The sequence below is a fragment of the Bos taurus genome, chromosome 3, assembly GCF_002263795.3.
Source record: "Bos taurus isolate L1 Dominette 01449 registration number 42190680 breed Hereford chromosome 3, ARS-UCD2.0, whole genome shotgun sequence".
NCBI lineage: Eukaryota > Metazoa > Chordata > Mammalia > Artiodactyla > Bovidae > Bos > Bos taurus.
The window spans coordinates 22,588,143-22,649,090 of NC_037330.1; the positions used below are offsets into that span (position 1 = coordinate 22,588,143).

General features: G+C 43.0%; 1 protein-coding gene, 2 long non-coding RNA genes and 2 other non-coding genes across 6 annotated transcripts; 3 read left to right on the top strand and 2 right to left on the bottom strand.

Annotated features, from left to right (window-relative positions):
- Positions 1 to 2,232: 2,232 nt before the first annotated feature.
- LOC101905795 (neuroblastoma breakpoint family member 4-like) lies at positions 2,233 to 30,120 on the bottom strand. Its single transcript, XM_059885312.1, has 11 exons — positions 30,069 to 30,120; positions 28,648 to 28,791; positions 26,583 to 26,685; positions 24,501 to 24,715; positions 23,388 to 23,439; positions 19,851 to 20,059; positions 18,850 to 18,901; positions 17,845 to 17,944; positions 9,054 to 9,384; positions 6,864 to 7,069; positions 2,233 to 3,545 (listed from the first exon to the last, which is right to left on the bottom strand). The coding sequence occupies exons 1-10, from the start codon at positions 30,118 to 30,120 to the stop codon at positions 6,897 to 6,899; spliced, it is 1,431 nt and encodes a 476-aa protein (XP_059741295.1). The 3' UTR covers positions 2,233 to 3,545; positions 6,864 to 6,896.
- A 9,521-nt stretch (positions 30,121 to 39,641) lies between these two features.
- LOC112445958 (uncharacterized) lies at positions 39,642 to 45,346 on the bottom strand. The gene is made up of 3 exons (XR_003033973.2): positions 45,160 to 45,346; positions 42,917 to 43,336; positions 39,642 to 42,125 (listed from the first exon to the last, which is right to left on the bottom strand). It is a non-coding gene; the product is annotated as an uncharacterized lncRNA (long non-coding RNA).
- Positions 45,347 to 45,432: 86 nt separating this feature from the next.
- On the top strand, positions 45,433 to 60,639 carry LOC132344848 (uncharacterized). 2 transcript variants are annotated; one of them, XR_009493876.1, is made up of 3 exons: positions 45,433 to 45,854; positions 58,705 to 58,928; positions 60,087 to 60,639. It is a non-coding gene; the product is annotated as an uncharacterized lncRNA (long non-coding RNA). The 2 variants fall into 2 exon arrangements; XR_009493877.1 differs by lacking the exon at positions 45,433 to 45,854 and adding an exon at positions 54,940 to 55,521.
- On the top strand, positions 54,933 to 55,004 carry TRNAS-GGA (transfer RNA serine (anticodon GGA)). Its single transcript has one exon. It is a non-coding gene; the product is annotated as a tRNA-Ser (tRNA).
- LOC112446133 (U1 spliceosomal RNA) lies at positions 55,575 to 55,738 on the top strand. Its single transcript, XR_003034204.1, has one exon. It is a non-coding gene; the product is annotated as a U1 spliceosomal RNA (small nuclear RNA).
- Positions 60,640 to 60,948: the final 309 nt, after the last annotated feature.

A 60,948-nucleotide genomic window follows, 5' to 3' on the forward strand; every position in this document is an offset into this window, starting at 1 on the left:
AGATGATATGGTTGGATGGCATCAGCAACTCGATGGACATGAGTTTGAGCAAGCTCCGGGAGTTGGTGATGGACAGGGAAGCCTGGCATGCTGCAGTCCATGGGGTTGCAAAGAGTTGGACACGACTGAGTGGCTGAAGTGAACTGACTGAAGCTCTCCATGCCTCAAAGCAATAATAAATATGCCAAACTTAGGTAGTCGTCATTCCATTATGAGGAATCTTTAAGGATGAACTCTAATATTTAGAGTTCCTCCAGAACTGACTGAGGAAACTTTGAATTCTGTACATCTGGTCATCATTGCCTATATGTAAATGAAGATTTAAGACAGTGGGTATTGGGCTCTGCTATGCAGGCAGCCTGGGCATGCTCTTGACCTTCTACAGGGAATGTGTTGGCCCTCCCGGGGTGGGACAACCATCCTGTGCCAGTGGAGGGTCCAAAGGACCCAGTGGGCCCCTCCTCCAGCTCCTACATCTACCCTACCAGTTATTGCACTAAAAATAGATGGGGAAAATGTAGTATATAAAGGGTATACATTTGATTGGGTTGAAATAATACTATAAGAAGTGGTAGGTAGGCTGTTTGAAGACTCAGAGTGGGATGTTGCCAGTATTGCTTGGAGGCTCCAGAAGAGGCGAGCCTGTGTATACAGTGCCTGCAAGCTGGTATTCAGGTTGTAAATCACTCTTGGGAACTGCTGGGTCCTTCTGGGGCAGGGAGCTTAACCTTTTTCGTGCCACAGTTCCCTCCCCCAACAGAAATATTGAAACGCGTACAGTGAAATACATAGAAATACCAAGGAAATAAATCGTGTTGAGATACACTGAGCGAAAATGATTGGAAACGTTTGTGATACAGTAATACGTGCTTCTTCATGAACACAGTAGAGAAGATCTAGCAGACACTCAGGTAACCAGAATTTCCAGTAACACAACCGCTTTAACATCATAGGAAAATACCTGCTTTCTGTTGACATAGGCACGAGCTCTGCAAATACTGCAGAGGTGTGTGCTCAGTGTTCACGACTGAAAGAATATTGTCTGCGTGGGGGTGAAAACTTTTTCTTGAACGGAGAGAGGGAGACAAAAAACATATATTTGGGACTTCCCCAGTGTTCCAGTCGTTAAGACTTTGTGCTTCCACTGCACCGGGCACAGGTTCCTGAGATCCTGTGCGCTGTGCATCCTGGCCAAAAAAAATATGGGTGTTAACAGTGGTTTGTGGTCTTCCAAAGAATCATAGTGCATAAACAGATACACAGTATGTTTGTGGTATTAAAGTTTTGGACGGGGGTGAGGGGTGGGGAGAGTAGGGGGAAAAAATGCTTTAAAAGCTTTCCTAGAGGGGTAAAATGAAAAAAAGGAAGTGTTCTAGCAGAAACAGTAATAAATGAGGCCGCTAACTTTAGTGCCTTTTTCAGTGTATTTAAGACTAGAGTCCCTGCTCTTGTGTTTTCTAGTGAACAGTGTGGCACCTTGAGTCATTTATTCCTGAGCCTATTTCCACGCTTGCTCGTTGGAAGCAAAGATGCTTGTCTATGTGGCTGCAAAGATAAATGAGTTAAGGTGTGAGAGTCTGCAGTGGGTACTCTGTGGCAATATATGGGGGATGGTCGTAGTTGTGCTTTGGCGCTTAACAGGCAGAATGGCAGAAAAAAAAAAAAAGAAGTGGTAGGTAAAGGCAGAAGAAAAAAGTATAATAATGTCCTTGATCATCACAGTGATAAAAAGTTGAAGTTGACATATCATTTAAAAGTTATACTTCAAATATTAGAAATGTACAACATACTAAGGGATTAAGAGGTAAAAAAATTTTAGTGCATTAGCTATCCAGTCCTTCCTAAATACCAAACACACACACACAAATATGGCATACACAAGTAAAATAAAATAACACAGAGGATAAGCACAATAAATACAATCTACTACAAATGGTAAATATAGCTTAAAAGATGTGGGAGAGTTTAAGATATAAAGATGAATAGGAAAAGCAAGAATATTTATATTAATTTATATCCATACCTACTAAAATCAATCATGATAATAATACATTATAACACTGAATTTTAAAATTTCATTAGTCCAGAGTGAAATTCAAAATAAAACCTTTAATGATATAGGAGGGGTAGAAATTGTCCTTCCCAAGAATATTTATATTAATTTATATCCATACCTACTAAAATCAATCATGATATAATGGATTATAACACTGAATTTTAAAAATGCATTAGTCCAGAGTGAAATTCAAAATAAAACCTTTAATGATATAGGAGGGGCAGCAATTGTCCTTCCCACAGCACAAGGCCTACAATACAAGTTTAGAGAATGATAGAATTAGAAAATTTCCAGTGCACAAACACAAATATAATAATTGACACATATCAGGGATGGTAAAATTTTCAGAGAAAGAGCATCATACAATATGAAGTTCATACACTCTCAAATTACCACTAATCAAATTATTGATTATAGATAGAAAAATATGTCATTCCGATGAATGGACCTTATGAGCCCCTGCATAACATAACCATATGAAGTTCATACACTCTCAAATTACCACTAATCAAATTATTGATTATAGATAGAAAAATATGTCATTCCGATGAATGGACCTTATAGCCCCTGTCCGATGCTAAGATGACAACAGTGGTGACAGGAAAAGTGGATGCCCTCAGACTCCAAGGGGCTGCACTGGGAAGCACAGAGTGTACACTAGCTGGTGTTCTTGGCAAAAAGGGTTCACCTGAATTTAATTGTGAGGAAATAATCAGACAACTGCAAAATGTAGACCACTGAGCAGACAACTGGCCTGTCCTCTGCAAACAGGTCAACGTCTGCCATCAAAGACATCTTTGAAAAGGAGAGGAGATGTTTGTTGTTCCAAAGGACTAAAGAAATATGGTAGTAACACACTATAGTAACATGTACTTTTTTAGTCCTTTGGAAACTGAGACATCTCTTCTCCTTTTCTTTTTGTCTTACTTGGGGAGATATTGACTTTTTTGTTTTAATTTTTTTTAATTAACTGTTTGAAGAAAGACAGGCCAGTTGTCTTGTTCAATGATCTAAATTCTGCAGTTATCTGATAACTACCTCATGATTAAATTCAGGATAGACACTTTCAGCAAGAACACTGTATAGTAAATGCTGTCTGCTCCTAGTACAGTCCGTCTAGTGGCAAAGAATGACAGGGTGATATGGTGCATTCTTCCAATTGCTCCCATGCTGGTGTCTGGAGGATGAATATTGAGGGGAACAAGAATTAAGGTCTCTCTAAACTGTGTGTCCATCAAAGCACTGGTCTCCTTCTCGATGCATGACACTTGGAGGCTGATGAGTGAGATTTCTCCCATCAATTCTGTCTCATGGAGAGTGGTTGTTGATTGGGATGCTGATTTTCAGGTAAGGATCCCTCCAGTGTTCTGTTTGGGCTTTAATTTGACTTGCTGTGTAGGTCTTTTTCATCAAATGGAAAAGGTAAATTTTATGGTGTGGTTTCTTAGAAATTGGCAATATCTTTTCTTAGTTCTTAAGTAATTGGTATCTGCAAAAGACAGAGAGAGAGAGAGAGGAGAGGAAGGGAGAGAGAGGAAACGTAAGTCTTTGTTAGGTTCTGGTGATAGCTGAGCTTGGAGGGATGGCCACATGGTAACTGAGGCCAGGGGCAGACAGAGCTCCTGTTGACAGTAAGAGCTGAATTGAAAAAGTGAGATCCATGAGTCATAAGAAATACCTCCCTAAATGTTCACCCAGCCTGTGGTGCAGCACCTAGGGACCCCTGGCCTCACCCCACTTGTACTTGGTGATAGCTCAGCTCAGTGCTGCTTCCAAGCCTTAACTGGATTCCCATCACTTAGTCCTCAACAGTCATTTCACTCTCGAATCCCCTTCATCTGGACCAAATGATAGCTTTCCACACATACGAGGGATGAATGTGCTACACACTCCTCATACAGAAACATACTGCTATGGGAGCAGAGGATCCTCAGTAGAAAAAGACACCCTCTTTGACCTCTACATCCCTGCCTTCTGAGGAGGAGAAGTGGGCTACGGGGAGAATCCTGGAATGTAAGCACCAACAGGGACCTCAGAATGTATCTAAATCCAGTTCCAAAATTTACAGATGAGGAGCTATGCTTTCCTGGGGCTAGTCAGTTCAGTTCAGTTCAGTCGCTCAGTTGTGTCTGACTCTTTGCGATCCCATGAATCACAGCACACCAGGCCTCCCTGTCCATCACCAACTCCCGGAGTTCACTCAGACTCACGTCCATTGAGTCAGTGATGCCATCCAGCCATCTCATCCTCTGTCGTCCCCTTCTCCTTCTGCCCCCAATCCCTCCCAGCATCAGAGTCTTTTCCAATGAGTCAACTCTTCGCATGAGGTGGCCAAAGTACTGGAGTTTCAGCTTTAGCATCATTCCTTCCAAAGAAATCCCAGGGCTGATCTCCTTCAGAATGGACTGGTTGGATCTCCTTGCAGTCCAAGGGACTCTCAAGAGTCTTCTCCAACACCACAGTTCAAAAGCATCAATTCTTCTGCGCTCAGCCTTCTTCACAGTCCAACTCTCACATCCATACATGACCACAGGAAAAACCATAACCTTGACTAGCCGGATCTTTGTTGGCAAAGTAATGTCTCTGACTATCCAAAACCACATGGCTTGTTACCAACAACCCAGGCCACAGCCCCTTTCTATACATTTGGGGGAAGGGAGAGGGAAGGCTCCAATCTGGAGAAGTCCATAGTTAATAGAGGGTGTTTGGTCACCCTCCTGGACAGGAAAAAGACTTTACAGAAAAATCCTGTTCCAAAGGGGCTGAGGAACCAATGAAAAAACAGGAAACTTGAAATGAAATCAGCAAAAAGAGATCAGGGAGTAACTGTGGCTCAACCTATTTGCATCCCATGGACACCAGAATACTATGAAGGTGATTGCATGCTGGATCCACCTGAGTCATTTCTAGGTCTATTCTCAACATCCAGACAAAGAAAACTCTGAAGTGAAAAAGCATTCATTTTAGATATACTAGATTCTCATGACTTTTTTAATCACACTTTTCCCAGAATTTCTCCTAGTATTTTATGCTAGCACATAGAAGATCATGAAAAAGAATAAACGTAGAAGAATGAGGCCTAAGATTCATTATGGAGTTTTGCATACATAAAATATTTAAAGAAAAAACAATTTGTTGACTCTATAGTTCTGAGCCAATTAGTAGGCTATGAAACCCATTTAGTGAATAGTGAACTACAAGTTGCAGTTGCATTAACAGTAGAAATGAAAACACTGAATTTCATTCTTACAGTAAGAGGAGGTAGTATTTTTTTTTTTTTTTGGAAGTGGAAGGTAATATTTTATACTCTGGGTAATGTTTGTATGTAATGTTTATTTTAAAATTTATCTTATACTACAGAAATTGTGAGAAACTTGGATTCAAACAGGGAGATTATATATCTAACTCATCTATATTTTTTTCTCTCATTTCTCTTCTCTAGGTTGTACAGTAGAGAGAAAAATGCGAATTCCTTAATGGCTGATATTCAGCTTTTTTATGAAGCAGCCACATACTGGCCACTGCCATAAGTTAATGATACCCTATCAAATCCACAGACCTTCTAATCCCTGATGCATATTAGCAGAGTTTTGAAAGATATTGATACCCAGACCTTACCCCAGAACATTAAAATCATAATTTCAATGGCTTGGGTTAAGGTATTCATATTAGATCAAAGCTCACCCAGTTTTTATTTTATAATAGCATGATTTAGAACTACTCACTAGACCTATATATTTCATACCACTCTTTTTTTCTCCCTACATTGAGTCTACCATGCACTTATTTCCCCCTGGCCCTAAAGATTTTTTGGTCTTTCTCAGACCCTCTCATATAAATAACTTGTCTTCTCAACTAGATTTGGCTGAAGCAATGATTATCTTGTGTATCTCCCTGGGTCTTCATAAATGTGGCCCAAAGTTAATTCATTACAATGCTGTCCTACATTCCCTGCCCTCCGATTCCAACTCAGTTCATTTTTTGGGATTTTTACTGAACGTGTAGAAGGAGTAATTTCAAAAAAAGAAGGGAAGAGGTCTGAATGCCTGTGCATCTCATGCTCTATGAATATTGAAAACCTGGCCTCTGTATCTCCGTTTGGCCAATGTCCCTTTAAGGATCCATCCACTGTCCTCTATCTAATGCCAGTTCCAGTGAGTTCCTGGAAGCCCCCTGCACATTAGCAAAGTTCTGCCCACCAAGGCCTGAGGGGAAACAAGACTCAAGTCAGTCCAGCACTTCTACCTATGACCCAGGTTCTTATTTAGTTTTTGTAATCAGGCCTCTTTTTCCTCAGTTTCAGCACTTCTTATTCAGGTGGAGAAGTTGAGGGTTAAGGATTTTCCTAGGTTAGATTCTCCAAAAGTCAACCCACATGCAAGTAATTCATTAAAACATGATACTGGAAGAAAGAGTTTGTTAGGGAGCAGGGGTGGGTGGGGTGCAAGTAAAGAAAGGTGAGGAAACCAAGAAAGTGTGTGATTTTTGTACCATGTGTTCAGCATGGTACATGCTAAATGACACTCTTATGATAGAGAGGACCACGGATCTGGGCTTCCCTTTGGCTAATAGGAAAGGTCAGAGGCAATAGAGGACAGTAGCAGCAGGAACACAGCAGAGCTCAGAGTGCAAACAGGAGATTGAGGTGGAAGGGCCCTGCAGGGTGGCAGACCCCGTGGAAAGCAGAGGAAAGACCACACAGAGGTAGTGTCAGCTGTTAAGTGAACAAGTGAGGAAGAGAAAACTCAGTGGGAGATTGAGCCATAACCTTAGATAAGGAGCATAAGGAAGAAGTGCATGGGATTACCTCTGTACCCTAAGCTTGAAGGCCAGGGAATCCTCACGCTAGTCTCCATTTGCTGAAGAGCAGTTTTCTTCTGATAATCTTCTGTTTCAGGACACTTAAGCCCTTAATCTTGCTACAAACTGAACACTTAAGTGTTCTTGCTGTGGAGCCCTTATCCTCCATCTTGGGAGGGTTCTTCATTCCAATGGAAGCATCCAAACTCAGCTCTGAAGATAAAACCACAGCCAATAGGATCCATTGTTATTTAGGATGTTTCTATGACTTAGTCCTCCACTCAGGAAGGACATCAAGTACAGAAACTGTTCAAGAACAGGATAGGCTATCTGAAAGTCCATGGTGAAGTGAATCCAGTGGAGAAACTTTATATATTTTCTTTTTTGTTGATCTTCCTTCCTTACACTAGTCAATATTGGTAAGACTGCCACGGGGCAAACATGTTCCCAAATGCCAAAACAGAGTAAAGAAATAAAATTGATGACAACAACTTCTTTCCTAGGTAGAAAAGACAAAGGCAAGAAATTCCTGCAGGACACAGATTGTACTGTTGGGAGGGAAGAGATCGTAGAGATGAAGCAAAGTCAAAGTTGAAGGAAAACCTCATAAGAGAAAAGAAGTAAGGAAGTCTAAATTGGAAAAATTTTACATGTGCATCAATATAGACTTCACACATATATACACAGTATATATAATATTTATACATAATCTAAGTGAGGCATGGACAATATAATAAAAATGCAACAATACTCTCAAGTGTGTCTGTGTTTGTGTAATGCAACAAATGAATGAAGATACGGAATGGATCATTCTAATGGCTTCTTGATGAGCTGAATTTGGAAAAGAAAAAAGAAAAGTCAGGAGAGAAAAGCTCTGGTGGGTGACAGGAACTAGGAGTTATGGCGGGTGGGAGTCACAGGGTGGAGGGGTATGAAAATAAAGGGTATTAAAATTACCCTTTGCTGCAAAATCTGCTGTGAAGCCTGGATTCCTGCTCATGTTTCCATGGAAGATGACCAGGAAACAGTTACTGAGGAAGTGGGGGTCGGTCTGGGCTGGGAATGTGGGAAGCCAAGGACAAGAAAAGGAGAGACGAGAGGGAAGAGAAGACAATAAACACTACAAGACCTACTGGCTCTTGTCACGGTCTGCATCCCTGCCCTCCCTGAGCACTTTCCTTGAGACTCTCCATGCTGCCACAAGGGGGCTCCTTCTCATCTCAGCTCCACCTGAGGACGTGGGTCTCTCCTCATTCCTCAGATGAGGCCACAGCCTGAGGGATGAGCACCGGGCGGCCCTGGGCTCCAGTGGAGGATGTGGAGAGCGATGCAGGGTAAGGATGAATACGTCCCAGATGAAATGGATGTGAGGGTCTGAAAGCTCTTTTAAGGAAATTTGAACATAGGTGGACTCGGAGGAGATGAAAACTAGGAGACGGACATGGAGATGAGTGGAGAGAATGAATTAAATGGAGTGCTGTAAAAGAGACTGATCAGGGCACTTCATGGATGAGGGTGAAAAGAGGGGAAAACAAGGGAAAATAAACTGGATGTGAAAAGCAAACATGACCCTGTGTTGCAGGGCCAGTATTTACATTGCTATTGAATGTTACTAATACACTGTTACTGAGAGCACCTAATAGGGGTAAATTGATTTGATGACGGATGTTGAAGGGAGAGAAAAATACTGGCCAACTTGCCTTTCTGAGAAAGCAAGGGAAGATGGAGTCCAGAGAAAGTGGATCATAAAAATTATGCCATCTCAGAAGAAACAACCATTGTGCAATCATTTTATAAGTGTTAAAGCACAAGAAAGACAATGCTTAGATATTACGTATTCATAATGGTTATCATCAATTTTTAGTGAATCAGACACTCTAGACATTATGTTGCTTAAGACTCCCAATAATTATGGAAAGGAGATAGAATTTTTCAAGGGTTCAGATGAGGGACGAGAGAGATAAGTACATAAGATAAATAACTTGGCCAAGTTAAACAAGCAGGAATTTGCAGAACCAGGGCCTGAGGCTGAGCTGGTCCTAAGTCCCAGGCTCTTGATCACCTGACGCTGTTAGAGTGTCACAGGTTTCAACTGGGCCGACAGCGGGCGTGGGAGAGGCCCTTTGCCTCCTCCACCCACAGCTTTGTGATGACCAGCACATGGACCAGAGCTTCCTAATCCCCCTTTCTTTCTTACCTAGAAAGAGTGGTCCTTGGTTTCCAGAATCAGGGTTGGAGGTAAAGCCCCAGTTGGTGAAAGAAAGACCAAGCATGGCTTTGCTGTCACCACAGTCGAAATACTGGTCCAGCTGCCACTGCAGACAGTCAGTCACGTGGGTGCTTTTCTGAAGCTGTGTCTGTGAAGTTGGCACCTCTGACCCTGGGAAACTCACAGGTCCCCAGTGACAGTCCTCCCAGGTGTCCCCTGAAAGTAAAAGAGGGTTCAGTAGGACCAATGGAAGCTTGCTCTTGATAAGCCCTACCAGACACGCATTTCTGATATCCCTCCCCATGAGTAAAACCCAATAACCCAGACAGCAAAGGCAGACATCAGTGTGAAGAAGATGTCATATTTTTGGCTGTGACTGGGGTGCTGAGAAGGCAGGGGCTAGGCTGCAATTTCTTGAAATGAGAAATCACCCACTTGAGTCTAGAGGGTTTGGGTGACACAGGGGGTCAAGCCTCTTATTCTGTTATTAGCCTTAGTCTTGTAGCCTAGAGAGAAAGAAGGTTCTAGACAGGCCTCTAGGCATGGGGGAGAAATAGCTGTTGATATCTACCCACCAGAAAAAAAGAACTATGGGAGACATACAGCATAAAGGCTTCAGTTACTACTAGAAAAGGGAGTTGAGAAACTACCGTATATTATGGAGCCTTTTGAATTTCTTTGCTTGAAATGTTTGTCTGCCCTTCCACTCACTCATACATGTGTATATTCTGTTCCCAAATGGGGTAGAGTGAGGACGGACAGATGGAAAGTATTAGCAGCTGCTGCTGCTGCTAAGTCGCTTCAGTCATGTCTGACTCTGTGTGACCCCATGGACTGCAGCCCCCCAGGCTCCTCCATCCATGGGATTCTCCAGGCAAGAGTACTGGAGTGGGGTGCCATTGCCTTCTCCAATTAGCAGCTAGGATTAGGGGATTAGAGGCCTGAGTCCCTTATTGGAACCCTCTTCGTCTCTCTTCAGAGAGATAACATAAGGTGCAGTCCTTATATTACAAGCCCCTCCAGTGGGGACTAGACAGTGCTCCTAATCAAATCTGTTTCTATGTCTACTGTGAAATGAGTACATATTCTCAGAACCTGGGCTTACTTACCCTCATCCAGTCTGGGTCAGGCTCAGGTGGGGTCACGGCCCCCAGAACCTGCTCCACCTTGATGTGGGGCTCTCCTCCCACCCCCTCTTTATACCTCGACACCCTCAATGAGGTTTGCTTCTTTAACTGTCTTTCACGTATCTGTTACCACTTAGTCTTCCAGGAAGCATCTGTGTCTGACTCTCATCAAAGATTCATCCAACCTCCTTCCAACTGTTTTCTGTGATTCAGTCCTCTCCACACTCTCAAAGGTCACTTGTCTTATCACCCCTAAATCCTGTTTCATCACATGCTCCTCGGCTTATGGAAATTCATCCTCCCTTCCCTCCTACACAAATCTAACCTCCTTACTCGCCTTTCAAGTCCTCCTATTCTGGCCCTTTCTTCTGCAACGTCACTGCCCACAGCTCCCTCTGCAAATCCTCCTGCCCTGCACCAGGAGCCTCTGGAGCCTCTGAGTGTTTTTCCACAAGCACTTCTCTCAGCCTGGTGTGCCCTTCGTATTTCCACCAGGCAAAGTTCATTCATCATTAATCATCATATTTTAGGACACAGTCAGATTTTATAATTCATATTGGGCTCATGGATAAAACTTTGTACATTAACAAATCTGATGGGTGAAATAATTGTTAAAACCACATATCCCCTCATTCCCCAATGTTATTTGAATCAATGTGTAGGACTATTTTTAATTATCACTGCATAATTTCATCATCTAATTTTATTTGTTTTTTCCAGACTAATGGGTTTTATTAAACCTATGTTTTGAATATTCTTTCCATTTGCATGGGAAAAAGACATAACACTTTATCCAACATTGACAATAGTGCCCAATATTATGAGCGTAGGGAAAAGCCTCCAACTGGAGATCAAGTTGTAATTTAAAAATCAAGTGTTTATTATGTCTACAGGGTTTCTCCTTGCAGAGAAGGTGGGGTGGGGCGGACCCAACCTGTGCCCACACCGCTGCAGCACAGCTGTCCACACTGTCTCAGGTTATCATCAGAACCCAACACAGGATGGAGCCATGTATAATTTAGATGTTCCGTCCATTCCTTTCAGCCCATCTGTGTGTGTGAGTAGTTGAGGGGGGGTGGAGGGGTGGGCTTTGGCCTTTCCTGGCCCATTCTGAATGATGGCCTGGCAGGGCTGGGCAATATCACACACATCTTACTTCTGAGACATGTGTCTGAGCCTCACTCATCCCTCTCAAAGAATCCACCTGAGAAGCCCATGCAGCACAACTAGAGACTAGTCCTGCTCACCACAGCTAGAGAAGGCCTGAAAGCAGTAAAGAAGACCTACCACAGCCAAAAGTAAATATTAACTTAAAAAAAAGTTTTAAATGTCCAACTCTTCGTGACGCCATGGACTGGAGCTCGCCAGGCTCCTCTGTCCATGGGATTCTCCAGGCAATAATACTGGAGTGGATTGCCATGCCCTCCTCCAGGGCATGTCCCCGACCCAGGGAGCCAACCCACGACTCCTGCATCTCCTGCATTGCAGGCAGATTCTTTACCTACTGAGCCACCTGGGAAGTTCCCATAAGGAATCTTATCTTGAAAAAACAAAAGAGGTCTGTTACAAAAATTCCCGCAAGTGAGACAGTGGTAGCTGAGATTCTGCCCTTATCCCTCCACTTCCTCTCTCCGGCCTGACTTGATACCAAATGCCTGCACTGGCGAGATGGGTTTAGGTGACCGAGGGTAGCCTGGGGCAAGAAAAAAGGAAAGTGGTCTGATGTGCTTGGTGCTTTTTAAAAATTAAATTCCAGAGCCCAATTCAAACCCACAGGGGTCTGAGGGCTGTTATGGTTGTGCCACTAACAGCCTGTCCAGGTTGTTGGATACAAACAACAGAAATTCTACCTGGGGACCCACTAGAAGCCTTATGTTCTTACAACGGGAGTACTCACAGTCTACATCTAGAACTGGGAAGACTTCCCTTTTATCTGACACGAATTGTTACTAGGCGGGCAAGCATTGTGTTAGAGATCCAACTGAGGAGGTCAACGGATAAATCCGGACCAGAAATCTTGGTCTTTGCAACAGTAAGATAACTGCAGACACTTCAGGTTTAAGCTCAATTCTCAAGCATAGATACATTCTCCGAGGGAGAGTGGACTGGTCCCTGAGATATGAAACCAGCACTGCTGTACTGGCTTGGGGTGTTTATAAGGGTTTTGACCCTGAGGGCAGGGGTTGGGTTAAGGCCAGGTGGATGGTTACATCAGTTGAGTGACAGATTTTATTGTGCATGCTCAGGGTCCAAACGTCCCTGTTTCTTGCCCATAATTCACTTGAAAAGCCCACCAGGGGAGCCAAATCACAAAGCAAATTTATTAAAACGAATGTATAATAAGGCCAAGGTTACTAGAGGTGATGTTCAGTTCAGTTAAGTTCAGTCACTCAGTCATGTCCAACTGTTTGCGACCACATGAACCGCAGCATGCCAGGCCTTCCTGTCCATCACCAACTCCCGGAGTCCACCCAAACCCATGTCCATTGAGTCAGTGATGCCATTCAACCGTCTCATCCTCTGTCATCCCCTTGTCCTCCTGCCCTCAATCTTTCCCAGCATCAGGGTCTTTTCAAATGAGTCAGCTCTTTGCATCAGGTGGCCAAAGTATTGGAGTTTCAGCTTCAACATTAGTCCTTCCAATGAACACCCAGGACTGATCTGCTTTAGGATTGACTGGTTGGATCTCCTTGCAGTCCAAGGGACTCTCAAGAGTCTTCTCCAACACCACAGTTCAAAAGCATCAATTCTTCAGCGCTCAGCTTTCTTCACAGTCCAGCTTTCACATCTGTACATGACTAATGGAAAAACCACAGCCTTGACTAGACGAAACTTTGTTGACAAAGAAATGTTTCCACTTTTTAATATGCTGTCCAGGTTGGTCATAACTTTCCTTTAAGGAGTAAGCATCTTTTAATTTCATGGCTGCTATCACCATCTGCAGTGATTTTGGAGTCCAAAATAATAAAGTCAGCCACTGTTTCCACTGTTTCCCCATCTATTTGCCATGAAGTGATGGGACCACATGCCATGATCTTTGTTTTCTGAATGTTGAGCTTTAAGCCAACTTTTTCACTCTCCTCTTTCACTTTCATCAAGAGGCTTTTGAGTTACTCTTCACTTTCTGCCATAAGGGTGGTGCTATCTGCATATCTGAGGTTATTGATATTTCTCCCAGCTATCTTGATTCCAGCTTGTACTTCTTCCAGCCCAACGTTTCTCATGATGTACTCTGCATATAAGTTAAATAAGCAGGGTGACAATATACAGCCTTGACGTACTCCTTTTCCTATTTGGAACCAGTCTGTTGTTCCATGTCCAGTTCTAACTGTTGCTTCCTGACCTGCATACAGATTTCTCAAGAGGCAGATCAGGTGGTCTGGTATTCCCATCTCTTTCAGAATTTTCCACAGTTTATTGTGATCCACACAGTCAAAGGCTTTGGCATAGTCAACAAAGCGGAAGTAGATGTTTTTTCTGCAACTCTCTTGTTTTTTTGATGATCCAGCAGATGTTGGCAATTTGATCTCTGGTTCCTCTGCCTTTTCTAAAACCAGCTTGAACATCTGGAAGTTCATGGTTCACGTATTGCTGAAGCTTGATTTGGAGAATTTTGAGCATTACTTTACTAGTGTCTGAGATGAGTTCAACTGTGCATCAGTTGGAGCATTCTTTGGCATTGTCTTTCTTTGGGATTGGAATGAAAACTGACCTTTTCCAGTCCTGTAGCCACTGCTGAGTTTTCCAAATTTGCTGATATATGAGTGCAGCACTATCACAGCATCGTCTTTTAGGATTTGAAATAGCTCAACTGGAATTCCATCACCTCCACTAACTTTGTTCATAGTGACACTTCCTAAGGCCCACTTGACTTCACATTCCAGGGTGTCTGGCTCTAGGTGAGTGATCACACCATCATGATTATCTGGGTTGTGAAGATCTTTTTTGTACAGTTCTTCTGTGTATTCTTGCCACCTCTTCTTAATATCTTCTGCTAGAGGTGATGGCTTAATTTTAATTGCACCTGTGCCATTTGGTGGAATTCCCCTTTGGTAGAGCTCATACTGTCCCTTTAGGATGTGCTGACCACAGTCTGTACATCAGCCCCTTCCTGATAGGAAGGGCTGAGGCCATTTAAAGCTGGCTTAAAACTCAACATTCAAAAAACAGATCATGGCATCCAGTCCCATTACTTCATGGCAAATAGATGGGGAAACAATGGAAACAGTGACAGACTTTATTTTCTTGGGCTTCAAAATCACTGCAGAGGGTGACTGCAGCCATGAAATAAAAAATGCATGCTCCTTGAAAGAAAAGCTATGTCCAATCTAGGCAGCATATTAAAAAGCAGAGACATTACTTGGCCAACAAAGGTCCGTCTAGTCAAAAGTTCCTCTATGGTTTTCCAGTAATCATGTACAGATGTGAGAGTTGGACTACAAAGAAAGTGGAGCGCTGAAGAATTGATGCTTTTGAACTGTGGTGTTGGAGAAGACTCTTGAGAGTCCCTTGGACTGCAGAGATCAAACCAGTCAGTCCTAAAGGAAATCAGTCCTGAATATTCCTTGGAAGGACTGATGCTGAAGCTCTAATACTTTGGCCATCTATGCAAAGAACTGACTCATTGGAAAAGCCCCTGATGCTGGGAAAGATTGAAGGCAGGAGGAGAAGGGGACGACAGAGGATGAGACAGTTGGATGGCATTACCGACTCAATGGACATGAGTTTGAGCAAGCTCTGGGAGTTGATGATGGACAGGGAAGCCTGGTGTGCTGCAGTACATGGGGTCTCAAAGAGTTGGACACGACTGAGTGACTGAACTGAACTGAGGCCATTTCCCAGCCATGAGTCTCTGCCTCCACCATCCCTTGCTCTCATCTCATCTCTAGCTCCCTGCCTAACATTGTGAGGCACTTCTCAGAGGCCTACAGGAACCTGACAGATGATGCCCAATAGAAACAGCCAGATAACATTCTTCCACTGAATCCTGCTGGATTTCATTCTATTCTACCACCAGCGGCTCCATACTGATACTTCTGTGGTGGGGAGGGCTGATGGTTAAACAAAAGGGATTAGTAAACCTGGAGTCCTAGCTGGTTTTGATGGGAGGGTTCAGGCTCAGTTCAGTCGCTCAGTCATGTCCGACTCTTTGCGACCACATGAACCACAGCACACCAGGCCTCCCTGTCCATCGCCAACTCCCGGAGTCCACCCAAACTCATGTCCATTGAGTCGGTGATGCCATCCAATCGTCTCATCCTCTGTCGTCCCCTTATCCTCCTGCCCTCAATCTTTCCCAGCATCAGGGTCTTTCCAATGAGTCAGCTCTTCACATCAGGTGGCCAAAGTATTGGTGTTTCAGCTTCAGCATCAGTCCTATCAATGAACACCCAGGACTGATCTCCTTTAGGATGGACTGGTTGGATCTCCTTTCAGTCCAAGGGACTCTCAAGAGTCTTCTCCAACACCACAGTTCAAAAGCATCAATTCTTCTGCGCTCAGCTTTCTTTATAGTCCTACTCTCACGTCCATACATGTGAGGGTTCAGGGACTGGCTGCAAAAAACAAATGAGAAGTCCCACCAAGAGAGATAAAACAATCCCTCCATCAATCTGAGACCAGAGCAGAAGGTTTTTGCAAAGGGAAAGGGAGAGAGAGTGAGGGAGCGTGAGCATGAGGTGCTCTGAGCACTGAGCAGAAATGAACTCGGGAGGAAGGAGACTGAACCACCCCAGGACACAGTCATGTTACACACACCCTCAGAAATCATAAAGGCAGCTTCAACTACAGCAGAAGTTTTGTTCAAATTCACATGTAGCAGCCAAGCAAACACAGGCTCTGGCAGCAGAATGGACTCCTAGAAATTCTGTGTTTTCAAGACCAATTTTTAAAAGATATTTATTTATTAGTTGTGGCTTCCCTGGGTCTTCATGCAGTGCATGGGCTCTTCATTGCTGTGCATGGGCTTTCTCTAGTTGCTATGAATGGGGGCTACTCTCTAGTTGTGGTGCCAGGCTTCTCCATTCACTGATTTCCCTTACTGCAGAGCAAGGATTCTAGGGTGCTCAGGCATCAGTAGTTGTGGTATGAAGGCTGTAGAACAATGGCTCGGTAGTTGTGGCCCACAGGATTGGATGTCCCATGGCATATAGGATCTTAGTTCCCTGACCAGGGATCAAACCTGTGTCCTCTACATTGGGAGGCAGATTCTAACAACCAGATCACAGGGGAAATCCCAAGGTCAATTTTTCAAATACTGAGATGTGACATAAATGTTTTTGTTTTCAGTTACTTTCCTTGCCATGAAATACCTGTCAGTGTGGTAAGGCCAAACAGGCAGAGGCAGATACACATCTCATGCTGGGTTTAATAAAAAGGAGAGTGCAGGAAAGTGCAAAAAATCCTGTGACTGATTAGTAGCCCTGCATCAACTGACTGAAGGTTACTATAATTGAGAGGGATTCATAAAGGGGCCTATACAAGTACATGGTGACAGACAACCTTGTTACAGGGACAATTTGTGGTTGTCTGAACAGAAGAAGTAGGCATATTTAGCACTTTCCAATTCCCTGCATCTGAGATGACCAGATGTCACCACTGAACTCAGACCCATGTTTCTCCATGGTTACCTAGAACAGATGAGGTCTTGGTCTTCCTCTTCCTCAAGAAAAGCATAATTTTCTACTGAAAAATTCAGACAGGGCCAGAAACATTAAGCAGACCCCCCTATGTAAATTAATAATGCAGTGTCCAGTACCACCACCAGGACACCAATCTCACCAGTGAGACGATAGCATGTTTTAGAAGGATATTCCAGGTGTCTCAGGGTTGTGTCTCTCAGACTCTACTTGGTTTGCTTTTCCAAGACATCAGGCAAGATCTCCCTGACCTTGAAGATTCTCACCACAGTATCCTCTTCCAAGTCTGCCTAAGAAGTTAAACATTCATCTTCCCCACAGACCCTGGGGAATAGCTCACCTGCATTCTAGTAGAATACTGTAATACTCAGGCTTTTCTCATCATATGCTGGCTGCTTTAGCAGAATGATGAATGGAATCTACAAAACCTCAAACCAAAATGAACTTTGGTTGCTCCACTGAATCTCCAGCCATTCATGGGGTGGGAAATGCCAGGGCTCTGCCTTGCTTCATGAAACCATTACAAGCAAGGTGATGGGAGAGGTCTTTGTGTCCTGTGGTCCAGATGACTGCTTCACTAAGAGAGCCATCTTAGAGGAGACAGACACCGAGAGTGACGGCAATGACACCAGGGAAGCAACAGATGCTTAAAGCTCTCAGCATCTCTGGAAAGTCACAGAAGTTCAAGGGACATTTTGGGGTATGGAAATGGGAATACTGTGGGCAAGAAGAGACATTTCATTGGAATCAGGGAAAAAGCTAGTCATCTCTGTGCACCTGCACACATACAAGTGAGTGAGTGTGTCACACTTGCCTTGGGTCCATGATCTAACTTGGGGCCTGACCCATAGGCTTCACCTGGATGAAGAGGAGAGCTAGGCTTTCAGACCCACCTGATGTCTTGGCTTAAAACTCGACCACAGTCTGATTCAAATCACTGTCTACAGAGCTTCCACACAGGGATGACAAATCTCAGCACCACCAAAGGCAAGGAGTACAAAGAATACAGTCTACCTGGGCATCCAGGTGGAGTTCTATCACATGGTAATACTCACTGGTTACATCCCGAGCATAAGAGACATCCTCTTCCTCAAGTGGTGAGACGGCAGTGCTCCTATAAGGCCAGAAAGAGTCTGGCAGGCCAGGAAGAACCAAGTAAGTCAAATCGTATCATTCAGTGAATCCCATGGGACACCGTTCTCTATCATCTGTGGCATCTCTCTGCTGAACCTGGTTGGGGAGGGAGGACTAAAGATTAGTCAAGAGGGGTCAGAAATCTTAGAGTCCTATCTGGGTTTGATGGAATGTTTAAAGAAGTGGTGAAGCAAGCCGGGGTTTGACCCAGTAAAGAGAGAAAAGCTCATTTTTTGTGTGTGGGACAGTGTATGGTTTTACAGGGGCAGAAGAGATAAAGAACAGTGGGAACTCTGTGCTCTGGCCAAATAGCAAGCTGATGAAGAAAGAGACTGAGTTATCTCTAGATGGTACAGTCATGACTCACAGAGATACACAATAGTGATTTGCACCCTTTTGTTTAAATTGCATTGTCACCTGGAGTATCCGGTGCATACAGTTTGGGGCAGTCTGGTTTCCCAGATAGTTCATGCTGTCAAGACCTCTCTTAATATTGTGGCATGATACAATGTTATTGTCTATTTACATTTCTTGTTATGACATACATGCCAGCATTCTGACACCAAACAGGGAGAAAGCAGATAGGCATCTCACTCTATAAACCACATCGGAGATAACGAGTGAGTGCAAAAAAATCACTCTGCCTTAGTTCATCTGGGTCAACTGACTTGGGTTATAAACTTGAAAAGTTAATAACTTAATGGGAAACAAAGTTAATGGGAAACAACATAAGTACCACAGTGAAAGCAGAAAACATTACAAAAAAGGATAATTGGTGGCTGGCAAGACTGATGAGACAAAGTATTCAGCACTTTCTGTTTCTCCCTGGATCAGAGGTCTGCAGATTTCATCACTGTACAACAGCCCACAGATATTCAAAATTACCTCAGGGAAATAGCCTCTGGTCCTTTTAGGTCATCGTGATCATTCTGGTTTTCTGCAAATAAATTAGCAGGAGACTTATATCAGGCAAATTCTCTTCACAAATGCCAATCCTTTGCCTATCTTCAGAGTGTGGTAACAGGGTACTGTGAGAGAAACAGTCCAGGAGGCCATAGATAGAGCCTTATAAGGAGGTGTTGGATTTCCTTCTTGAGCCATTGGACAAATTTCTTTGATATGATATGTCATTGGCAGAGTATCCTGGTCCTGAGTCTGCGCAAACAGCTAAATATATCCTTTTCCACACAGATGCTGGGGAACAACCTAGCTATATCCTAGAGGGTTGCTATAATACTCAGGCTTTTTCCATCTGAAATGCTGTTTGTTAATGACATAAGTGATTACACATTGAGATTAGATGGGAGTGGAATCTACATACCATCAAGTCAAATGAATCTTCAAAGCTACAAACGGTGGCCATTCATCAGACTGGGAAGTCCCAGGGCCCTGCCTTACCTCAGAGAAACACACCAAAGGCGACCACGTGGCTTACATTTGGGTTTCAGAAGACTTCAAACAAGATAAGTCAAATGAAGGGAGAGAGTTCATGGTTTGATAGAAGTGAACCAAAGTAGTGACATCTCCAAAGAGATATAAACAAGACTGCCAACAGTCTTGGACAGGTGTAGAACTCAAGGACATTGCTCAGGAATGAAAATTAGAGTACTTCATGTGATATAGGAGACTCATTTAAAATGAGGCAGCCTGAAAGTTACCTCAACTGTTGAGGTACACATGAATCTGGCAGGACCACCTTTGGTAGAGTGGTTAACCATAAGGACAAACATGACTAGGAATTGAGAAAAGTTCACTCATAGAATGTCTTATTTAAAACGCAATTAGAGAGTCTGGTTCAAAGCAGGCTTCAGTTTGTAAGCATACTGTCTATCTATCTAAGGGGATTAATTCTCTTAGAGTAGGCTAACAAAGATAATGCAGACTACCTGAGAGATCAATTTCATCCTCTTTAGCTTGGGAGCAACCACAGGCTCCATCCAGAGCAAAGCCCACTTTCTCTTCCTCATATGCAGATTTCGCATCCCCGTAAGGCTGGTTGCAGGCAGAATCTTCCTGGACAGTTGAAGGTACTGAAACACACTCATCTTGGGATTGCTGAAGTACCTCCTTCTTTTCAACATCATGCAGGTTCACGCTGTGTCAGGTGGAAAAGGGATGACAGAAGATTAAGAGGATTTGACTCCAAGCCATCCTGGTTGCTTTTGATGACAGGCATGAGGAGTGGTTACAAAAGCAAAAGCACAGTCCCTTAAAGAGGGAAGTAACTCCTCCTGTATGTGAAATGGGGTGACACGGGGTGGGAGAGACCGTAGGTTCTCTGGCATTGGGCACACAACCAGCGGTTGAGGGAGGAGATGGGATTTTCCCTGCATGCTAACCTCATGGCCCCCAGCACACAAGAGGACTAGGATAGTGGTTCCCACTTTTCTGCACACATTGTGTTGATCTGGATATGCAGGATCCAAGTGAAAACAGCTTTTGAGGAATTACAGACTAGATATTCTGCCTTCAGGAACTATTTTCTCAGGATTTTGATATAATACAAATGTTTTCTAGTTTCCTTACTTGGAAACAAATATCTACCAACATGTTGAAGCCAAACAGGCACAAGGCTGATATGAATCTCACGCTACTTTTAACTACTCAGGAGAAAATACTTGATTACAGAAACTCCTGAGTTTGGCTATTCCACCTGGATCCACTCCCTGTACGTTAAGAAACTGAATGCACTGAGCCTGTGAAATGAAAATAGACAATACTGTTAAAGAGATATTTGGCTGTTGACTAAATAGATAAAAGATTTGCTTTTGGCACTTCCTGTTTTTCCCTGAATTTGAGGTCTCCTGCAGTCACCACTGACATTTACGGCCCACTGATCTTCAGAATTACCTGGGAAATGTTAAATTGTGTCCATTTACTTGCTCATGATCATTTTGATTGTCTAGTAAGAAATTCAGAGAAAACAGGTCATAATAAGCAAATCACATGTCACACATACCTACTCAGTAAACACATTTACCACAGGGACGTTAATATTCTCAGTGCAAGAACATAATACTTTAGCAAAGATATTCTAGGACTCTTAAGTCTTATAAGAATTAGACTGGTCTACTTCTAGACCCATAGGGGAAATTCTCTCCTTAATCTCATAGAGCTCTCTCCCAATATCCTTTGTTCTGCATCTGTATAAATAGTTAATGGTGTATTTTCCCCAGAGATCCTAGAAAATGCACTGAGTTATTTTCTAGAATTATTTCTGCAATATTGGTTTATCCCATCAGATTATGTGGTTGTTGATGGTTTAGAGGAATTTATACTTGAGACTAGAGTGATGCATGAATTGTGAAAAGTGAAAGTGTGAAAGTGTTAATCACTCAATCGTGCCCAACTCTTTGCAGCCCCATTGACTATAGCCCATCAGGCTCCTCTGACCATGGAATTCTCCACAAAAGAATATCTGAGTGAGTGCCATTTCCTTCTCCAGGGGATCTTCTACACTCAGTGTTCAAACCCACTGTCTTCTGCACTGCAGGCAGATTCTTTACTGTTTGAGCCAGCAGGGAAGCCCAGTGAATTGTATTAACCCTCAAATCAAAAAGAATCTTCGGTGCTACACAGAAACCGTGGCCATTTGAGGCCAGAGGAAGTGCCAGAGCCCAGCCTTGCTTCATGGAAACATCCAAGCAAGGCAATGGTACAGTTGGGTCTGTCTTGGTTGTTGAGGGACTGCTTAGAGAAGACTAGCCAACCTAGAGAAAAGAGAGACTGGGGCTGAGAGGAGTGAAACCAAACAGGGAAATCACCTCACCTAATAAAGAGGCAACTCTGCAATCATGTCTGGAGAGGCCAGGCACATTTACAAAACAAAATTAGATCACTGAAGATAACAAACACATTGTATCCAAACCAGGTGTGACAGACACCTCCTGTGGATTTCCAGCTGAGGTAGGTGAGAGTTGTCACAATAGATTTGGGTCAAATGTTTGACACTGGGGCCAGGGTGACAGAGGCAAGACCAGGGCCGAGAAGATGATGAAGGCTCCCTGACCGACCTGATGTCTGTGTTCCATAATAGATCCTTTCTCCTGGTTTCAACTAAGATGTGTCTATATAACCTGTCCTCAGAGATGACCTTCCTCAGTCTATACACATTGTGGGGACAAAGAACACAGAAGCTACCTGGGAGATTGGTTGGGATTTCATCCTCTTTAGCATGGGAGAAACCACAAGCTCCATCCAGACCAAGGCCCACTTCTGGTTCATCAAATGCAAATTTGTCATCACTGTAAGGCTGGTGACAGTCAGAACTTCCTTGGTGAATTGAAGGCATCAAAACACATTCATCCTTAGATTCCTCAGGCAATTCCTTCTTTTCAACATCCTACATTTCCATGCTGTGACAGGTGGGAAAGGGATAACAGAAAATTAAATGAAGAGGATCTGACTCTAAGCCATTCTGGCTGGTTTTGATGGGAGGCATGAGAGTGGTCACAGAAAGAAGCTATCCTCCCGTATAGGAAACTGACTGTGGCTGTCTGGGAGTGGGAGGGAGAGTACAGCAGGTGCTCCATGTACTGGCCACAAACCTCTGATGAGGAATGAGACTCAACCATCCCAGGATGGTACTTTCAGGAACAGGAAGCACAGATGAATTTCCACACCAAGTGCATCCCCCCTGGTCCTAATCCATGTTGAGTTTAAGATGAAGCAGCCAAGTGAATAAGGGCTTCCCTGTTGGCTCAGTGGTAAAGAATCCACCTGCCAATGCAGGAGACATAGATTCAATCCCTGGGTCGGGAAGATCCCCTGGAAGAGGAAATGACAACCCAATTCCATAATATTGACGGGCAAATCTCATGGACAGAGGAGCCTGGTGGGCTACAGCCCATTGCTTTGCAAACAGTAGGTCACACCCGAGGAACTGAGCACGCACAGTCAAGTGGACACATCTATTAAGGCATTATAGATTCCCAGAAATATTATGCCTCCTTTTTAGGAATTGAAAGGTTTCCAAGGCCTCTTTCTATTACTATTGTCACATGACAACCAATTTTTTTTTTCTAGACAGTTGTCCTGATGTTTAATTTTTCTAGTTACTTCTGTACTAATTCCTTTGCTAGTTATCTTCCTCCCAAGGATCTTAAACAACTGTGTAGGAATAGATATATATCTCATTTTGGACCTCCTTTAGGAGAGAACAGATATTCTCTATGTGTACAGGAAATCCTAAAGGGTGGTGCATTCACCCTGGCTCTTACATACAAGTACCACAGAGACAACAGACAACCAAGTTACAGGTCCAATCATATGTGGGTTGAAGTAAATCAGTACCATCTGCAGTTGTGCTTAGGCTTCCATCTGGCATCTCTGATTCTTTTGACCTCACTTACTGTTCTCTCTGTGACCCTGTCCATACTTTTCCTACCCATTTTCCTACCCAGCTCCTGATAGTTCACTGTTACCTGGGCATGAGTGTTTCTTGTCCTTGTTCATCCTCCTCATTTTCATAAATTTCTGCAGATAAATTCAGAAATATCCATTGAGCTTCTTGCCACGTCACCTATTACAAACAAAGGGACTCATGTGGTCACAGAGTCATAAATATCTATGTACAAGTTAGTACTGTATGGAAGTTCTAATTTTTTGAACTTTGTTTTAAACAACTGATCTAGCAGGGATTTCTGGTCCATTAGGCAGTCTGTTTCTAAACTGGTAGATCATCTTCAGGGCACCTTCTGCTTGAAATTGGGCAAACATTTAAATTGTCTTTTCTACCTTATATCACCTCACATTGTCCACCTTCCATCTCCACTTCTACAAATGTGTCATCCATCCTGCCACAAATTCTGCCAAAGACACAGGCTCTAAAAACTTCCTCAGGTCTCACAAGATGCCCTCCTTTCTCTAAGGAGAACAACCAAGTCCCACGTCCCTCCATCTGGGAACATCCTGGCTCTTCAAGGTGGCTTTTGTGTGTTATCAGGACAAGTCTCTCTATGGAAAGTGCTTCAGTCTAATCCACTTTCCCAACACTAAGTTCAACTCTATCAAGTACCTTACCCAACACCACAAAATGAAAGGCATTTTTTTTCTGCAGTGCATTTGTACATATTCCCAAATTTCATCACTACAGCTATCATCAACAGATTATTTGATCCATTTTACAGATGAAAAAACAGTTATTGATCTAAGAAAAATCAATTACTCACACACAGTTATAAGCACAGCACTCAGCCTGGAACCTGGGAACTTCCATGTTTAGTCCAGGGCTTTTTTCACTCTAACAAGCTTCCTCCTGTCACCTCGTCTTATCTCTGCTTTAACGCTATCTGGATGCTGCCTCTTGCTCCAGTGGCCATTGTCCATCAGGGAGGAAGCAGACAGTTCAAATACTATGACCTCCACCCTGTGCATTTCTCCTCTGTCCTCCCACTCAGCCAGTCATGCTCTTATCATATCCCCAAATGGGACATGAAACAGGAAAGCTCATTTAAAAAAAATTCCTAGTGGAGTTCATCTTATGAAATGGGGACCTAGGAGAGGATCAGTGCTATCAGGGTCTGTGGCCCCCTCACCTGGGCTGAGCTTGCAGGCAAGGCGCTCTGCCAGTCGGTACCCCTCAGACAGGCTCTCTCGGAAGCCCTGCCCCTGGTGGCTGTCCGGGTCATTGCGGGTGAGGAGGTCCTTGAGGTGCTGCTTGAGCAGGACAGAGTCATCTTTCCCATCCTGTAGTGTCTGCCGTAACTGGGTCAGCTCTCTTGCCTGACTTCGATTTAGGGTGTCACAGGTCCTAGGTGAGACAGAACAGACAGTTGTTAAAGAGGTGGATGAGAGACTGTTAGGGATTTCTGTGAGAACATCCCCAAGAAGCCCTTGAAACAGAATTCTGGCACATATTTGATGATCAAACTATGTCATAGAGAAAGAAGGAACAACAAATGTGTCCTCTGTATCCAAAAGTGCTCCTGAAGATTCCCTGACATCCCATTCATCTTGTTCTTCTGTATTCAAAACCTAATGTATTTCTAAACCTGTGTTATGAAGTTGTCTCTTCAGTTCCTTGCTCAGAGAAGGCCATTTCCATTTAAAAATACACAAACAGCATCACACATTGAGTGACACACAGTCAGATATAGAGTGTGGAGAGGTACAGCTGGTGTGGATTGGAAAGAACAAGCGAATGTCAGGGTCAAGAAAGGATGACAAGCTGTAGTCAGTCAGGAGGGAGTTGTGATTTAAAGGCAAATGAGGCTTTAATTGCACAACACTGAGAATGTACCAAATGCCACTGAGTTGAATTGTCCACTTGAATTTGGTGAATTTCATGATATGTGGTTTTAGGTCAATAGTTTTTTTTTTTTTTTAATATGATTTAACTTTTTTTTTTTTTTAATTTTTTCTCTAATTTTATTTTATTTTTAAACTTTACACAATTGTATTAGTTTTGCCAAATATCAAAATGAATCCGCCACAGGTATACATGTGTTCCCCATCCCGAACCCTCCTCCTTCCTCCCTCCCCATACCATCCCTCTGGGCCGTCCCAGTGCACCAGCCCCAAGCATCCAGCATCATGCATCGAACCTGGACTGGCAACTCGTTTCCTACATGATATTTTACATGTTTCATTGCCATTCTCCCAAATCTTCCCACCCTCTCCCTCTCCCACAGAGTCCATAAGACTGTTCTATACATCAGTGTCTCTTTTGCTGTCTCGTACACCGGGTTATTGTTACCCTCTTTCTAAATTCCATATATATGCGTTAGTATACTGTATTTATGTTTTTCCTTCTGGCTTACTTCACTCTGTATAATAGGCTCCAGTTTCATCCACCTCATTAGAACTGATTCAAATGTATTCTTTTTAATGGCTGAGTAATACTCCATTGTGTATATGCACCACAGCTTTCTTATCCATTCATCTGCTGATGGGCATCTAGGTTGCTTCCATGTCTTGGCTATTATAAACAGTGCTGCGATGAACATTGGGGTACACGTGTCTCTTTCCCTTCTGGTTTCCTCAGTGTGTATGCCCAGCAGTGGGGTTGCTGGACCATAAGGCAATCCCTATCAAGCTACCAACAGTATTCTTCACAGAGCTAGAACAAATAATTTCACAATTTGTATGGAAATACAAAAAACCTCGAATAGCCAAAGCGATCTTGAGAAAGAAGAATGGAACTGGAGGAATCAACCTACCTGACTTCAGGCTCTACTACAAAGCCACAGTTATCAAGACAGTATGGTACTGGCACAAAGACAGAAATATTGATCAATGGAATAAAATAGAAAGCCCAGAGATAAATCCACGCACATATGGACACCTTATCTTCGACAAAGGAGGCAAGAATATACAATGGATTAAAGACAATCTCTTTAACAAGTGGTGCTGGGAAATCTGGTCAACCACTTGTAAAAGAATGAAACTGGACCACTTTCTAACACCATACACAAAAATAAACTCAATAGTTTTTTAAAAAGAGAGTGACTGAAGCCCTGAATAACAGTTGGAATCCATAATCCACCAATTGTTGGAGCTGGGCGGTCCCTGGGCCATGGGTTCACAAAGAGTCAGACACAACTGAAGTGATTTAGCATGCATGCACCTGTTTTATGACAGTGTCCTGTGCCTGCCATGAACACCCGTGTCCTCCTTACCTCAGCCTCTCATCGAGCATTGGCTTTTCTGCTGGCCTCAGTGCCTCAAAAGGCAGCTTCTCCCCCAGCACAGATTCAACATTGTCCTTACATGGTTCACACTCTGAGGAAAGAGACACTGCCTCAGGGGAAGCTGGCCTTGCCGCTGTGGTCACTGCCTTCAGAGGAGGAGGACGGGCCACCCCAGAGGCAGATGTAACCTCAGTACCAAGGTCTACACAGCCATTTCCATATCTGATTCCCCAGCCTCCCAACTGAGGTTACTCCCCATTTTAGAACTGAGGAAAGAGGAGCTCCAAGGCACAGAAAGCAAGTAGACAGGATGAACTGCCATTTGGCAAAGTCAGAATTCACATCCCCTGAGACTGACCCTGAATCCTGGGCCACTGAACCAAGATCTGCAGCCTCTTTGGTGAGACACTGAGCAGGGCCTGTGGTGGCGATTCCTGTGTGGTCAGGAAGGTCTATAGGACTAAACTGGTGGTTACCTTGTGCCATCCCAGTATTTCAGTAATGAACAAGTATCTCGAGGTAAAAAACTCACCTGGACACACTTGTGTGAAATAGAATACATGAAACCATAAGGACCTGAAAGAAATGTGCCCAAACACTGATAATCTTTGTGTTACTAGAAATAGTAGAAGTGTGAACTGTGTTTACACTGAGCCAGGCACTACTGTCAGGGCTTTATCAGATTTATTCAGTATTCATTATAACTCAAACAATAGTTATTATTACAGCACCACGTGGACAGAGGAGGAAACAGACACAGGCTCCCAACGTGAATGTGAGCCTAGGAAGCCTGGCCCAGAGTCCGTGCCCTTCACACTGTGCTGTGTGACCTCCCACAGGGTCCTGATGAGACATTTCTTCTTCACCAGCCCCACAGCTTATTTCTTAGAATAATGTTATGCTTATAAGGAAAGATGTAAATAAAACTAAGTTTGCCCTTTCCCCAAAGTTTCTCTCTTTACTTTCTTAAATAACAGGCTTTACTTTTTCTTTTTCTCGGTGTCAGTCATTTTTCATTAACTCCCTCATAGATTAATGGAAAACGACTACACAGTCTCAAGTTGTCAAGATTTCTCTCACCCCCTTGCTGTGCTTGCTCATGACTTCTTTCCTCACTACAGGCCCTTCTCCCCGAACAGGCAACAATGCTTCCAACTGCCAGGCTGACTGCAGATACAAAGGGCCTCCCCACACTCTGCCTGGGATTTTATGGTGGCTGGTGATCTCTCCCACTTACCATCATGCTCATGTTGGTCACACATCTTATAGCACAGATGTCACCTGGACTCCTGGTCAACCTGAATCACCAAAGTTTCACCAGCTCAGGTAGAAATAGAAGGGGATGTATAGATGGTCTGATTTCCCCAGAAACACCCTCAACCTCATCACAGAGTGTCACATGACTTTCTTGGACAGGAAAGACACCCTACACCCAGGAAGCACGGCTTCCTTCTCACCAGGGAGGCCCTGTCTTGATGGCGTCACTCATAGAGACCACGGTTTCAATGAGCAGCAGCTTCATCTTTAAGTTCTTTAAATCTTATGATCCCTTGCTTCTCGCAATATATAACCACCATATTTCCCCAGTGTAACTAGCATAGGGATTTGCCCATGGAACCTCAGGGAAGCTTGAACTGATGGAGTTCATTAGTCCCAGAGGTTTCACCAACAGGGATGCAGGATCAGATATGAACAGAAAAAATTCCAGTTAACACTCTTTAGCTTTCTCCTGAGAGACACAGACAGTTCTGTGCTTGTGCCAGGAATCACAGTCTAGATGATTAGGACACTGGGTGATTGAGACACAAACACACAATCTGTATCTCACCCTACAACTCACCACAAATTTGGGAAAGTGCCTCCACTCCTTGTGCTCAGTTTTCCATCCTCAGGGAACTAAGGGGAAAAGAGCCACTACCACCTTTCCTGGATTGTGGTCAGAATGGAATTCAAAACGACAAAGGGAAAAGGAGACAAAGCATGGAGACTTAGTTTCTTAGAGGGAAGACAGTGGTCATTCATTGTTTTGGTGATCACGACCCTGAGGACTTACTGTATTTCTGTAGCTGGTTGGCCAGGGGGTTAGCAGTTGCTTGGGATATGAGGAATTTCTCTGTGAGGTCTTGAAAGTCCTGGTTGTTATTTACCAGATGCAACCAAAGTTCCTGGTTGATTTCAAGTGAGGGTGAGTTCTGCCCTTAGATCAGATAAAGAGAGAAAAGGTATTGCCATGGTGATGTGTGGCAGATGAGGGCAGAGCCAGGGGCGAGGAGAAGACACTCAGCATACAGGGGATTAGAGCCAAGCAAAATCACATAGGTTTAATCAGCACTGAGGGATGACAAAAACTGGAATTCCTGACTTACTGTTGGGAACAACTAGAGGGTTCTCAACCACAAAGAGAAGTTGAAGATGCCAGAGCTCAGAGCCAAAGGTGCTGTGTGGGGCTCAGACTCAGACAGCAGTGAAGGAGGGGGACCCAGCATGCTAGGTAACCGTCTGGAGTTGCCATAACAGAACTGGTAGGGGGAGGGGTTCATGGGATCTTGGGGGCCCCTGCCTTCCAGGTGTCTAGGCCATGACCATTTGTGAACATCACCACTGATAGCACCCAAGCCCTCAGCAGCCACTCTTAGGTTGTCTGCACACATCCTGATGCCACTGACCTATCTCCTTCCAAAAACTACCTCAGCTGAGTTCCCATTGTTCATTCTTTTGTGTATACAAACATTCGAGGGAGAAATACTTTGTCAGCAGGTCTTAATTTCTGTTGGGCTGTTATAAGTCACCTCACCTTCTCTTTAAACAGATCTTAAGGCTTTTCCACAAGTGAGAGATGTCAAACTTTTAGACTCTCATGAACTTGGGGTCTTCTCCACTTTTGTCCATCCTTAAACCTGTAGGAAAAAATCAGAGTATAATACTAAGTGAATGAGTAATTAATTTTTTAAAATGGTTTCTGTCCAGACTCAATATTATTTTGCTGCATCCCAGTGTTATGTCAGATTCTTGTCTTCCTTGGGCAGCTTGTTTGCTTTAGAGTAAACTTAAGTTTGACAGCCCTGCCTTCTAAACCCCTCCTCTATTTCCGGGTCGCTCTAGTTGTTTTTAATGTCACTAAACACTACATTTCAAACTTTTACTCATGGATTTCATTGTACCCCCGATAAGAGCTCTTTTCAAGCTGTCAAAATGATTAAAAGTTTATGTGTATATCCTTGAATATTGGCATGATGATCTATTTAGTAAAGTCATGGGTCAGGGATGGTTGATGAGATACAGTGAACATGGGAAATTGTGTTCAGGGACATAGAAGATGAAATTGAGGAGAAAGGGACAGGCATGCCCTCAGGGACGGATGGTCTTAACCAACTTCACATTTCCTCAGCATCTCTTCCTACCTGGGTCTTGTGAACCTGAGATTTGGGAGACCTTCTGTAGCATTGGTCTCTTCAGTTTAGCTGCAGGACTAACCTGGATGGTGGGTGAAATGGGTGTGACCACGAACCACTGAGCATTTGCCCATGTCAAGGTAAAGGTAAGAGAGCTGGATCAACCAGTTATAAAAGTTTATCTCCCCCTCACCTCACACCATCCTCCAGATTCCCTTCTTAATGATATTGGTATATGAGATCCAGCAAAGACTTTGAAGAAATTTATTTTTTGATGTCTGTGGACCCTGACATTCTGTGGGGGTAAGAAAAGTGCATCACATTCCTTCATTTAAAAATCATAATAACAGTTATATATAGTTCATTGACTGATATTGGGTCAAGAAATTGTACAATATTATAATTAAGTGAACACTGCAAAGAAGTAGAGGAAAACAATAGAATGGGAAATACTAGACATCTCTTCAATAAAACTGGAGATATCAAGAGAAAATTTCATGCAAGGATGGGCATGATAAAGGACAGAAAGAGCAAGGACCTAACAGAAGCAGAAGAGATTAAGAAGAGGTGCAAGAATGCACAGAAAAACTATACAAATAAGGTCTTAATGACCAGCTAACCATAATGGTGTGGTCACTCTCCTAGAGTCAGACATCCTTGAGTGTGAAGTCAAGTGGGCCTTAGGAAGCAGTACTATGAACAAAGCTAGTATATGTGACAGAATCCCAGCTGAGCTATTTAAAATCCTAAAAGATGCTGCTGCTAAAGTGTTACACTCAATATGTCAGCAAATTTAGAAAACTCAGTAGTGGCCATAGGACTGGAAGGGGTCAGTTTTCATTCCAATACCAAAGAAGGACGATGCCAAAGGACGTTCAAACTACCATACAGTTGTGCTCATTTCACATGCTAGCCAGGTAATGCTCAAATCCTTCAAACTAGGCTTTAGTAGTACATGAAATGAGAACTTTCAGAGGTACAAGATGGATTTAGAAAATGCAGAGATCAAATTGCCAACATTCGATGGATCAAAAAGAAAGCAAGGGAATTCCAGAAAAGCGTCTATTTCTGCTGTATTGACTATGCTAAAGCCTTTGACTCTGTGGAACAAACTGGAAAATTCTTAAAGATATAGGAATACCAGACCACCATACCTGTCTCCTGAGAAATCTGTACGCAGGTCAAGAAGCAAGAGTTAGAACTGGACATGGAACAACAAACTGATTCAAAATTGGGAAAGGAGTACATCAAGGCTGTATATTGTTACCCTGCTTATTTAAGTTATATTCAGACTACATCATGTGAAATTCTGGGTGAGATGAATCACAAGCTGCAATCAAGATTGCCAGGAGAAAAACAACCTCAGGTATGCAGATGAAACCACTCTAACGGCACAAAGTGAAGAGGAACTAAATAAGGGTGAAAGAAGAGTGAACACACCGGCTTAAAACTCAGCATTCAAAAAACTAAGATCTTTGCATCTGCTCCCATCACTTCATGGCAAATAGATGAGGAAAAAGTGGAAACAGTGACAGAATCTATTTTCTCAGGCTCCAAGAACAGCACAGATGGTGATTGCAGCCATGAAATTAAAAGATGCTTGCTCCTTGGAAGGAAATCTATGACAAATCTAGACACCATATTAAAAAGCAGAGATATCACTTTGCCAACAGAGGTCCATATAGTCAAAGCTATGGTTTTTCCAGCAGTCATGTCCAGATGTGGGCCTTGGATCATAAAGAAGGTTAAACAGTGAAGAATTGATGCTTTCAAATTGTGGTGCTGGAGAAGACTCCTGAGAGTCCCTTGGACTGCAAGATCAAATCAGTAAATCCTAAAGGAAACCAGTCCTGAATATTCATTGAAAGGACAGATGCTGAAGCTGAAGCTCCAAAACATTGGCCATCTGACGCAAAGAGCCAAGTCATTGGAAAAGACCCTGAAGCTGGGAATGATTGAGGGATGGAGAAGGGGGCGACAGAGGATGAGATGGTTGGATGGCATCACCGACTCAGTGGACATGAGTTTCAGCAAACTCCAGGAGATAGTGAAGTTCAAGGAAGCCTGGCATGCTGCAGCCCATGGGATTGCAAACAGTAAGACATGACTTCATGACTGAACAACAATGATTGTGATATTTTATTTTTCTCATAATCATTCAAGGTAGTACTATTGTGCTGAATAAATAAGAAACTTATAGAAGAGGACAGTAAATAATCTATTCAATCAAATTAAAAATTGAAAAAAACTTGCTTATCAAAGCAAGTAAGCTATTTCTTTGCATTTTGTAAGTAAGAGAAACCTACTTTACAATGTGTGCACTTTTTTCTTTACTCTGCATTTGTCCCATTTCATGATCCTCATTTTCTGTTACCTGACTTTGTTCCTGGAGCCCTCCTTTGTTTCACTAAACCGTGTCTATGTACTCTGCAATAGCAGAAGTGATGGCCAGGACCTTACAAAGGCTCCTTGAATTGGTTATGTGTGTCAGGACATCAGGTACTGTCTGGAGGCAAGACAGTACCTGAATTAATAGCCAGTGGCCTGTTAGAGTGGGCTACTGTCTGTTAGAGTGGGCCATCTGCTTTCCCACCTCCTTGAAACTGATACAATGTCCCAGGACAGAAAGGGACATTTCCCTTTAACTTGGGAAACTTATCTCTCAGTGACTATACTCTATTGGGCTGAACTGTCCTGAAACTGAATGCTCTTGCTAACTTTCTGGTTTCTTGTTAGGTTGCTAGGGTATTTATAGAATTTTATAACAAACATCTGTTGAAGTCTGCATTTATAGTAATATGGTTTATTTCAATAAAGTGGCAGCTTGGAGAAGACTGGTCCCATCAATGAGCAAACAAGGGTAAATTTAACTTTCACTCACAACCAGCTTGAATTTGAAATTAGGGCTCTCAGTACCCTCAAAGTGGATGGCCAGGTGCTTCAGTCATGTGTCCCCAAGGATTTGTGTCTCTGCTGTAAACCAGACAAGGGTAAAATGGAGCCAGAAGGGCCTGATGTTTCAATTCCTAGAGTCCTCCAAAAGTTCTCCTCTGCTTTAGTCACTGGATTGGAAACACCCTTGTTCTTCTGCTCTGTCCTACTTCTGTGTTTGGGGTAAAAGGTATACAGCTCAGTGTGTTCTGTCCCCAAGCTGATCGCTGTAAGAATCACCTGGGAGAGTTAGTACCCAAACAAGTGCACAGTCCTCCTCTGTAGCAATTCTGATTCAGTGAGCTGAAGTGGGACCTAGAATCTATTTATTAAAGGTACTCAGAGGTGCACTTAGTTTTCCCCACTGATTTCATCAATCTTCTTCATGAATTGGGGGGATGATTACTTCATATCTATAAGTACTTCTAGTGTTCAAAGTTGACTGGTGCAGAAAGCATTACTCCCTGCCGCTTTGTAGATGAAGAAACTTAGGCACAGAGAGGGTCTCTAACTGGCCAAGGCCCCTTTGCTGTAAGCACTGAAGCCAGACCCAGGGAGTGTCCCCTCTACCCTGAAACCCCATCCCACGTTTTGTGTCAGATCCTTCCAAGTAGCTGCTTCCTTCACCTACATTGCATTTCTACCAAAAACTTCCTGAATGTAATTTTTCATTTGATATCTTCCTTCACAATAGGCTAACAGCATCATATGCTGGTCACTGGCTATTAATTTGAAATACATTGCTTAGTGAAAATATAGGGCTTGGAAGATGCTAAGGCAGGTTGATAATGATGATGATGGCATAATTCATACACCATAAAATCCATTTGGTGTACAAATCAGTGATTTTCTGTTTACAAAGTTGTGAAACCACCACCACCATCTAATTTCAGAATAACTTCATTATCTCCCAAATAATCCCTAAACATCTCAGTAGTCACTCCCTATTCCTTCCTTCTCCCGGTCCTTGGAAACCACTAATCTACTTTCTCTCTGTATGGATTTGCCTATTCTGAACATTTCTTCAGTATGGAATCATCCAACATAGGACCTTTTGTATCTGGCATCTTCATCACCATAAAGGTTCATCCACCTTTTTGCCTACACCATTATTTCTCTTTACGCCTGAATAATATTTCTCTTTATGACTCTACTACATTGTGTTTATCCACCAACTGATGAATGAATGTTTAAGTTGTTTCTGCTTTGGCTTCTAAGCAGAATTGTTGCTCTGAATATTCATGTACTAGTGTCTTTAGGCTCATATATTTTCAGTTCTCTTGGCTACAAACCTCAGATTGGAATTGCTCCTAGTGTGTCAATGTCCACTCCATATTGAACTTGGAAGAACTGACAACTATTTTTCCAAACAATTCTATCATTTTACACTAGCAGTGTAGGAGGATTCCAGTTTCTCCACATCTTCCCCAACACTTCTTATCCCTATGTTTGCTTTTAACATACTAGCCATGCTAGTAGGGGGAAGTGGTATCTCATTGTGGGTTTCACTTCCATTTTCTTAGTTGTATCTAATGGTTTGGGGTATCTTTTCATGTGCTTATTGGCTATTGTTGGGTCTTCTAGTGAGAAATGTTTATTCAGATCATTTTTTCCATGGATATATTAGATTATTTCTCCTTTTCCTCTTGAATTGTAAGAGTTCTTTATATATTGTGGATACTAGACACTTGTCAGATATAAGTTTTGCAGCAATTTTCTTTGGTCGTGTGAGTTGCGTTTTCATTTCCTTATTAGTATCTGTTGAAGAACAAAAGACTCTAATTTTGATAAAGTCCTTTTAGCCATTTATTTGCTGTTGTTTTGTTTTAGATGTCATCTAAGAAATCATTGCCTAATCAAAGATCACAATGGTTTTCTCAAACACATTGCTTTGAATGAGAACTTTCTTGGGTTTTGAGGATAGAGGGACATTTTGAATTTTGTTTCCTACAAATGAACATATATTTCTACCTGATTGATATCCACAGGTCTACCACTCACTCCAATGGAGTCTGCATGTGCTACAGGACTGATCTGGGAAAAGATATCTATTAATATCTTGGCTATGATGCAGGTGAGAATTCTGGTGATGTGGTTCAATTTAGCCTGCACCTTTCCTGCTTTCAAAATTGTTCAATTTCCTTAGAGTTGAACAAATGATTGTCTTGCTGGGGAACACTTGGGAGTCAAGATTATTTTAAGGCTGTAGTGGGTTTCCTCATTTCATTCCAGACAGAGAAGACTGCAGGTGTTGACTATGGTGAAGATTTTCATCTCTGATTTTAGATGGAAACTAGCCATGCTCCAGTGCTTCCCAGGTGGTGCTAGCGGTAAACAACTCACATGCCCATTGAGCAAGTCATCTCTTCTCTCAGCTCCCAACCTGCTCCTCCAGTCCCGGTTTTGTAATAATGAAGCTGCAACCTGTAAACATTTCTTTGCCACTTAGTGTAATGCCAGGCTTTGTCAGTAGAGGGCACTAAAGTAACATTGCAAGATGATAGCAACATGAACTTTTTGGGGTGATGGAAATGCTGGGCGCTAATATGGTTGTCCAGCATCCCATGCAGCTGTTTAAATTAAGATTTAAATTAATTAAAATGAAAGTTACTAATTCAGTTCCTCAGTCCCAAAGCCATTTCAAGTGCCCAGTAGCCAGTGTGGTCAATGACTACCATATTGAACAGGTACAGAACATTTACATCATCAGAAAAAATTCTGTTTGATAGCGCTGCTCTATATCTTCATTGTGTTGAATGGTACATCACTGTATACATTAGTCAAAATGCATCAAACCGTACACTCAGAGTTAGTGAGTTTTGTTTATGTAAATGACACTTCAACAAAAATTACTGTTTGAATAAAAAGGTGTTAATGTGTTAGTCTAGGGTTTTAGTTATTTTTATCAGTGAAACTGTACCATTAAATAAAAGTCTCACAAACATCAATGTTGCCACCCACAGCTCTTTTTTTTTTTTTTTTTTTTTTTGAGCCAGGAGCAAGCAGTGCTACAGTCTTCAGTTAACATTTATTCTGCATTTCCATTTTTAAACCAGATTTTCAATTCTTATCTTACTTTAGAAAATTAAAAGCATATCCTTTGGAGAGTCAAACAATTTCATAACCATTTTTTCAATGCTATTCATAAAGTTTGATGTCCTATGAGAACTGCCAACAATTTAAATCTTTTTCTAAGATGGTTTAAGCAATTATTAAAAAATTATTTGATGCATGAAATAAAATATTCCTATCTAGCTCAATTCCCAGATGCTAGATGATTGCCTTTTCCAGAAAAATGAATAGCGTTTGAGTGACAAAAACCATGGAAATAACTCGATGGAGGGGCTGGGGTATGTTTTGTTCAACAAATTGTATCTTGAGCACCTGAAGAGAACCTGGCATTCAGTAAGTTTCTGGTGAATGATTGATTTGGGTGGATGAATGAATTCAAGTACTGGGGGAAATCTGTAATTAGTTTTAGACTTTGAGACATAGTATACATCACAAGCAAAGAACAGAAAAGAACTGGAGAGATGCATAGGTATTATTTTTTAACTGAACACCTCCCCCAAATTTCTTTTGACTGAGTACCTGGGCAAATTTCCTGATTTCAAATCCATTTCCTAAAGCAAAGGGCAAGCTGGATGGCACATTTTAGGCATTTAAAATAGCAAATACCAGCTTCTGTGCGTCTGTATACTTTAAACATTTAAAACAGGCAATTGAACTCCTACCTCAGGGACTTCTATCCAGCTATCTGCCTAGGTCTTGCTTTGCTATCCCCCAGAGATGAAGTCAATGTACTTCAATCCACTCTCTCCTGGTCTTATTTTTGTATCTGAGTGATAAGAACTGCTCCTTTCCTTAGACACCACTGATAGAAACCAAGGAGTCTCTAGAGGAAGATCTCTCTTTCCCACCTTCTAGAGCCAGTCAGTTGCCAGGACTTGCTAATCCATTGTAAACTGGAATGTCTCTAGTTGTGTCCAGAAGCATCACTGGGGGTGGATAAAGACTGGAAGAACAGACTGGAAAGTCTGAACTGATGGTAACTGAGAAGTGGAGGCTCTCATAGGGTGCATTCTCAGAAAGTGGCCCCCCATTTTCCTGCAGTAGTTGTTAAAATTCTAATGAAAATTGCTTAGAAGAAACAATGTGAAGGGAAGACTCTAATATGGAGAAGGTAGTTGGAGCAATGGTAACATTTTCACTTGTTATCTTTTCTAAGCAGCCAATGACAGAGACAGATTCATTCTTTGTTAAATCCTTTGTCTCTAGTCCCACTTCTATTTTAGTTCTTTTCACATCTTTATATTGGTGTCATCCTCATAAAATCAAAATTTTAATTCTTCTCTACTTACAAACCTTTAATGGTACTCTTTGATAACCAGTAGGATGGCTAGAATCAAAAAGACCAATAATAGCAAGTGTTGACAAGGGTGTGGAAAATCATACACCACTGGTAGGATTATAAAATGGTACATCACTCTGGGAACTAATCTGGCTCCCTTGAATCATTAAATGTGGGTTATCATATAACCCAGCAATCCCACACTAGGGTATATACTCAAGAGAAATGAAAACTTATGTCCACAAAGAAACTTGTACACAAATGCCTATAGTTGAATTACTCGTAATAGCCAAAAGGTAGGAACAACCCAAATATCCATCAAAGGATGAATGGATGATAAAAAATATAGTATATCCATATAACAAATATTATTTAGTCATAAAAAGTATGAAATACATGATACATGATACAACAAAGATGAACCCTGAAAATATTATGCTAAGTGAAAAAAGCCAATTACAAAAGACTGCATATTGCATGATTCCATTCTTATTAGATGTCCAGAATAGGCAAATCTATAGAGACAAAAAGATTAGTGGCTGCTTAGGACTAGTGGATGGAGAAGGAAATGGCAACCCACTCCAGTGTTCTTTCCTGGAGAATCCCATGGACAGAGGAGCTTGGCAGGCTACAGTCCATGGGGTTGCAAAGAGTCGGACATGACGGAGCAACTAAACCACCACAGGACTAGTGGAGAGCATAGAGTATGATGATTGACAGCTAAAAGTTGTGGGTGTTTTTTTTTTGAGATAATGAAAATATTCTAAAATTTTGAGTTGCATGCATTTGTGAGTATACTAAAAATCAATAAGCTGTACATTTTAAATAGACGAATCATATGGTATATAAATTGTATCTCAACAAAGCTACTAGAATAAACACACACACACACAAAAAGAACTCACACGCCAATGCATAAGAGATGCGGGTTCAATCCCTGGGTCAGGAAGATCCTCTGGAGAAGGGTATGGCAACCCACCCTGGTATTCTCACCTGGAGAATCCCATGGACAGAGGAGCCTGGTGGGCTACAGTCCATAGGGTCGCAAAGAGCTGGACACAACTGAAGCAACTTAGCATGCTGCCATGCACCAGGGTTCGGGGATGACTGTTCAAAAGACTCTTATTCCTCTCCTATGAAAATGAAACGAAATGAAAGTCACTCAGTTGTGTCCAACACTTGCGACCCCGTGGACTGTAGCTCATGAAGCTCCTCTGTCCATGGGATTCTCCAGGCAAGAATACTGGAGTGGGTCCTCTGTCCATGGGATCCTCTAGGCAAGAATACTGGAGTGGGTCCTCTGTCCATGGGATCCTCCAGGCAAGAATACTGGAGTGGGTTGCCATTTCCTTCTCCAGGGGATCTTCCCAATCCAGGAATCAAACCTGAGTCTCCTGCATTGCAGGCAGATTCTTTACTGACTGAGTTATGAGGGAAGCCTCTCCTATTCTTTCTACTATTAACATGACTCCTAGAAATAGTGAGAAAGTATTTACTTTAGAATGTCTTCTGTGCGCTCTGTCAATCGTATTCTAACAATTTAAAGTGGGGAAAGGAGGGACAAAGTCAATCTCCTCTCAGAACCTAGTATAGTTCAAGTGATCCGTTAATCCCATGAACTATCTTAATAGTCAGGTGTTATTCTTTTCTTTATGAGAGCAAAATTCAAAAGGTTATAAAACTTCCCCAAATCTAAATTTGGTGAGAAGATTGAGCATTAGGAAACATTTCTATCTGTCCTTCAAAGTCAGTGCTGTACCATTATATTAAACTGAATGGCAGGACTTTTACTAGACTACATCTTTGTTGTCTAGGGTGATTTCTCCAAAGGGGGCAGTGTGTCATTTGGACTTTCAAATTTCATTAGCATTTCTCATTGACTATCCTTTTTTGTGTCTGTGCTGCTCAATTACTTTGAGTTTCTTCTCAAGGGATACTGTTATTTATGTGCTGAATATTATCTTATGTCACTTACCACTTGTTTTACCCTTTGTCATTCCTTTTTTTTAATGCTGTCAGTTGTATAATGAGATATAATTTGCCTAAAACAAAATGTACAAAATTGAAGAACACAGATCAGTGAATTCAACGTTCGTGTGCACTGTACAATCATCATGCAAATCAGGGCATCGAACATATTCCTCCACTCCCTAAAGTGCTGCCATGTTACTTGCCCGTTAATCCCCATCTGCCAGAGATAAATATGTTCTGAATCCTCTCATAGATTAACCTTGCTTATTCTTACACTTCATATGAATGAATGATGCAGTATGTTGTCTTTTTTCTCTCTTCTTTCATTCAGTTTTGAGGTTCAATCTTAACTGCTCATGTCAATAATTTGGCTTTATTTTTATGCTAAGAAATACCCTTTTTTATGAGTATAACACAACTGGATTATCCATTTTTCTCATGATGAACAGATGTTTTATTATACACAAAGTAAGTATGAATATTTGTACACAAGTACACAAGTTATTTTATCTAGATATCCACTTAGGTATATGTACCTAAAGTTGAGAATTGCTTGGTCAATGAGTAGAAACTGACATAGACTTTGCAAAGTAGCTGTGTCATTTTACACTTACCCCCAAATATAAGCTTGATCCAGTTTCTGTACATTCCCACATACTTAGTATTTTCAATCTTTTAAATTTTAGCCATTCTTATGTCTGTAGTGGATTCCAGTTTTGGTTTCCAAAAGTTGCTTGGTCATTTGGATATCTTCTACTGTGAAGTGCACTTCAAATTTTCTGCTCATTAATATATTGTTTATAAGTTTCTTTGTGATTTGCATAAGTTCTTTACATATTTTTGAGAAGTTTCTTGTCAAATATACATATTGCAAGTAATACATATGGTCTATGACTTGCCTTTTTCCCTTTTTTTGGAGTATAATTGCTTTACAATGTTGCATTAGTTTCTGCCATACAGTGAAGTGAATCTGCTATACATATCTCCTCTTCCTCTTGGACCACCCTTCTACCCCCATCCCCATCCCACCCATCAAAGTCTTCACAGAGCACAGAGCTGAGCCACCTGTGCTATACAGCAGGTTCCCACTAACTCTCTATTTTACACATGGTAGTGTGTGTGTGTGTGTGTGTGTGTGTGTGTGTGTGTGTGTATATGTATGTATATATATAGTAAATTCTGTTAAGCTTCAGTTCAGTTCAGTTCAGTTCAGTCGCTCAGTCATGTCGGACTCTTTGCAACCCCATGAATTGCAGCCAGGCCTCCCTGTCCATCACCAACTCCCAGAGTTCACTCAGACTCACGTCCATCAAGTCAGTGATGCCATCCAGCCATCTCATCCTCTGTCGTCTCCTTCTCCTCCTGCCCCCAATCCCTCCCAGCATCAGAGTCTTTCCCAATGAGTCAACTCTTCTCATGAGGTGGCCAAAGTACTGGAGTTTCAGCTTTAGCATCATTCCTTCCAAAGAAATCCCAGGGCTGATCTCCTTCAGAATGGACTGGTTGGATCTCCTTGCAGTCCAAGGGACTCTCAAGAGTCTTCTCCAACACCACAGTTCAAAAGCATCAATTCTTCGGTGCTCAGTTTTCTTCACAGTCCAAATCTCACATCCATACATGACCAGAGGGAAAACCATAGCCTTGACTAGATGGACCTTTGTTGGCATTTTTGAATATGCTATCTAGGTTGGTCATAATGTTAAGCTTAAAGATTTAACATTTCACAAAACCCACTTTATTCAGTTTCAATCTATGGCAAGTGACTTGGCATTATGTGTAAGAAATTTTTGTCTTTACCTTAGTCAAGAAGAATTTCCATTATCCTTTTTAAAGCATTGCAATTTTAAAATAATGTCTCCAATTAACTTTGTGTGGAGAGACATGGTTTTTAATGTGAAATTATCTCTAAATGAACAATCATTTGTTCTAGCATATGTTGCAGAAAAATTATTCATTACCACACTACACATATTGGTGACTTTATTGGAAAACACAAATAGTTGGATATATGTAAACTTTTTACTCTCTATACCTTTACAGTCATATATCTGTGTTTTGTCTACTTACAATAGTGTATAGTATCTTAACTGTTGTTCTTCAGTCACTAAATTGTGTCAGACTCTTTGTAACCCCTTTGACTGCAGTGTGCCAGCCTTCCCTATCCTTTACTATCTTCTGGAGTTTGCTCGAACTCATGTCCATAGAGTTGGTGGTGCTATCCAACCATCTCATCCTTTGTCACCCTCTTCTCCTCCTACCCTCAATCTTTCCCAGCATCAAGGACTTTTCCAATGAGTCAGCTCTTTGAATCAGGTGGTCAAATTATTGGAGCTTCAGCATCAGTTCTTCCAATGAATATTCAGGGTTGATTTCCTTTAGGATTGACTGGTTTGATCTCCTTGCTGTCCAAGGACTCTCAAGAGTCTCTTCTAGCCCCATGGTTCAAAGGAGAACCCCATGAAAAGTATAAAAAGAGCATCCTATTGTCTCCGTGTAAACTAGGAATTTGCTTTACCCCTTTTTTACTTTAGTTATTTCCTCCAAAATTAGGGATAAAACACCAAGTTCTACAATTCTGAGAATAAGATTGATATATAAATTATTTTTGACATGAAGAATCTTGAAATCTGGAAAGTATGTAACTTATGAGACAGGAAACCATTAATCACTATGACAGCCATGAACCTATAAGACAAATCAAACTTGCCTCCTTATTCCTCCAGCTGGCCAAGAAACAGTCAGTAGCTACTGATATAAGAAGTTTTCTCTGGAGACGGTGGTAATGCTGACTGCTTTGAGCCAACATGGAACCCAAGTGCTAGCTGTATCCTGAGAGGCTCAAACCTTGGTGAGAACCAGGATTTGGGGGCCAGAAGAGACATATATCTGTTGGAAAAAAGAGAAAGGGAACAGATCACCCATGACATCATGGTAGCCAGCACTGACCATCTCCTCCAATGAATCCACCACCACTACACCTCTCATGATTTTGTTGTTACTAGATGGAGAATTCCATGAAATTGGGGATAATATTTCATTCATCTCTGTGTGCATGACTCCTGGCATTGAGTCAAGCACTGAGGAGACTCTCAGCAACATTTGTTCACTAACTGCATAAACATGGTTACAAGACTCCACTCAGCTCAACTATGCGCCCGTACAACTGTCTGGTCAGAGATGCTCTTTCTCCCAGGAAGCAGCAATCCCCTTCCTTAGAGAGGACCCCACCTACACTATCCTTGCCCTAGGACACTCGCCTGAGCTGACTCTGATGAAGACATGACTGTCCTCAGGGATTCCTCCAGCAGGTTCACACTGTCATTAGAAAGAGAGGTCCTTGGTGTATCCTCCCATCCTCTGGCGGCCATGATATCCCACCTGAGGAGAGCCACCACATTTACTTGTCACTATGCAGTTGTAATCGTCCTCTCGCTGTTTAAGTTCCTCATGGATATATTACTGATATCTGAACTCCACGTTGTTATCATAGCATAAGGAAAATTAAGCAATATATAGTTAAGAGATGTTATGTGTAAAGCCCCCAAAGTGTAAATGCAGAAGAATATTATTACCATCTCTACTTCAGAAACAAGGGTCCCATTAATCTGGCCCCTACTATGAATACATATCTCTAATTCTTCTCCAAACACTATTTATCCACCTTATTGCACACTTACTTGGAGGACATCCACAGTGTGGCCACTTCCAAGTTTGAGGCTGGGGGTCTAGGGCAGAGCCTCAAGGTCCCATTGTCCTCCTCCTGGAACTGGTGCTCCCAGCAGGATGAACCAACACTGACCCAGCGTGTGGATCTCCTCGGCAGGTGCGCAAGTTCACAGTGGACTAAGTTACTCTCCCGGTCCTTCCTGCTCAGCTCAGGCTGCTCCTTGAGGACTTGGATGATACTGTGCATTCCTCACTTCCTCTTGAATTTTCTGAGCTCAACTTGTCCTTATCCTCACCTCCCTTGGCAAACAGCTCCTCGATCATTACCTTGCTTTGCTTTGGGTTGTCTCATCCTCCAAAACCGTTGATTTCCTTTCTTCCATCTCCTCTCTGAGTTCTGTGTTTTCAGTATGTGGGCTCAGTTGAGGCTCCTGCAGGAGACACACAGAGAAGGGACCAACGTCAGGTCTTGGCTGCAGGTTCCAACACACATCTAACAGGCATCTCAGTTTCTCATGCACTCAGGAAAAAAAAAAAAAAAAAACAGGAAGGGAATTTGGAAAATTTGAATAACCTTATCTTACTGATGAGGAAACTGAGGCCCAAATAGATGGAGATTATCCCTAAATTCTCACACCTCTTGCTGCAATAGAGCCACCAGGCAAACCTTGGCTGCAAGCTTTTCTGTCTTAAAACACCAGGAACCCATGGTTGAATTTCAGGCGACATTTGATTAAACATACATATTCCCACTCTTAAAACAATAGTAGTTGAAGGACATTTCTCAAAAAAAAAATGTTTATCTGTTCAATAGTCCATATTTATACACTGTTTTCCATCTTGACTGTCATAGTGGGACTGAGGGAGGTATGACTATTAAAAAATCACAGTCATTATTAAAAATATATGTGTGGGGCTTCCCTGATGGCTCAGTGGTATAGAATCCACCTGCAATGCAGGAGCAGCAGGAGACTCGGGTTCAGTTCCTGGGTCAGGAAGATCCCCTGGAGGAGGAAATGGCAACCCACTCCAGTATTCTTACCTGGAGAATCCCATGGACAGAGGAGCCTGCCAGGCTATAGTCCATTAGGTCGCAAACAGTCGGACACAACTGAAGCGACTTAGCATGCATGCAAGGCAAAATAAGGCAGTTGATGTGGCCAGTCATTAGCACCCTCTCCCCACTGCTCTTTTCTGCATCTTTTTTTCTTTTCTTAGGGGTGTTTTTTTCCAACTCTGTAATCACTTGTCAGATCCCTACTTCAGTGCCATACTGACAATGATCAAGTCATACAGGAGACATTATTAGGCAAACATAGATGTAGCCATTTATGTAGCAAATGGTAGTGCCCAGACTGAAGTGGCATTTCCAAATCAGCGTTAGTTGCCATGTTGGAGGAAGAAGAGCTAAGAAAAGGCTTAAGTGCTGTTAGCAAATAAACAGGACACAGAACAAGCCATGACACATTCTGAGACCAGATATTCACTTGGGTTACGAACTGTAAGGACCACAACTGGCAAGTATTCAGAACTTCAGCAACCAAAGGCAATGGCCTTGATGAGACAATGGAATGGGTAGTTGAAACATAAACGAGCAAACAGTAATACCATCACTTCTGCTCCTCTGAAAGAAGACCACATCCCAGATCCCTCTGAAAACAGGGGAGCTTTCTTCCTTTCAAATTAAAAGAGATGTGAGGGAAGCACTGAATACCAGTCATTAACCACTTAGGATGAGTTGACCTGATGTACTCACTTTTACCTTGGCCTTCTTGCTAAGTGTGGAGGAAGGGCTTTGTTCCTTGCTAAGGAGTTCAGTCAAGCCTCAGTAAGAGAAAAGGTATTAGATCAGAGTGAGATCTACCCTGTTACACTCAAAGTCAACTCAGGAAATGACCACACCTGTCTACGTATTAAGCCAAGGGCCACAGCCTTTTGTTATTTACCTAAGTCATGTGAAATCTTTTACACTTACTGGTTACCTTGGTAACTGTACGTATATACTTACAACTTCCTTACATGCACCTCAGTATGAGAGGAGGCCATTGGGGCTTGGTTAGCATCACCTGGCCTGTATTTGAAGCCAGTCTACCCTTTAAGTAAGCTCATGTAAACTCATGAATGTGTGAGAGAGGACAGTAATACTTAAAGATCTTGCTGTCCAAGCCCCAACCTCCCCATGTGGGCCCCACTAGTGACCAGGATGCTCCATCTCCATCTCCTCCTGTCCTCCTGGGTAGCTGCAGAGGCTGACCTGCTAGAGGAGCATCTTGGTAGAATCTGGAACCTGCGCCAGCACCTGGAGGAATCCATCTGCATTAACAACTGCCTGCGGGAGCAACTGGAACACAGGCTCAGCTCCACTGCTGAAAAGTGGTAGGAGGGGCCCAGGGCCTCCTATTTCTGGTTTATTTGGGAGAATCTGAAGGTTGCCCTTGGGAAGAACTTTGCAGATTTCAAAACACTGTGGTCTGCTTTCCTCAACTTGTCCTTGGGTGGGGGGCAGGGCTGGGGTGGTGGTACAAGTCCCATTCCCCGCTCTTTGTTGTTGTATCTGAGCTCAGAGAATAACTCTCCCCACTGCAGATCTAACAGGTCTGCTCCCCAGAATCCTGGCTTCTCATCCATCCTAAATCTGCTCATTTGCTGCCTGCTGACTTCTGTGCCCTGGTCCTGTGATTGGCACGTGGTGGAGCCAGGTCTGCAGGGCCTCCTGCAACCACTCACTGAGATGGCCTTCCTGCCCACACTCTCCCCCAGGCTGCTGACACTGGGAGGCCAGACCTTTCACGTGCCCTTATCTTGTCAACAGCGCAGCAGCAACTGCTGCTATTTAGGAATAAAGCCTCCTGAACAGCTCACCCAGGGCATAAGAAACATGCAAAGAACCCATGAGGAGGAGCCAGAGGAAAGCCAGGCATTCGACCTACCAAGCTTTATGCCCAGGAGGTGAGTCCTCAGGCTTTTCTGCAGGTTTGGGACAGTGTCTTTGGAGACAGAGAATGAGCAACACAGGGAGCCTCTGTTACCCAAATATGTAACTTACCTCCTTGCACATCCTGGGTCAGGCTTCACCTCTAACTTCTACAGTCCAGGCCTGGAATCCACAACTCAGTTCTGCAATGAGAACAGAGTCCTTAGGGAAGAAAACCAGAGGCTTCAGCCTCAGTTCAGTCATATTTCCAGGGGAAGGAAGGCATTCCTGGATCCCTTTCCTCCCTGGCTACACCAATCACCAATTAGAGAAACAAAGAAAGAAGGCAGAGAGAACAGAGCTACTTAGACCCACCAACCCAAACTCCCATAGCTTTTCTCACTCTAGAAAGGGCTATTTCCTGACAATCCCCAACCAAGGGCCCTCAGACTCCAAAGCTTCAGGGAGGAGAAGCTTTAGGAAATACACCACTTCTGTGCAACCCACTTGCAGATATTCAGTCATTAGTTATCAAGTTGGACACCAGCCAGTGCCTGTCCTACCTGCCTACAAGTCACAGCTAGTTTTGATCCAGGAAAGGGAGGAACAGGAGACCTACACACCTTCTCAGGTTTCTCCAGAACTTGCTGAAGCTCCCTGTGTCCCTCCCATGCTGAAATGCTGGCCCCATGTCTCCTCACTCACTCCTTCCTACTTGTACACTGAGGCCTACCATGCAGGCCTGCAAGCCTTGTAATTCCCCAGCTGCAACACAAAAGAAAAACAGCCCATAGACAGTGGCAGAGACAACCGTTCAGTGGACATAGAATTCCTAAACAAAGGGTCCTGGAGTGACATGCCACAGTATTCAGCAAACAGCAGGCAGAACAAGGCAGCAATCTTCACTGCTGGGGGTATGGGGTGCGGAATTGAGGGGAGACTACAATTTATAGGGACCATTGACGGCTGATTGGCTCACCAGTCACCAGGAAAACCAGAGACTGGGGGCAGGGTCAACTGTGTAGATGGTTATTGATTACGCTCTACAATTAAGGGGATTGGGTAGTCATGTGGGTGAAGGATTGGTTGGTGAAGGAGAATGAACAGATAGCAAGAGAACAGTCATTTTGAATGACCTGACCATACAATTGTGTCTGGAGGTGCCAGCAAAATTTCCTCCAGAGCTTTCTCGACACTGTTCAATGGGCATCCACAGCCAGGCCTCATTTCCTGTGTGGGTGGAGTGGCGTTGGGGAGCCAACCTAACTGTTGATTGATTGAATCAATATATCAACATCCACAATTTTTATTTACAAATATTTACTGAATAATCTTAAAAGACTCAGAATATTGTTCAAAAGGATTAAGCCCAGAATGAAAGAATGTTTGTGGAAAAGGAAAAAGACATCAAAGAGATATTTCTAAATTAGCCTCCTCTGAGTGATAGATATGAGGAAAGGTCATTGATTGGGAAGATAACAAAATCCATAGAGAAGGGAGAAGACAGAACTACTAAAATACCAAGGCTTCCCTGGTGGCTCAGTGGAAAAGAATCCACCTGCCAAAGCAGGGCAGGAGGCACAGGTTCGATCCCTGGGTTGGAAAGACCCCCTGAAGGAAGAAATAGCAACCCAATCCCATATTCTTGCCTGGAGAGTCCCATGGGCAAAGGAGCCTGGTGGGCTACAGTCCATAGGGTCAAAAAGAGTCAGACACAAGCATGCACCTATGCACTCTTACATGAACAAAGCCAGGAGGGTACAACGTGGTCCTTCCCTTGGAACTTGCCTTATAAAGAAGGTGGCACCAAGATTTTAAGTTGAATTGGATCTTGTGAACCAGATGTCCTCCATCTATGTCCAGAGTTCTTGACTTTTGGTCACATATCCCTGAGGCTGGCCTTAAGGCCTGTGCTGCCTCGGTTGGCCGTGGAAGTGGAACAATCTTACTCTGTCTCTTCCAAACAAGGATGTAACTAGAAAGAAATGTATTTGTGCTTCTTAGGCTGGTGGAAGATATTCCCTAATCTTCCTCTCAGACTACCCAGCCCTCTCCTTTGCTGGCCTGCTTTTTGGACTCTCTAGAACCATAGACAAGGGTTTGGGTGCTGGTGAAGAATCTGTGCCTAATTCTGGGGAGACTCAGGGGAAAAGGAAGTAACTCCCAGAATCTGGGCATGTAAGGGGGCAGGGGCTGAGAGGCTGCTCTTCTGTGAATAAAGGAGGTTGGAGGATGTGAGAGCAGCTGGGTGGGGGGGGGGTATGCTCATTGTGTATCCCTATACCAGGAGGGGGTATGGTAGTGGAAGTGATCCAAGAGGAGCAGGAAGAGGGAGGAGGAGTGGGAACAATAAAACACTGGTGAGACACTAGTGAGGACACAGAGGAGAAAGGGAAACAAAGGCAGAAGAAGGAGGAGGATGAGCAGAGCTTGAGTGCCAAGGTGCTCTAGTCTCTGGTCCCAGAATTGCAGCTGCCCTCTCTTGAACTTCCCTTGAATTTATCCTGGACACACACAATGGGCACACACACACACACACACACACACACACCTCAGCTCCTCTCACACCCTCCAACCTCCTTTATTCACAGAAGAGCAGCCTCTCAGCCCCCACCCCCTCCCATGCCCAGATTCTGGGAGTTCTTTCCTTTTTCCCTGAGCCTCCCCAGAATTAGGCACAGATTCGTCACCAGCACCCAAACCCTTGTCTATGGTTGTGGAGAGTCCAAAGCATAGAACTCATCCAGTAGAAGAGGAAATGCAGGCCACATGGTGTATTGGGTCATCCTGAAGAATGATCAGCTGTCTCAGGCCATCCTGGGTTGTTATTTTTGAAGATGTCAAACTCATTCAAAAGAAACTCTGAGATCCTTGTTGCAGGCCATTGCTGCATGTAGCAAATTATGCTGTGCTGTGTGCTGTGCTCAGTTGCTCAGTCATGTCCAACTATGCTATGAAATCTTAAAGCACGTGATGACTCCTCATTCGAAAGTCATGGATAAGCCTTTAAAAGCAAAGCAGGTGGTCAGTGCTAATTACTGGAAATCAACAAGACTGGGGCAGATCCCCAAAAGGGCCAAGTAGGAGAAGCTGCTTAGGTCAATGACTAAGTGACCTCCTGTATTAGCTTGGGCTTCCAGGAAAAAAATGCAATGGACTGGGTGGCTTAACCAGAAATCTGTTTTCTCACAGTTTTGAGAAGTCCTAGATCATGGTTGGAACTTCCCAGCAATTCAGTTTCTGCTGCAAGCTCTCTTCCTGGCTTGGAGATAGTCCTTGCCTGGCTGGGTCCTCACAAGGTCTTTTCAGGTTACTTGAGCTGGGGTAGGGCAGAAGCCCAAGCTCTGTGGTATCTCTTCATTTAAGGACATGTATCCCTTTTCCTACTTGGAACTAGTCTGTTGTTCCATGTCCATTTCTAACTGTGGCTTCCTGACCTGCATACAGATTTCTCAAGAGGTACGTCAGGTGGTCTGGTATTCCCATCTCTTTCAGAATTTTCCAAAGTTTATTGTGATCCACAGTGAAAGGTTTTGGCATAGTCAATAAATTAGAAATAGATGTTTTTCTGGAATTCTCTTGCTCTCGATGATCCAGCGGATGTTGGCAATTTGATCTGTTTCCTCTGCCTTTTCTAAAACCTTGACTGCAGCCATGAAATTAACAGATGCTTACTCCTTGGAAGGAAAGCTATGACCAACCTAGACAATATATTGAAAAGCAGAGACATTACCTTGTCAACAAAGGTCCATCTAGTCAAGGCTATGGTTTTTCCAGTAGTCATGTATGGATGTGAGAGTTGGACTATAAAGAAAGCTGGGCCAAAAGGAGAAGGGGATGACAGAGGATGAGATGGCTGGATGGAATCACTGACTCGATGGATGTGAGTCTGAGTGAACTCCAGGAGTTGGTGATGGACAGGGAGGCCTGGCATGCTGTGATTCATGGGGTTGCAAAGAATTGGACACGACTGAGCGACTGAACTGAACTGAACTGAGTGCTTAAGAATAGATGCTTTTGAACTGTGGTGTTGGATAAGACTCTTTAGAGTCCCTTGGACTGTGAGGAGATCCAACCAGTCCATCCTAAAGAGATCAGTCCTGGGTGTTCACTGGAAGGACTGATGCTGAAGCTGAAACTCCAATACTTTGGCCACCTGATGCAAACAGCTAATTCATTTGAAAAGACCCGGATGCTGGGGAAGACTGAGGACAGGCGTAGAAGGGGATGACAGAGGATGAGATGGTTGGATGGCATCACCGACTCAATGGACATGAGTTTGGGTAGACTCTGGGAGTTGGTGAAGGACAGGGAGGCCTGGCGTGCTGCAGTCCATGGGGTCACAAAGAGTCAGACACGACTGAGCGACAACTGAAACTGAAACATCCTATCAGATCAGTGCCCCAAGGCTATGCTCTCATTTAAATTTAATTACATCCTTCAAAGTTCCTTCTCCAAATACAGCTTCACTGGGGAATAGCGTCCAAGATATGAATTTGTGGGGGGTGGGGGAGGGAAACAGATATACTCAGCTCCTAACACCCTCCCCAGCCTCCTCCCCCCATGAAGGCATTTGCAGCTCTCAACTCTGATTCCTGGGAACTGCCCAGGCTGGGTCCTCAGATTCGTCTCCCCACAGGCATTTTCCTTTTCTCTCTCTGACTCAGATGCCTCAATACGGGGCCCAGCTGTTGACTGGCTGACCGTCAGAAGCAGTGGACTGACTTGCTTTCACCTGGATCACTTTCAGAATGGAGCAGCCACCACTGACTGATATGCTTGCGGAAATGTGTTCACTGGGGAGACTGGCTGTGATAGACTAATGCTTCCCCAAAGATGCCCACATCTGGGTCCCTGGAGTTTGTGATTATGTTACTTGACATGGAAAAAGAGAATTTGTGGGTGTGATTAAATTAAGGAAAAGTCAGGTGGGCCTTAGGAAGCATCACTACGAACAAAGTTCACGGAGGTGATGGAATTCCGGTTGAGCTATTTCAAATCCTAACAGATGATGCTGTGAAAGTGCTGCACTCAATATGCCAGCACATTTGGAAAACTCAGCAATGGCCACAGGCCTGGAAAAGGTCAATTTTCATTCCAATCCCAGAGAAAGGTAATGCCAAAGAATGCTCGAACTACTGCACAATTGCACTCATCTCACACGCTAATAGAGCAATGCTTAAAATTCTCCAAGCCAGGCTTCAGCAATACGTGAACTGTGAACTTCCAGATGTTCAAGCTGGTTTTAGAAAAGGCAGAGGAACAGAGATCAAATTGTCAACATCCCTGGATCATCAAAAAAGCAAGAGAGTTCCAGAAAAACATCTATTTCTGCTTTACTGATTATGCCAAAGCCTTTGTGTGGATCATAATTGCCAGGAGCCAGCACAGGAGACCCCACCAATGACAAGGTCATGAGGAGGAGACCTGACAGGCAAGGCGGATCAGGACTCGAGGGACTCCCTGGACCTGCTCGAGCATCTACCCTGAAACCAAAATCTGTCTGTCTATTGTTACCTATATTATGCCTTTCACCAACTCTTTTGACATTAACAGGCGTCTGTCCCCGACCACTATTCTCTGAAGAAAATCAACTTAGGGCTCTAGTTAATAAGTCTCCTGGGCACGAAAGGAGTATTTCAATTCAAACCCCTCTATTGGCATTTTAGCTTGCTTGACAGGTTTATCCACACTCTTGCAACTAACGCACATGATTGTTCACAACATCCCAACCATGAAAGGCACGGGAAGCCTAAGCATTCTAAAAGTCCTAATGGGCATAGAGCCCTTCGAGGGGTGCAAAATTATTAGAACAGTACTGGTGAAGGGTTCCACTGTTGAGCCAATGCTCGCTGCCAAGCTTCCATATCCCTTATCTATTGTGTGCCTGGGAGTGCATTAGTTAATATAGTTGGAATGTAGGAAAAACAAGTAGTAGCCTTGGCATTAGCAATGTAAGACCTTTGAGTTAATAAGTTCTTTCTTTTTGTAACCCACTGCACCTTTGCTCCATAAGAATGTAACTTTATTTAGTACTTTCTGGGGGTGACACAGATTGGAAAAATAAAGAAAAAACACTTTAAAGGAAAATAAGTTCTCTGGTTGACCAACCTTTATCAGAAAAGGGTCATAAAATGTCAACAGGCCTCCGGGTCAGAAGATAATGTACATAACATAAGACCCTTGTAAATGGAAAGGTATGCAGAAAACATCCTGGTTTCAATAAAGGTCAAAACTGATGGAATGTTGAGCTGACTCTGCATGACTCTGCATCTTTCACTTCTGGAAATGTGTAACTCAGGGTATAAAAGCTCCTTTTGAAAATAAAGCTGCAGACCCCGTTTCACCTAAGCTTGGTCTCCCCGTGTCATCTTTCGCTGATGCCATTCATCCTGAGGGTATCCCTGGACTCTGCTGAGGCTGGACCGCAGCACACAATAAACTGTGGAACATTCTGAAAGAGATGGGAATACCAGACCACCTGATCTGCCTCTTGAGAAATCTGTATACAGGTTAGGAAGCAACAGTTGGAACTGGACATGGAATAACAGACTGGTTCCAAATAGGAAAAGGAGTATGTCAAGGCTGTATATTGTCACCCTGCTTATTTAACTTATATGCAGAGTACATCATGAGAAATGCTGGGCTGGAGGAAGCCAAAGCTAGAATCAAGATTGCGGGGAGATATATCAATAACCTCAGATATGCAATGACACCACCCTTATGGCAGAAAGTGAAGAAGAACTAAAGAGCCTCTTGATGAAAGTGAAAGAGGAGAGTGAAAAGTTGGCTTAAAGCTTGACATTCAGAAAACTAAGAAAATGGCATCCAGTCCCATCACTTCATGGCAAACAGATGGGGAAACAGTGGCTGATTTTATTTTTCTGGGCTCCAAAATCACTGCAGATGGTGATTGCAGCCATGAAATTAAAAGACGCTTGCTCCTTGGAAGGAAAGTTATGACCAACCTAGATAGCATATTAAAAAGCAGAGACATTACTTTGTCAACAAAGGTCCATCTAGTCAAGGCTATGGTTTTTCCAGTGGTCACGTATAGATGTGAGAGTTGGACTATAAATAAAGCTGAGTGCCGAAGAATTGATGCTTTTGAACTGTGGTGTTGGAGAAGACTCTTGAGAGTCCCTTGGACTGCAAGGAGATCCAACCAGTCCATCCTAAAGGAGATCAGTCCTGGGTGTTCATTGGAGGGACTGATGTTGAAGCTGAAACTCCAATACTTTGGCCACCTGATGCAGAGAGCTGACTCATTTGAAAATACTCTGATGCTGGGAAAGATTGAGGGCCAGAGGAGAAGGGGACGGCAGAGAATGAGATGGTTGGATGGCATCACCGACACAATGGACATGGATTTGGGTGGACTCTGGGAGTTGGTGATGCACAGGGAGGCCTGGTGTGCTGCCTCCATGTGCTGTGACATGGGGTCACAAAGAGTCAGACAGGACTGAGTGACTGAACTGAACTGAGATGGAGGCCCCATGGAATCACAAAGTTCATACAGACAGAAGGAAAGTTTGTGTCAGAATAATGTGTTGTGAGAATAACTTGATCAGCTGTAATTATCTTTGAAGATGACAGGGGCCTATGTGAGTAGAATGTGGGCATCTTCTAGAGGCTGGACAAGGCAAAGAAAGAGATTCTCTCTTAGCATCTCCAGGAAGAATCACCACAACCCAACTGTCACTTTGATTTTGGCCCAGGGAGATGCATCTTGGACTTCTGAACTCCAGAGTCATAAAATAATAAACGTGTGTTGTTTTAAGCCACGAAGTGTGTAGTAACAGGTTATAGGAGCAATAGGAAACTCCTACAGTGGACAGTGGTGGATAAAGAATATTTAAAGTCAGTGTGCAGGATGAGTAGTGTCAGCTGTTCCAAGAAAGGACAGGTTTTCCTGAAAGTTAACTGGGTGCTGAGTTCAAGATTTTCCCTCCAGGCTAGTCACTTTCCCTCTTAAGCCAAATGCACTTCAAGGATCAAGTTCCTCCACTCCTTGGTCTCTGGTCTGAAAAGCAAGCTGGTTGCCTTCTCTAGCCTCCCCATTCCCGGCCCTCAGGTCTAACCCAGTCTTATCCAGTAAGAAAAAACATACAAACCTCATTCTTCAAGCAAACACATCATCTTTCAATCCCTTATTTTGGTCATCAGCTTCTTCAGAATCTTCAACTTTTGTATTCTGTATGGTGAGAAAAAGGACTTCCCTGGTGGCTCAGAGGTTAAGGTGTCTGCCTCCAATGCAGGTTTGATCCCTGGGTCGGGAAGATCCTCTGGAGAAGGAAATGGTAACTCACTCCAGTATTCTTGCCTGGAGAATCCCATGGATGGAGAAGCCTGGTAGGCTACAGTCCATGGTGTCGCAGAGTCAGACACGACTGAGCGACTTCACTTTTAAACATGGTACCTGGGAGACCATGAGGATGAAGTAAGAAGGTGCACAGAAAATACACCATGTAGAACTTTGAGATATAACTCTTGTCAACTACAAACTGGCACTTGCCATCTATCTTTACAAGGATTAAAGGCTGTGGCCGCTAATTTTCAACACCCCCTGAAAGGAGTTCAGGGTGGAGAGCAGAAATGAGCCCACTCTGTACTCTGGGAAAAACTGAGAACAAGTCTTCAGATAATGATGTATTTTCAGGACCCGATTTTATGACCCGAATATCTCCTAGTACTTAGAAAAGTACTAAAATCCTTCATGGTGACATGTAATCCTCATGACTAGCAGTAACCTTCTGCAAAGAATCTGCAGTTGAATGCACATACTCTCCCTTCACATACACTGACCTTCACCCCTACCTTTGTGGAGCAAGTTCTCAGAGCTATCTGAAATGTTGCCTCCTGAGCTCCTCATTTTGCCCCAAATAATACTTGAACTCACAACTCTGACGCTGTGCTTTTTTTTTTTTTTTAAAGTTAGCACCCTGAATCTATATGTCTACATACGGAACACATACTTATGGTTTATTTTGTTCCTACAAATATATATTTACATTCATTGTTTTACAACTTATTACTTCTTAAAACAAAATTGGATCAGCATAACAGAGGACCGCAGAATTACTATTCTCAGCATGTAACCCAGTACAAGGGTGGCCCTGGTGGCTCAGACGGTAAAGCGTCTGCCTGGAATGCAGGAGACCCAGGTTCGATTCCTGGGTTGGGAAGATCCCCTGGAGAAGGAAATGGCAATCCACTCCAGCACTCTTGCCTGGAAAATCCCATGGACGGAAGAGCCTGATAGGCTACAGGCCATGGGGTCGCAAAGAGTCGGACACGACTGAGCGACTTCAGTTTCTTAACCTAGAATAAAGGTTAAGAATGCAAGGAGGCTGGCTAAATTCCCCCACATCTCACCTAAAGAATAAACGGTTTGCTTCCACTGATTCCTGGGCTCCCTAAGCTGTCCGGAATCATGACGTCACTTCTCTTCCAGCAGCCGGCCTGGGGTCAGAGAGGAGATGAGGGGCATGGGACAGGGCGTGGCTTATGTAAATTTTGCAGCGGAAGTGGTACAGTTCCTGGCCACCAGTTCCTGGCCTGCCATTTTGCCGGTTGTGGAAGTTTTTCCCGAGATACTGTTTGGATTTTATCAGAAGAGTTGTTAGGAGTGCCCGAGAGGCGCGGGAAACGATGGGGTGCGGTCGGTGGTGGAAGAGATGGTGGCAATAGCAAAGTGAGCCTGTGCGTACAGTGAACGTGTCTAAGGCTGTATGGGCGGCGGGCAGAATTACTTCATACTTACCTGGCAGGGGAGATACTGTGATCACGAAGGTGGTTCTCCCAGGGCGAGGCTCACCCATTGCACTGCGGGTGTGTTGACCTCTGTGATTTCCCCAAATGCGGGAAACTCGACTGCATAATTTGTGGTAGTGGAGGACTGCATGCGCGCTTTCCCCTGGTGTCTATGGTTTCAACAATAAAACTACTTTCTACCGTAATGTGGGATTTCCCTGGCTGCTCAGGCGGTTTGAAATATCTTGCAACGCAGGAAGCTCTCGGAAAGATTTCCTGGAGAAAAAAATGGCGAACCCCATGGATGAAAGAGCCTGGTCAGTCCATGAGATTGCAAAAAGTAAACACGATTAAAAAATAAGTTCAGCTGAGTAGTGAATACATTGCTCCCTCAAGCTATTAACTTTTTATGTTTTTGTATTGTACATAGAGGCTATGCGTTGTTTTATATATATATACTATAGTAGCTAGTTCAGTTCATCGTGTTGACTCTGTAGACCCCGAGGACTGCAGCATGCCAGGCCTCTCTGTCCATCACCAACTCCCAGCGTTTAATGAAACTCAAGTCCGTTGAGTCAGTGATGCCATCCAACCATCTCATCCTCTGAAGTAATCTTGCCAGGATTACAAGTGTGAATCTCATCAGTGTCTGTATCTACAGGTCCAAAACAGGGACCACTAGACATATGGCTGTTGAATAGTTACAAAGTAGTAGGACTGACTCCAATCCCCAGAACCCATGTTCCTTTGCCTGAGGACTTTCTCTGCCCCACTGGAGCCTGCTCAGCCAGAATGGTGAGAGAATTAAAAGTCTACTACCCTCAACAGCTCCTAACCAACCAATGATAAAAGCTGAGGTATAAAGACCCCAGGTCCCTAAGTCCTCAGATGCGATAGCTGAAAGGCACCTTTTACACTTGCTCCCAGAGTGTGAATCCCAGCTACCCACAGTGGTAATTCACTCCATCAGATCAGATCAGTCGCTCAGTCATGTCCAACTCCTTGTGACCCCATGAATCGCAGCACGCCAGGCCTCCCTCTCACTCCATAATGTACCTTTATTTATATTATATAAATTATTTATTTATATATTATAATTCACTCCATAATGTACCTTTATTGAGAGGCTGCGTTCCTTTCCATGTCCTGGTTTCCAGCTCCCCAATGTTTCCCAAGGATCACCTTCCAAATAAATTAATTGCATCAGATCTTACTCTCAGAGTTTGTTTCTGAGACTGCCTAAATCACCAGTCCCCTTAGTTTTCCACGTGACTGTTAGCATTTATCACCATGTTGCACTGTCATTCTTCTCCTGGTAGAGAAATATTTATCTGTATTTGATCTTTATTAAAAGTGAAAAGGGAAAGGCAGCTCCAGAAAACAATGTGGTTTAGGAAAAAGAAAAAAAAAAAAAAGGTGAGAGTATCTCTTTGTGGGAATAAAGAATATTCCTGCATATTTAACGTGCAAATACAGGCCTGCTTAGTATACTGACATTATCTGCCTGACCCTCTGCTGTTCATGCTTGGGATCCCTGATTTACAGCACTGAAAACTCTTGTTAAAATTCAGGAGTCATTAACCCTTGACTTTGAATGAGGCTCTGAGATTAGCTAGGCAGCCATCTGGGAGCATACACTCGGACCAGGAAGGAAGACACAGACATTTCAATGGGAGGAAGGACCAAAGGAAATCTTGGCACTGAGGCCAGGCAAGGGAGCTCCAGATGGCATCAGGGTAGGGTTCCCTGAAGGGAGGTGAGGTAAGTTGTTTCCTGATCTTGTGAAAACATCTTGCCCCACAGCGTCCACTGGTCTCCATGTCCACACCCTCCATTAGAGCTTGGTTCTCTTTAAACCAACACAGCTTCTGGGTGTGTCTCACTTGACTTGATAGGAATCCCTGGAGGGTGCAAGCTATATGTAGTCTATTTGTATCCCCAGGGTCTGACACAGGGCTTGCCATGCAGTTGATGCCTAGTAAAGGTTTGTCTTAAATGTCTGTGGGCCAACTTGACCCTAGGGTGAGGGATCTGAATTGCTATGTAAGCCAGGGGGCGCTGTAGTTCAATGTTCATTTCTCGGTTGGGAAACTGAAAAGGATATTATTTTGAGCTGTACATTGCAGAGTATATATATATTTATATTATTTATATATATATACATTTATATTTATATATTTATATTTATATATATAATGTATATTATATATAATATAGGGTAGGGGGCTATTATATATATAATAATATATATATATTTATATTTATATAAATAAATTTATATTTATATAAATATTTATATAAATATATTTATAATATATTTTATATTATATATATATATATAATATACATTGCAGAGTATATATAAGAGTATACTAGCTGGCACCACCAGAGAAGGCAATGGCACCCCACTCCAGTACTCTCGCCTGGAAAATCCCATGGATGAAGGAGCCTCGTGGGCTGCAGTCCATGGGGTCGCTGAGGGTCGGACACGACTGAGCGATTTCACATTCACTTTTCACTTTCATGCATTGGAGAAGGAAATGGCAACCCACTCCAGTGTTCTTGCCTGGAGAATCCCAGGGATGGGGGAGCCTGGTGGGCTGCCGTCTATGGGGTCGCACAGAGTCGGACACGACTGAAGCAACTTAGCACTTAGCAGTAGCACTGAGGACCTGGATTCTCATTTATAATTCATGTGACTGTAACCTTAAAAGTTGGAGACATGCACAATATTTTTCTATTAAACACAACTTTTAAACATTGGTAGAATTATATTTCTTTTGTGTGTATGCTCAGTCACTCAGTTTTATCCAACTCTTTTGGGTCCATGGATCATATCCCACCGGGCTCCTCTGTCCATGGGATTTCCCAGGCTAGAATACTGGAGTGGGTTGCCATTTTCTATTCCAGAGGATCTTCTTGACTCAGGGATCGAATTTGCATTTCTTGTGTCTCCTGAATTGGCAGGCGAGTTCTTGGGAAGCCCCATATTTCCTTTAAGGTATATATAGCATTATCAGCTATGTAGAAGATTATATTTGCATTATTGTGCTCTTATACTTTTTAGTTGTCAATGTGGTTACTGGAGAATTTTAAACTACGTGTGTGACTTGCATTTTCATTACATTACAGCACTGCTGTCTATTCTACCACCAAGAAGGAAGTGTGAAGGACAGAAACACTTATTAAAGTACACCCTAGTATACAGTTTAGACTGTGGGAATGCTACAGAAAAACCAACTCAGTTTCTTCAACAAATGAATGATTTAAAGGGAAAAAAAGGACAGCAATAGACCAAGAGAGATGGAGAGCGAGTGAGAGAGAGAGCAAGGAAGAAAGGAAAGAAGAAATTGAAGGTAAGCATACGTGTAAGACAGAGAAGGCGATGGCAAACCACTCCAGTACTCTCGCCTGGAAAATCCCATGGACAGAGGAGCCTGGTAGGCTGCAGTCCATGGGGTTGCTAAGAGTCAGACATGACTGAGCAACTTCACTTTGACTTTTCACTTTCATACATTGGAGAAGGAAATGGCAACCCACTCCAGTGTTCTTGCCTGGAGAATCCCAGGGATGGGGGAGCCTGGTGGGCTGCCGTCTCTGGGGTGGTGTAGAGTCGGACACGACTGAAGCGACGTAGCAGCAGTAGCATATATGTAAGAGACTTAAATGCATTATCTTACTGATTCCAGTTTGTGGATTCCATTTGGATCCAAAAAAGAATACTAACTTAGAAACAATAATGGAGGAGGGGGAGCGGGGCTTCCCTGGTTAAGAATTTGCCTAGCAATGCAGAGGACACAGGTTTGATCCCTGGTCCAGGAAGATCCCACATGGTGTGGGGCTCCTAAGCCCACAAGCCGCAACAACTGAGCACATGGGCAGCAACTACTGAAGCCCAAGAAACCAGCAAACGGCAAGAGAGGAGCTCCCCCTCTCCACAGCTGGAGAAGCCCTGCACCAAGCCATAAAGACCCAGGGCAGCCATAAACAAATAAATTAATTTTAAAAGCCTATGTGATCAAATAAGCTGAAAAAAATGCCGCATTTTTAAACATGGAATTTTTGAATAGTCTTTTATGATATTAAAGATTTTGAATTAATTTATGATTATAATGGCATGATGATAATACTTTCAAAAAGAGTTCTCATTGAGGGGAAACATGCTGACATAATTATAGATGAAACATGATGTCTGAGATTTCCTTTAAAAAAATAGGAAAAGGTAAGTGCATGGATATAGTAAGACAAGTTCAACCATAAGCTGGTAATTGTAGACCATGCCTGACAAAGGTGGGAGTGTTCTGTTGTCTACTTTTGTGTACTACCGAAATTTTGGATTTGAAAAAGAATAATAGGAGAACACAGGTCCACCTAGAATAATAGCAGCTGAATCTCTCAACATACAATTCTGAGGGCTAGGGACTAACAGAGAGAGTCAAGGACACCATTCAAAACCCTGCCCCAAACAACCAGGGACCAGAGAACACTGTGGGTGTGACTTGGTTTGTATTCAGCTAGGTCTGGGAGCCACACAGCAGCAGAGGGATCAACAAAGACCCTGCATATAGAGGAGAGCGCATCAGGGAGAGAGTACTCCGGACAGAACTCAGGTAAAGTAACTCACAGAAAGAGCATGTGGATAAACTCAGAGGGTGTCTGAGACATGATTGGCTCTAGCTCTGGTGACTAGGGAATTGATAGGAAGGGGTTCGACAGTGCAGAGGACCGAGGGTGGCAATCTTGAGGAGGCACAATTACTGGGATCAGGTGTGAGACCGAGCTGAAGGGAGCACCCTTTGGACACTTGTGGTGATGAAAAAAGAATGGTGCCACTGGCAGAAATTAAAGGTCCTACCGGAAGAAATAGAATCCCCAAATCAAGAGACACACCAAGCCTTTCCCCCAAGCCTTAGCTCTGCTAGAATAACTGGACAAGACAGAACTAAAACAAAGAAATCAACTAGGCCACTCAAAGCACTAATCCCTTCTGAACTGGAACAAGTGTTTCTCATTCAGGTAAATCTAGTCATGTGAAGATGAAAACTATATAGCAGACATTTCTTCCAAGGTGACAGAAGAAAAAAGTGTAAAATGAGAGTCAAAAATTTCAGCAAGTGAAAAGATTGCCTCAAAATTAATAAAAAAAAAAATTGGGAAATGTAAAATGGCATCCATATTTTGAATTGTTCTGAACAAAGCATTTGTAGATACATGCACATGGAGAAAACTTCAATATTTTACGTAAGAAATATGGAACACGAGATAGAAGTAGACAGGAAAGGAGAAATGAGAAATTGGAACTGGCAGAGACTTAAAAAAATTGAAGGTAAAGAAAACTCTTTGAAAAAAAAAAAGGCTGAATAGAGAACATATTTA

Bases quoted from the DNA above. Each gene is read 5' to 3' on its own strand.
- LOC101905795 (XM_059885312.1), bottom strand. From the start codon at position 30,120: ATGGGCAAATGCTCAGTGGTTCGTGGTCACACCCATTTCACCCACCAT. The intron at 24,716-26,582 runs GTAAGGAGGACA...TGTCTCACCTAG, and splicing joins ATGCTCGATGAGAGGCTGAG to GACCTGTGACACCCTAAATC. The intron at 20,060-23,387 runs GTAACAGTGAAC...CACCTGACACAG, and splicing joins CAAGAAACACTCATGCCCAG to CGTGAACCTGCATGATGTTG.